This window comes from Cupressus sempervirens, chromosome 5, assembly GCF_028749045.1.
Source record: "Cupressus sempervirens isolate cs-2001-9-10 chromosome 5, ASM2874904v1, whole genome shotgun sequence".
NCBI classification, from domain to species: domain Eukaryota; kingdom Viridiplantae; phylum Streptophyta; class Pinopsida; order Cupressales; family Cupressaceae; genus Cupressus; species Cupressus sempervirens.
This window is the reverse complement of record NC_143122.1, coordinates 301312256-301384344: the sequence shown is the minus strand read 5'-3', so window position 1 is coordinate 301384344 and position 72089 is coordinate 301312256. Positions and strand designations below refer to the sequence as shown.

General features: G+C 33.5%; 1 protein-coding gene across 1 annotated transcript; it reads right to left on the bottom strand.

The window, feature by feature from the left end:
- Positions 1-44533: 44533 nt before the first annotated feature.
- Positions 44534-68712, bottom strand: LOC149555775 (small ribosomal subunit protein uS4y). Its single transcript, XM_089829936.1, has 3 exons — positions 68564-68712; positions 68074-68455; positions 44534-45125 (listed from the first exon to the last, which is right to left on the bottom strand). The coding sequence occupies exons 1-3, from the start codon at positions 68589-68591 to the stop codon at positions 44942-44944; spliced, it is 594 nt and encodes a 197-aa protein (XP_089686062.1). The 5' UTR covers positions 68592-68712; the 3' UTR covers positions 44534-44941.
- Positions 68713-72089: the final 3377 nt, after the last annotated feature.

The following is a 72089-nucleotide window of genomic DNA, read 5'->3' as shown; positions in this document are numbered from 1 at the left end:
AAAATTATCTTACCATCTGGTTTTGTTCTTAAAAGTAGGGCAATTCCTTCTTCAATTATTCTATCCTCCTCAGATTAGGATATATTACTACTAGTATAGTCTCCACTAGTGCTTTCACTTCTTCATAAAGAAGGACAAATGCTCAATGCACTAAAAGTTGTTTCTACTCTAGAAAATTCTCTAGATTTCTTTAAGATCACTTTTTTTTCTTCTAATATTCCAAGTAAAGTCTCTCTAGTAAACTTTTGAGTGCAAGGTATCACTTTCTCAATCATTTGTGTTGTTTGAGTAAATGATGGTGTCAACATTTTCAAAATCTTCCATATAATCTCATCTTCGTCTTTATATCCTTCATAAGACTTAATTCCTGCAACAATCTTTGATATTCTACCAATATAGCTTCTTGCATATTCATCTTTCATTATTTTAGAATCTTGAAATAAACATATCCAATTCTGTAGTCTAATTATTTTAGCATGCTTATCACCTTTAAAAGTATATTCTAAGGCTACCCAAATTTCATGAGATGTCTCTAAGGATTTTACTTGACTATATTCATTCTCAAGAAGAGCTAACAATAATGCTTCTTTGGCAATCATATTACACATAAACAGGTCTCTTTCATCCTCACTACATACTTCAAGTTTTCTTTCTTCCACAATCTCATTTTTAGTCTTTGTCATCAACAAATACCCTAGACCGATTCATAGAAAATGAGTCTTCATAATTTCCTTTCAGCTATCATAGTTAACTCCATAAAATACTAGGAATTTATTTTATGAAGTGACCCTATTAATTGTTTTCTTCAAGGACATGATGCTCTGATACCAATTATTAGAAAGTAAAGTCCGCCAAGATAAATGAGAGGGGTGGGTGAATAAGTTATCCAACTATTAAAAAACTTATCAATCTTATTAATCCTTGAGCATGTGAACAATATAATCAATAATCATGAGAAGATATACTTACACAATAACACTAGATATGTTAACTAGGGAAACCCTTGATCAAAGGGAAAACCCGAGTGGGGATGGTACCCACAAAATGATGTAGTAATATGAAAGTTCATTGTAAGAGGATGGACTCTATTAGGAGCCAATGAAATAAATTTAATACATATCAGTCTATGTTAGGAGACTTTGAATCCCTATTAGGAGATTCTAACCTTGTTAGGAGTTGTGCCAACCCTGTTAGGAGTTGTGCCAACCCTGTTAGGAGTTGTAGAAGGTAGAAGGACCCACTATCCAAAAATCTTCAGTGGAAAGACCACTAAACTCATTTTCCAACTGGTCTTTATATTATTCCTTGTAGAATAATAGAAATAAAATCATATTAGCTCCTTCGTTGTTCTCTTGACTAGATCAAACCTCTTCAGATCTCGATACCAAATCACCAACTTTGCATCCAATAATCCCTTGGATTGCTTACTCGCATTTACCAAATACTTTGCACATCGCATACTTGAATGCATACATTACAAAAAGGAAAATAACTTTCCTTTATTCCATGTCCTCAAAACAATTCCTTAAGTTGGCCTTGAGGACTTTCCAATTAATTATAATAAGACCTCATTAAGATATTACAAAACATTACTTTTTTTGTAATTATAACTCATTGTCAGCTCACAATTATTACAACTTCTCACATGTGCGACCTCTAACCTTGCACACTTACTGACATCATCGTCATGTTGTCTACTATCACAGTCTAACTATGTGCATCATGATTCTATCTTAGTTAAGAGATACAAATCAATCACCAAAAACTATTGATTAGGTACTCTGTCTTCTTACTATCTTCCACAAGTCTTGAATAACTTCTGCATTTCTTTGACTCTTTGTACACACACTTATCCACTTTATCAAGATATAGTATAGAACTTGTCCTTAATTATTCTTTACCTAACCATCAATACACACTTTGTACGACCTCATTCTATGTTTGTTACTATGCCAGTCCTCATAGAATTAATACTATGTTGACATCAATGACAAACACAACCATGAATGTAACATGTCAATCATAAAAAATATATTCAATGCTTAGGATACTCTCCCAAATGAATACCATCAACATTCATGCTAATAAAAGAATCATCCTCCTAATCATATTATTGGTAGCAATGAAAGAGCAGTAATGACAAGAAATAAGGTACAAAGAGAATAAATATGTTTGATTTCTCAAATAGTACCTAAAAGTGCAGATAAAGCTAGTAAAGATGATTTTTGGATTAAAGCTATGAAAGAATAGCTAGATCATATTGAGAAGAATGATACATGAGAATTGGTTCCTAGACCTTAAGGACAAGAATTTTACAAGAACTAAGTGGGTTTTCAAAAATAAGATGAATGAACAAGGTGAGGTCATGAGAAATAAAGGAAGACTAGTATGTAAAGGATATTCACAACAAGAAGGTATTGAATATGATGAAATATTTGCACATGTTGCTAGAATAGAAGCAATTAGAATGTTTTTGGCATATGCAACTAACAAGAAATTCAAAGTGTATCAAATAGATGTAATATTAGCATTTTTGAATGGAGAACTTGAAGAAGAAGTTTACATTAAGAATCTTGAAGGTTTTTCTTTGACAAAAGAAGGAGATGTGGTCTACAAGTTGAAGAAAGTAGTTTATGGTTTGAAACAAGCACCTAGAGCTTGGTATGTGAGTTTAGACAAGTATTTGGTGAAATTGGGATTTTCTAAAGGTATTGTAGATAGTAACTTGTATTTGAAGGAAATTAAAAAAATTTAACTAATTATTGAAGTTTTTATGGATGAAATAATCTTTGGAGGTGATGATGAAGAAAGTGAGAAGTCTGCTAGTGAAATGAAGAGGGAATTTGAGATGAGCATGATCGGTGAGATAAAATATTTCTTGGGTTTATAGATTGTGTAGAATAGTGAAGGTATCTTCTTCTCACAAACTAAGTACTTTAAAGACTTGTTGAAAATATTTCCTTTGGAAAGTTGTAAACTTGTTGGTACACCTATAGTAGTTGGTCATAAGTTATCTAGCAAAGATGAAATGCCTATAGTAATTGGTCATAAATTATCTAGCAAAGATGAGATGCCTATTGTTGAGAAAAAGAATACAGATTAATAATTTGAGGTTTGCAATATTTGACTCATACAAGACTAGATATAGCTAATATAGTTGGCATTGTTACAAGATTTCAAACTAATCCTAAAGAATTGCATTATACAACAGTAAAGAGGATTTTCAGATATTTGAAGGGAACATCTAATTTGGGATTATGATATGAAAGATCAAATGATACAGATTGGGTAGGCACTATGGATCACAGAAAGAGTACAAGTGGTGGAGCAATTTTCTTAGGAGAAAGATTAGTTTATTAGCTAAGAAAGAAAAAAGTGTGTATCTCACAGAGCACAACAGAAGCAGAGTATGTAGCAACAATAAATAATTGCAATCAGATCATGTAGATGAAGTAGATGTTGAAGGACATTGGACTTGATTTTCTAAAGCCTATTATCATACATTGTGATAATAAAAGTACAATAAATATTTCTAAGAATCCTATGTTACATTCTAAGATGAAGCATATATCTATTAAGCATCATGTTTTGAGAGTGAAGTTTATAGAGAAATAAATTAGACTAGAGTATATTATTGCAAAGGATCAGGTAGCATATATATTTTCAAATCCTTTACCAAAAGATACATTTGATTATTTGAGAAGTATTCTTGGGGTTATGCCCCTACCTACTTCTGAGTAGATGATGCAAAGATTGCAACAATCCAGTGGTACAAAGCACTATTATTTATCTAGACTGAATTTTGATGCTTCCTCTATAGGGGAGTATTTATGTTTGAGCTGATTCATGAAGGACTCTTGGTATTTAACAGTGTCTTTGGACTCTTGAGCTTGATGAAGATATTTTTTGTAACAGAATTGACAAAATGATGCCTTTTTCATTGATGTCAATGAGACATGAAAAAAATTTGGGAATTCGACTAAGGTAGATATTAATGTTGTCATTTATGTAAACATGTCTCTAGTATGAAGAAAGCAAACCTTGAAGATGAAGTTATGGCATCCATACTTAGAAAAATGTCTATCAGTTAGTTTATCTGGCAAGAAGATGTAGTTTTGTTATGTATAGTTGACCAAGGCATTATTGGCATGTGTGTAGTTAGGTGTGGACATAACATAGTGTCAAGATGATGTGTTCAAGTGCGAGAGTCGATATAGTCAGTACAAAAGAAGATATAATAGTTTTACCAGTTGCGGTATTATACAAATAGAATAGAGCATGGTAGGAAATGGTTAATTGTGAGTTAAGAAATTATTTTGTTTATGAAATAATTACTTGACTAATAAGGGATGAAATCCTATATTTTAACCCTAAGAGAGCAAGATTTAATTTTTTATTTTGTAAAGCGTGCAAAAGCTTGAGGATCGACTAGAAACTATTTTGAGAATTAAAAAGGTATAAAGGAAAGTTTGCAAATGTTAAGTTAAGTGTGCTTCTAAAGAAGACTATGCAAGGTTTATGTGATGTGAATTATGATGTATGATCAAAGGATTATGAGTTTTGTGAAGAGTGAAAAATTTATATTAGATACTAAAGATATCAGCAGCAAGCAAAGAGGTTTTTGTATCTATCTTTTTGTATCAAGGAATTACATTTGTTATTGCATGTTTGGGTAGTGGGCTCTTATTGCATACATTTTGTATTTGTATAACAAATCCTAATAGGGTTGAGGCTTCTAACAAGGACCAAGACACTATATGCATGTAATAGACTCCTAATAGGGTCAATATATTTTACCATATACTTTTGAACAATGGATCATTTTTTGGGTACCATCCCCACCAAGGTTTTCCCTTGGCCTAGGTTTCCCTAGTTAACAAAATATGGTTTTATGAGTTCTCTTATTGTATGGTTGTGTTTACTATTTAGTATAATTAGTTTGATTTCATATGCAAGTTATAAGGCAATTAATAATATCCAATTTTGGGCTAAAGATTGTAGAATACTGATTCACACCCCCCTCCCCCCCCCCCCCCACCTCCCCTCTCAGTATTCCCTATTTCTAACAAAACATCTCATAGTACATTGAAATGAGGAAGATGTATATGATACAAGGGAGAAGATGGAAATGGGGGAGAAGATGTAAAAAGTATTGATGCTTAATAAGGGAAGTATATCAATGGGAGAGAAGCAACACTGATGGAGATTTTTTCCTAAGAGATTTATTTAATTGATGAAGAGGATGTGGAAAAAAAATGACTACAAGAGTGGACCAATTGCAGCAGAGTGTTATGTTTGGTATTCGTAGAACTTAGATTTTTTCATCTATGTTTCCATCAATTCAAAATGGTGAGATTGTTAGCATGAATGTTGATGATATTCATATGGGGGAGTATCCTAGCATTGTTGGAAGCATTTGGGATATTTGTAGTATGATCATATGTTTCATTCATGGCAGTATTTGGTATTGATGTCAACATACTGAAGACTAACAAAGCAACAAATAGTATTTGAGATCATATGGTTTGAGGATTGAAGAGAATATCAAGCCCAATTAAGGACATGTCCTACAGTGTGTCTTGGTATCATGGTTAAGATGCATTGAGAAGGTCAAATATTGGTGATGATTATTCAAGATTTACACAAGATAGTATATAAATAGATTTTCAGAGAAGCAGTTGTTGGTCATTGGATTATATCTCCTAAAATGGATAGAATCTAGTTGAGAGAAGTTAGGAAGAGGTAGAATACATTATTTCAGTGATGTAGTTGAGTGTGTGAAGTCTGAGGTTGCACGTGTGAAGATTTGTGAAGATTGTAAGCTGACAGTGTTATGTAATTTTGAAATGGTGCAATGTAGCATGTATTTTTTTATCTTAATGATGTCCTATTGTAATTCTAAATTGAGAAAGCCTCAAGGCCGACTCAATCAATTAATTTGAGGACTTGGTATAAAGGAAAGTTATTTTCCTTGTGATTATGGATGAATATTATGCATGAAAGTAAGTGAATTTTTTAACTTTGAATTATATGTGATTAAGTGATCTATAGGATTTGTGTGATGTGAGTTTGCAGATCTAGTATTGAGATATGAGAAGTGCTTGGTGTAGTAGAGGCATAGTGAAAGAGTGAAGTGATTGTGTTTGGTAAAGTGTGTTAGTGGACAATTGATCTTTTGGTATTATTTTGAAAGGAATAATACATAGGCTAGTTAGACAGTGAGTTCAGTGGTCTTTCTCTTGAAAGTGTTTGGATAGTGGGTCCTTTTGCCTTCCACAGCTCCTAACAGGGTTGGAATCTCCTCATAAGGATTCAAAGTCTCCTAACAAGGATTGATATGTACTTAAAAGTATTTTATTGGCTCCTAAAAAAATCCATCCTCTTACAAGAAACTTTTATATTAGTATATCATTTTGTGGGTACCATCCCCACCAAGGTTTTCCCTCTGATCAAGGGCTTTCCTAGTTAACATATCTGGTGCTATTGTGTATGATTATCTTCTTTTTTTTTTTTTAATTTTGATCACATGTTTGAGAATTAATAAGGTTTTTATAAGTTTTTTTGATCGAATAACTGATTCACCCCCTCCCCCCCCTCTTGGTTATCTTGATGGACTCTACTTTCTAACAATTGGTATCATAGCTTTAGGTCCTTGAAAGAAAATCTTAATAGCTTAAGGATATCAATGGTAGGTCATTTTAGAAAATAAATTCTTAAGTTTAATGGAGTTAACTATAACAGGTAGAAAGAGAAGATAAAGATAGATTTTTTATGCATGAGTTTGGGATATTGGTTGATCACAAAGAATGAAAAGACCATACTTGAAGAAATAAAACTTGAAGAATGTACTAAAGCTAAAAGAGATTTGTTCATGTGTAACATGCTTTCCAAAGAAGCACTTTTGTCAGCTCTTCTTGAAAATGAATATAGTCAAGTAAAATCTTTAAGGTTATCTAGAGAGATTTGGAAAACTTTGGAATCTACTTTTGAAGGTGATAAACAGCTAAAAGGGTTAGATCAAAAAATTGGATATGTCTATTTCAAGAAGCTAAAATGATGGAAGATGAATCTATAAGAAGTCATATTGGAAGAAAATGTTTGGACATGCACCATCATTGGAAGTAGTTATACAATGCTCCTTATGAATCTTGTTCAATGAAGTATTTAGAATTTTTTGAAGCAAATATTATATAAAGGGAGATGATGATATTGGTAAGTTTGATTCAAGAAGCAATGAAGGTATGCTCCTTGGTTATTCATTGAAAAGAAAAGCTTATAGATATTTTAATTAGAAAACTAAGACTATTGTTGAGAGTGCAAATGTCAAAGTGGATGAGAAGTTAGGAGTTCAAGAAAGAATACTTGATTAAAATTCTAATGAAGAAGCTAATCTTAAGAATAATCAAGAAAATATGATTGAGGCGTTTCTTTTTGTCATTAATTATGGTAGCATGTTGGAGAACTAGATGAAAGTAAGTTATCTATCTGAATGAAACCATATAATTCAAAATAGTTATACTTGTTGTATGCCTAAAATGTGGGCATACTTCTATGAGTCATTATATTCAAGATTTCTCAAAAATGAGGTCTCGAATGGCGACTCATAGCTCCCTATTCATGGGGTGCAGGGGTTTGTAATGGAGGCCCTCAATCTGACCTAGTTTGTGCCCATGCAAGTACACCACGAAACAAGAGATTCAATGATCTAATATGCATGCAAATGGAAATGAAAAACTAATCTAAATGATAACAATGCAAAATAATGTAAGAAATGAAATCTAATCTATGAAAAGAAATAGCAATGTACATCTAATCTATGAAAGCAAGATCTAATCTATCAATGCAAGATCTAAGCTAACATGAAAATCAAAGTATGGATCATGATGATGGAAGCCATGCATGCAAGAGAGAATGAGACAAGAAGATAGAAGTTCTCCACAAAAGCGTTAATATTCAAAACTCCTTCTTCAAAAATCACTCTCCAAACCTGCAACATAACAATAGCATAATAATGGGTGTCTAAAATGAGGAGAGGGCTCTCCCTTATAAAGAAGATTGGACGATCTAGATTGAGAGGAAAAAAAGATTTAATCAAGGGTGGAGAAATAATGATCCATGTGAACTAAAGATCCACCAATGAGAAAAGTGGAGTGGTTGAGAAGAAAGTGGAGAAAGGATGAAGATAAGTCCCATATTAAGTGTAGATAAAAGATTTATTTAATTTTTAATTTGTTTTAACTCCTTTTTCATCAAAAAGAGATTTAAGTGGGATATTTTATTTAATTAAAAGGGAGCAAGTTCTTTTAATTAAATAGGAAATATTTAATCAAATTAAAAGAGAGGTTTTTCTCTTAATTAATTAAATGTGGATGAACTATTTAATTAAAAGAGAGGTTTTCTTTTAATTAAACGGGGACTTATTTTATTTAATTAAAAGAGAGCAAGTTCTTTTAATTAAATAGGAAATATTTAATTAAATTAAAAGAGAGGTTTTTTTCTCTTAATTAATTAAATGTGAATGAACTATTTAATTAAAAGAGAGGTTTTCTTTTAATTAAATGGAGACTTATTTTATTTAATTAAAAGAGAGCAAGTTCTTTTAATTAAATAAGACTTAGGATAAAATGATCAACCTTAGAAATAAAACAAATTGAATTTGATCAAGGAAATTGATTTAAATTAATTTAATAAAATATTGCAAACCATTGATTCAAGAAATTTGATAAATTGATAAATTGAATAATGGGGGCCCATAGTCTAGGTGACCATTTTAGGGTGCATACACTTGTAAGTTGAGCCTTCGACATTTTTGAATTTAAATTGCTTCAATACCGACTATTAAAATCATTTAGAAAGAAGGAAGAGAGAAAACTAATAATATCATCGATGCTTTTATTGATAATCCACTTTTGAAACAACGAGTTCTTGATTTTTTGACACTTGTTGATATGTCAATACTTAGGGCTAATGCAGAGCCTGTGGATCACTTTACATTGAGCTTAGTTTATAAACACAGCCAATCAATTATAAGCTTTTGATAAAACACAGGAATCACAGTGCATCGGACCATTTTTCTATGTTATATATTCTAGATTTCTTGCAGGCGAGGGTAAAAATAAAATTATTCATTTGTTATACCTTTCTATGTTGAACTGATAAAACCCTCACAAGGTGAAGGCCGGTGCATTTTGCAAGCAACAGGAGAAAGAAGAATCTAGATTTCAGCGATGATTGGGAATTAGCAGTGGCAAGTTTTTCAACATTATCAATATCAAGGAAGAGAAACATAAATCGTTAAACCCTAGTTTTTATTGCATGAATTTAAGTTATGAACAAACCCTATGAAGTTCATGAGTACCTGATGGATCAATTCCTCGAAGGCTCTATTAATGGTCACATAGAGAAATATGGTGGATCACCAAATTTTGCACTGCCACTGATTAAGAGTGATGATTTTCAAATAGCACTTCACCTTAGTGCAGTTTAAAAAGTTCCCAAAAAAAAATTTGATCATGGACTGCTCTGAAAAATGGCAAGAATTACAAAAGTAGCGAATCAAGTAAATAAATTAGTACTTCCTAGATTTGTAAATCATTCCTTTTCCAAACAACACCAATAGTGGCAAATAAATTTGGCCCTAATAAGGGTTTGGCTTTTTCCTAGTCAGCATATAAGCAATAAGGAGATAGGTTGAAAGGAAAACAAGTGATCCCCCTATATTCCAATCAGCAACAAATTTGAAGCTTTAAACAATGATCATTCAAAGTCGAACACATTTAGTGACCTAGTTAAACAACATGAAGCCAGGGATAGGAAGATGATAAAACTAAATAAAAATCCATGTGAAATTATCAATGGGTGGCAAGTTATAATTTCAAATAGGAATCAAAGAAGAAATGCATCACAAAAAATAGGCCAATGATGGAAGATAATAAATATCCTCATAAACAGTCTACCCAAATTATCAAACCAGTAGAGGAAGAAAAGCAAATGGCAAAATCAGTTACTTTCCTAGCAAAAGTGAACAACATAGTAAGCTAGCATTATGAAACTTGCCCAAAAATTTGAAGTTAACTATATTCTACAAGGGTAGAAATAGTAGCAAGTAGACTCAGAAAAAGTACTTAGGGTTTCTAAGAAAAATCAGAAAATCTATATACCACCACATAAAAGGGAGAAGTATATTTCAAATAATGCAAAGTTTCCAACACAAAAAGGTAATATGACAACTCCGCCACCAGATAAGGTAAAGGAAACTAATTGCTATAATTTCTCTAATATAATAATTATTAGTGACAGGTATATAGAAGAAAAGTGGAAGAAATATTTAAAGCTAGGAGTATATGTGCACTGAAGTGGACTAGACAAGCATTTGTCAAAATTGACAAAGAAATTAGAGAAGACTTGCAAACAACAAGTATTAGTATTTCATCAATTTATCTTTACTGCAAAAATAAAGAGATTAGAAATAAAATAATTTCTATATCAAAATGCTATTATAAAGGGCATGTAGTTAAATTTCAAACTTGGATACCTAATTGGAATGATGAAAAAGAGCATATGTTACTAACTTGGTATGAATGTTGTAATCTTCCAATAGAAATTAAACACTTATATACATTATTAAGAATAGGTAAATCATTGGTAAACTTATAGGTATAGACTCAAAGTATGACAAAATTAGTAACATTAAATTTTTAATAGATGAGGAACCAAATAAAAAAATGATTAGGAGAAAAAAGTTTAAACAAATAGATCCATTTATGAGATTGAATTTAAGAAATATGAAGGGGAAATTAAAGGCATTATTAAAATAAATCTAGAAATTGATCATAATATATCAACCATAGAGGAATCCTTTAGAAATATTAGAATAAAGAAGAGGGAACAGAAGATTAAGACAAATAATGGCAAATATAAGTAGATAGAAAAATTAGATGAAAGGGAAAATATTGAGCAAAGCACACAAATAGAAAATACACCTATAGTAAAAAAGAGTAAAGAACAAAGTCAATTGGAATGTTCAAAAGTACCAGAACAGAGAACTGAAGGTATACAGAAGGAAATGACAATAATTTGTCACAAGGAGAATGACAATTTGAAAGAAACAAAAAGAAGCATTAAAGAATGGTATAAAATGACACATGAGATTAAACTATTATAGGCAGACATTGAAGATCAAGTTATGCTAGGAGAATAATTTCATCAAGAACATGAGGTAAGACAACAACCTATAGACCAAAGAAAAGAGAAGGAGAATTATAATACTAAGACAGAAATTGGGATCAATATGAACAATAGGATGGTAAACAGATCAGATATTAACTATTTTGAGGATGACACAAGTCAAATACATTGGGATGGTGAAGATGTGACAATTAACAAGGATATGAACCAACAAACAGACTTGGCAAAGTAAACCACAGAAGAAGGAAGTTTAAAGCCAATAGAGTACAAAATATTAGGAAGAAGAATATATGATTCTAGCAATAGACTCAGAACAATGGAGTAATATAACAATTAGGAAAAAGTTATAAATTTTGGCATACACGAATAGATGGGAAAGATATCTTTGGAATTAAATCTAAAGAGGTGAAGGATAAAACAGAGGATAATAGTATCCCTCCAGAAGTTGAAGCTTTCTTAAAGGACTCTAAAATGTATAATCAGGAAGATCCTATTACAAAGACTAAACTTATTGAAGTGTCACAGAATTGGGAGGAATTTGGGGTACTGAACAAGACCCCAAAAACATCGAAAAAGGAAAATTTAGAAAATGGTACAAATACAAATGTAGAAGAAAATGAAATAACTGAGGAGATATTAGAAGATTTAATAAATGAGGAAGAATATAAAGAAGGAACTACAAAAGAAAATAATAACCATATAAGCATAGATAATTTGGGTATTTCAATCAACCAGGAAGGATTTAGAACTCCAAAATGTGGTAAATCAAAATTGAAAAGAGGAAGAAAAACACTTAAAGAATTAAGAGAAGTAGATGGTCAAGCCAAGGAACAAAAAAATATATTTGAGGTTCTTAACTCTAGGAAGGGGAAGTGCCTTCCCGAAGAGCAATGAGGATCATAACATGGAACACTAGGGGCATGAATGCTCCTAGAAAACAAAGAGTGTTAAAAATAATCTAACACTCTTTGAATAAGATATAATTATGATACAAGAAACCAAGCTTAACAAAGAAGAAGGGGAAAAACTAAGAAAAAGACTAGGTAGATGGAATGCAAAAATGAAGGAATTAGAAGGAGCATTAGGTGGAATGGGAATCATTTGGAATACCAAGATAGCAAACATTAAAAATATAATATCAAAAAGTAACTGGATGGGGAGTATGGTTTCAAGCATTACACATAATCTCCAATTCAGTCTAATCAATGTTTATGGCCCAACATAAACTGTAGATAAATAGAAAGTTCGGAATGATATATCTGCCTTTATGGAGCTATATCCTACGAAAAACATGATCATAGGTGGTGACTTCAATGCCATACTTGACCTCAAAGAAAAATTTGGAGGTTTTCAAATTTTAACAAGAAACATAATAGAATTCAGAGAATGGGTCAGAATTAATAAATTGATAGAAATACCAACCAATAACGAAGTATTCACATGGAATAATAAAATAAAAGACTTTAGTTATATTACAAAAAAATTGCACGGATTGTTTTTCAAAGGAGAACTAGTAGAAGTGGATTTCACAATCATTGCCTCAATTCAACCTATTGCAGGATCATATCATTATTCTATTAAATTTGAATTAACAAAACCTAATAGGAATCCTTTTAAATGTGAAAAGATGTGGTTCTTAGATAAAACATTCATGGAGAATATTAAACAATGGTGGGATGAAGGCAAGTTTATAGGATCAAAGATGTATTGTTTTGTATCAAAACTTAAAATGCTCAAAGAAAACATACAAAGATGGAATAAGACACATTTCAATAATATATTCCAAGACAAATTGAGTAATGTAGAAGATCTTAAAAAATTAAATAATTAAAAATGGTATGGACAATGAAAAATACATTAAATAAAAAGAACTATTAATCATACAAGAAGACATTTTAGCAAAAGAAGAAGTCTTTTGGAAACAAAAGTCGAGGGAGAAATGGTTAGCAGAAGGAGACAGAAACACAAAATTCTTTCACAATAGTACAATACACAACAAAGCTTTTAAAACTATTACTCAAATTAAAGATAACAATGGTAGTACTATTGATAATTCAACAAAAATTGCTCAAACATTAGTCACATATTATGAGAATCTACTAAACAATGACTCATCCAATTTAACAAAACAAAAAATTATGCTAAATAATATACCCAAAGTTATCATGGAATTTAACAACAAGAAGCTCAATAAACCTTTTACAAAAAAAGAAATCAAATTAGCTCATTTTAAGCTTAGCCCAGATAAATCTCTAGGGCTTGATGGTTTCCAGGCCTTTTTCTTCCAAAAATGCTAGGAAATCTTAGGGGAAGAATTATGGAAAGCAATAGAGGTAGCTAAAAATGGGGGATCAAACTTAACTGAAATTAATCATACCTTTTTAGCATTAATACCAAAAAAAGTTGTAGCAGAGTCACCAACAGATTTTCGCCCCATAGCATTATGTAATACAATATATAAAATTTATTCTAAAGCAATAGCAAATAGGATTAAAATTTTGCTTCCAAAAATTATCTTAGAAGAACAAACTTGGTTTTTAATTGGTAGATCAATTCTTGACAGAATATCCATCATTCAGGAAACTATACATTCAACAGTTAAAAACAAAGAAGCTTGTATGTTTATGAAGGTAGATATACAAAAAGTATATGACACGGTAGATTGGAGGTTTTTATGTAAATTCCTAGAAAAGTTTGGATTTTCCAAACAATGGATAAATATAATTTTTAATTGTATATCTACTCCAAAAATCTCACTACTTATTAATGGTACTCCTGAAGGCTTCTTCAAGATTTCAAGGGGTATCTAACAAGGAGACCTCATGTCACCTTTTCTTTTTATAATTATGGCAGAAGCATTTGGTAGAGCTATTCAAAAGGCACAAGGTGTAGGATTAATTAAAGGAATTACTGTCACTGAGAATGTTCCAAACATCACCCATTAGCAGTTTGTTGATGATACCATTCTTCTAGAAAGTAGTACGAAAGAAGAAATCAAAGCTTTTAAATAAACTATATTGGATTATTCAACAACATCAAGACAAAAGGTTAATAAGAAAAATTAGAAATTTTCTTTTTAAACACACCAAGGAACATGGAGGAATATATATGCAATCATATGGGATACAAAAAGAGTAACTTTCCATTTAAATATTTAGGGATATACTTAGAAATATGAGTTAGGAGCGAAAAAGGTTGGGACAATATATTAGAAAGAGTAGACAAATAAACAGGATCATGGAAAGGAAAATGGCTTACTAATCTAGGAGAGCAACAAAAATTAAATATGTTCTATCAGCTATTCCTACTTATCCTCTATCTTGCCTTCTACTACTGAATAATGTTAATAAAAAACTGGAAGGAAAACTTAGAAAAAAAAAATTTGGAGTGGAACAGAAGAGAAAATGAAACAAGCACTAATAAAATGGGATAGAATATGTAGACCTAAGAATAGAGGATTGGGCATAAAAAGTCTTAGTTGGCAGAATGAGGCATTAGGAGCAAAGCTAGTACGGCACTTATATAATGAAAAAGATTTTTTTAAAATGGGCAAAAATACTTTATAATAAATATCTTAATCCATTAGATCCTTCCTCTCTCTTTAGAATCAGAAATCCACCAAGAGGTTTAGAAAATTGGAACTTTATGATGAAATGTAGGCCTCTAGTCAGCAAATATCTTACTTGGGATTTAGGTAGAGGTGATGAGGCATTATTTTGGGATGATTCATGGGATGGTCAACCCTCAATTATTAATTCTGGAATATACAGAAACAACATTAATGTCATTACTAATATTTGGTGACCCAAGGTTTCTGATGCCAAAACACTTGTCAGGATTGATGAGACTAAGACGTATGGAAATCTTTGGATAATATTAATATTCCAAGTATAAATAAAACTATCTTTTAAAATATCATTAGGGATAGATCTGTCACTCACAATAATCAAGCAAATAAACTCATCCGAGGAGCATCTAATGACAGAATATACAAAGTTAAGGTAGGACATGATCTTATAATTAACACACAAAGATGGGATAATATTGTTATACCCTTGGGTCTATGTTGGGACTCAGCATGCCTACCTAAGGCTGGTATCTTTCTTCGGGTGGCAATTTAGAATTGAATTCTTACAGTCGATAGATTCTCTGAAATGGGATTTGAAGGACCATCTAGATGTAGTCTATGCAAAAATGATTATGAACATATGGAACATATTTTGTTTAAGTGCCCCTTTGCACAAGACTGTTGGTATTGGGTTAAGAATAAATTGAATTAGACTTCCCCTTTACCTTAGGATATCGAGGGATTTCTTAGGGGTTGGCCAATGAAGAATAGGATAAGTGTCTATGAGAAATTATCAAATATTACACCTCAATCATTATGTGGGAAATATGGAAGGAAATAAATTGATGAATATTTCAAAATTTAGAACTTAGTAAGATAATTTTTTCAATAAAATTGAGGCAGCCATCACAGAAGTTATCAACTGCCATCTCAGGAACACACCCAAGGCAGAAGGTACATTCTCAGCATGGGATGAGAATATGAGGAAAATTTGTCTTCATTTGATTAATCCTCCCTTAGTTTATCCGAAAAAGGATAATATAGCCAAGAAAGAATGTAAATGGGTAGCACCTCCGATAGGATGGAAGAAATTAAACTTTGATGGAGCTTTTAGAGGGAATCCTAGGAAAGCGGGATTGGGCTATACAGTTAGATCAAAATTTTAAAATGAGCTAACCATGTTAGGTAATGTAACTAATAATATAGTTGAATTGGAAGCATTAAAAGAAGGATTAAAATTAAGCATAAAAAAAGAATATTAAAAAGTTAATTATTGAAGGTGATTCACAAATTATCCTAAATGCAATTAGAAAGCAACAAACACCGAATTGGACATTAAATGCTACACTAGAAAGTGTACTTAATCTTATAGATCAATTTGAGGAGATTAGAATACAACATATATATCGTGAAGGGAATTTAGAAGCTGATAAATTGGAAAATAAAGGAGTGGAGGGAGAAGACTTTATATATTTAGAAAAATTGAATTAAGTTAAGAAGAATACTAAGATTAGAGCAAAGGACAATTTAGTAGAAATATGATGCACCTTTATTAGAAGTAATTAATAGATAGAAATTTGTAGCAAGAAAACCTACTTACATTTATAAGACATCTGAGAAACAATCATGAAACATTAAGTATAGTCTCTTTTAGTGTATCTCAATAATTCCACACATATATGAGTAGGCATCAATCAGTGCTTAACAACCCATGGGTCACCATCTTTTATTTAAGGCTCGAAATACTAAATCTTTTTACAACTCTTCTTTCTTATCAAACCACATTATTCTATGTGAGCATGGAGTCTACTATTTCCCTCTTTCACATTCTAGAAGTAAGGATAATGGCGTTCAGAAGGGTTGTCAAATAGGAGAGGTGGAATAGGATCCTTAACTCGGTAGATGATGTTTCTAGGTTTGTAATATCCTGAGCAATTGGAGAGAGGTTGTTTGATTATTATCCTCTTAAACTCATAAGTATACAATAAGAATAAGATGAATTAATGAACATCTAAAATTATTGAATTTAGTTAATATAATTTTAATTAATCTATTCATTCGAACTAGATAAGGACCCTGAATATCTAATCCACTCTAAGTATAAACTGTAAATTGATTAGGTAATGGGATGAGATTCTAGATAAAGATTCACATAAAGCATATTATAATATCCTCTGATTAACTCTATTGGTACAATTTAGGATTCTTATTGTATGAAGAGTCTCTCAGTATGTTGATTGGTCTCTTTACTCCTCCCATTTTTATGATCACATTGAATTGGTACTAATCCCATATTGGAAGATAGTTGTATTTTGTCATGCAGATGGTAGATGGATTAATTATGCATGGCAAGATCCTTGTTAAATTTTGTTTAGAACCTTGCCTGTCTCCAGTTTTATGTCCCCTTTTCAAAGGATGTCTATATACTTGCTTCATCAAATTTTGTATTAACTTGTATGAAGCTTCATATAAAATGGGGTATGTGTAATGCCCTACCAAGGGATCCAAAAGAAAGAACCTAAAGTTTTACTAAGTTTTCCAAACATTTTTTTTTTTTGAAACAAGAAAGATACAACATACACATCAAACACATAGTAGTGGAAGCAATAACATACAATCAACTATAAACATGCATAACAGGTTACCTTCCTTAAGGATCCCAAGACATTGAGTCACATTTAAATTTAACTAATACTAAGTCTAACAACTACCACATCCATATGAAGAATAATTAAAAAGTCCAAAGTCTATAATATACATTTTTTCTGAATGCCTCTTGGCAAATTAATTCAAAATGCTCAATCATCCACTGTACATGTCACAGGGTATGAAAGGCTAAAAGAATATACATATGTAGAAATAAAGATACATCATCCTTCTCAAATCCATGATACAAGTACAATAAAATAAATGAAACCATCCACCATACATGATACATCCATCATCGTAAAACACAACTATCTATCATAAAACACAACTAACTAAGTGCGCAGTTCCTCATAACCATCAATAGCATCATAAGACCATCGTGGGCCCTAGCCATCCCTCGCACATAACATCCCAAGCCACCAATTAGATCGTCAATACTATAGTAATAGGGATGTCACTACTAAACATACTACACCATAAGCATAAGGAAATCTAACATACTGGAATAAAGCATAAGATGATCCTACAAAGTAGATAACATCCCTATCACATGCTAATCATCAATATAATGAAATGCATCAATAAATAACATCATCTAAACATGATAAATAAGCATCCCAAGAAGCTCCAACCACGGTGACTATGGATGGATCTCAATGGTAAGAGTGGAAAAGTACTACCAGCCGACTGTGTGGAACCTAAATGGCCCACTCCCATCGCACTGAGGAGATAGTCTCAAGTCCCAAATAGGATATCAAATCACATATCAAAATACTCTCTAAGTCCAAGAAATCCTAAAAGTATACTAACTCAAAGGTTCTAAGATAGATTGACATCTAATTCCCAAAGGCACACAAAGACATGTAGGAAACCTACTATGTAAGCGGGCAAGTGTCATCTCACGAATCATGTTGGAGTTACCCTAGCAATTTCTTATTACTCTAGGGTCCCTAATGATCCCTATGCAGCCACTAGTATCCTCTCATACTAACAAGGCATACTATGGAACGCAAGGGCGCAACTAGGTGTTCTCTCTACTCCCATCCTAGTCTATACTAGCACTCGAGGCATGGGTGAGAACATACAAGACTCTTATTAGGTTCATTTTAATCCCCATTTAGTGTAATGTTTTCACTTATTAAACAACTTACAATGGGTTACCCCCAGAACCACTTAGGGCCCCCGGCCCCCATTGCAAGCCACTTCCCGACACTACATATAGATAACCTACCTAGGCTCAATAAAAGCAAAAATCAATAATCATATAAAAATCACCTCAACCCTGTACAAGAGACTAGAAAGCATCACAAGATAATCCACAATAATCACATCAGTTCTCTATGAGCAACTGAAAAGCATCAAAGATAAATCACAACATCCATTGGTTCTCAACGAGCAACCGAAAAGTATCTCAAAATAAATCATAATACCCATTAGTTCTCAATGAGCAATTAGAAAGTATCCCAATAATACTGATCAACAACTCAAAATGGTTAAGTCAAACATGTCACAACATGACATCATCAAGATCAAAGCAAACACTTTAGTCCCATCAAGGCGACTGAAAAGCGACTCAAGTATAATTGATTGAGGACTCAAAATGGTTAAGTCGGATATCTCATAGCATAAATCTTGTCATTCCACAAGGCACTGATCAGTAATATAAACACACTCAATATAGAGCATACCATCACATACCATGGTTAAGTAAAAGTAATCAAGATCGAGATCAAAACATCATAACATCACAAACTCATAACCCCCGAGCCTTTAGTAACATCCTAATACTGGCCAAGACTAAGTCAAACCCCAAACATAGACATCACATAGAAGACAGAATAATCTAATAGTTTAGTTTGATTTGAAAGCACATAGTCTTGAGTTAAACAATAAGGTTTAAGTTTTTCAGTTTTCATATATGCTTCCAAGCAATAAGTTTCACAGTCAACCCTTACCATTAACCCTATTTATTTATTTATTTATTTATTTATTTATTTATTTATTTATGATTTGCACGATTACCTCAATTCAATTTTAAATCAATTTCTAAAATACTTCAAGAAAATTATTTATTGATTTCTAATAATCAATTGACATTTTTTTTTAACTCAATACTATTAATTAACCTTAATTTAATTTAATTTAATTAAGTTAATTACAAAACTATATTAATATCTCAATAATTATCCGTTACTAATAATCAATAAAATTATCAATAATTTTATTAATTCAAATTTTATTTATATTTAAATGCATTATTATTTAAATTAATAAACAATAACAAAATTTATTAATAAATATTATTAAATAATAATAAAGAATTATTAAAATCTTATCAATAATAATATTAAAACCTTTTAATAAATATTATTAATTAAAATAATAATTAAAAATTAAATATATAAAAAAAACTATTAACAAATGTTATTATTTCAAAATAATAATTAAAAACATTTTTTAAAACTTCAACTCATACATAATAAGCCCTACGGTCATTTTAAATAAGTCATCGGCTTTTTAATATAGTTGTGTGGCCTCCCCATTGCAATACATTGTGTACACAGTCGCATGTGGGAGCCATCAATATAGGTAGGTAAGAGGTAAGTGGGGGGTGGGTAAAACCCCCTTCCCCAATTTATTTTTTATTTTTTATTTTTAAATTAATTTTAAAAAATTTAAAACATTCCCCCCTAGGTTGTAATAATGTATCCATTATTTAATTTTTTTTTAATTTTTTTTAAAATTATAAATATTTACAAATATATTATGATAGAGAAAATATCATTAATCGATCGAATTTCCAACCTAGAATTTCATTTTCAAATTCAAACCCTTCCCAAATTTAATTCCAGTTTCTTTCATCTATGGAACAAGGGTTTCAAATTGAGTTTTCCCTTGATCTTCTTGCACACAGAAGGAATCAACATGCATAACAAGATTTTCCAAAAATTACAAGATTGAAGGATTCGTTGCAATGAAAAATAAACAATCAAATTCACAGTTATGAAGAAGACGTGATTATCTAAATAACGTAACTTAACTTGGTGCATAAAACTCAAGAACCTACCTAGTTTTGATGCTAAAATTGCAATGCCCAGAAGATTTGTGAGAGAATTCGCTTCTATCCAAGAACTCCTCTCTAACAATTTCTCCCAAATTTTCCTTTCCAAAATTCGCTTCCAAATTTGCTTCCCAAAATTTATGTCCAAATTCATCCTCTTCGAAAATGAACCTTCCATTCATGATAAGGAGTTCTCTCCCTAAATTCGAGGCACTAATTGTGTGTTCTCCCGAGAGGACTCCTTGATCACAACCCTTAACTCTAAATTAACTTTTATTTATCTTTCCTTAATCTTTTCCATGCACGTTAATTGTATTATAAAATAACTTTATTTAATTTTTCACTTGACTTCGCTTTCAATTAATTTATTAATTTTCAATCTCATGCATGCATTATGCAACTTTTATTAAATTTACTTTTTTTATCTTTTTAATTAATTTCTTATATTTTAATCTCATGCATACATCATGCGAACTTAAAACTTTTAATAAATCAATTTCTTTTTCCACTTCTTAATTTATTTTCGAATGTTAATTTGATAAACTATTTATTAACTTAAATAATAATATTATTTAGCATTTAATAAAAAAATGAACTCTAAATATATTATTATTAAATTAAATTAATATTATCATGTTCTAAAATTAAACTTATAACTTTTATCTTCAAATTTAATTCTTTTTATTCAATTAATTAAATATTAAAATATCATAATAATTTTCCATTAAATTAAATCATTAATTTAATCTTTTAAATAGACTTAATTAATAGAAAATACACCAAACACTCATAAAGTAAGCCACAAAAACCCATCATAGAAAAGCACATACAAAATCAAACTAAAGGGTTATAATCATGAATTAACGTCATTTGATGCATTCAGAGGGTACTCGACTCAAATACTTGTCCTAATTTTCAATTAGGACAAATGGCTTAAAGGTTTAGGATTTGGACTTAAGAATTTATCTCCCCTCTCTTACCATTGACATAATGCGATAGGGTACGCTCATCCTGGCAACTCAGGAAGTTGATACCCGGTACCTACAACTTGCATAAAATTCACACATGTACAAACACAATATTCTAAGCTAAACAGGCAATGGCAGGAAGTGGTGCATTGTGTAGATCTTGACTCGTAGATGACTACGATTACCTTCCTTAACAACATCAAAAATGCCATACATAAAGAAAACAAACACGCACACTGTACACATGTAGTATGGGGTAAGTATCCATAAGAAAACACATATGATAATCCATCTAACTAATCATCATCAATAATTGAAATCACTGAATAATCATCATGCATACATGAAGTATAGAGTACCAAGTAATCTCATCGTAATCAATTGAATCTGAAACAATATCTGATAATATTAAAAAAATGCCACTAATCATAAGCATAAAACTAGCCTAAAATATTTTGACAATAATAACAGAAATGTGAACTAGGGGTAGGCACTATAATATGTCCCTTTTATACTATATAATATAGGACTTTAGTCCTGAGCAAGACTGGAGGTTTTCCTACTCTGTTCTTTCCTACCAGTGCCTACTTGAATGGAGAATTTTGTAAATTTAATTTAATTTATTCAATATAATACAAGGCTTCGATTATTTACTGATCAAAAAATAATAATAATATTCAAGAAAATGTTGAGTCATTTTATGAAACTAACAATGATTTGTAGAAGGAATTGGAGAATGCGAAGAGGAGTCTACTGCAAACACGACCCATGATTTGAAGAAGGAATTGGAGAATGAAAATAAAATTGAGTCTACTACAAAGATAATCCATGATTTGAAAAATTAATTGGAGCAAAAGAAGAAAAAAGAGGCAACTACTACAAATACAATCTAAGATTTGAAGGATGAGAGGAAAAGAGAAACTAATTAGCAAGGGAAAGCAGAGGAAATAAGAAAAAAGATGGAAATGGAGATGTCTAAATGAAAAAAAAAATGGAGAATGCAATTGCACAAAATATAACTACATCTTCTAAAGACAATCATGTCAAGGATACATTAAGAAACACGGTCAATCATACCAAACAAGTAAATTGGGAGAAATTAGTGCAAATAATTGATAGATTGTTTGAGTGACTTGAATTAAATAGCAATATCAGAGATGTCTTTGAAAATGTAAAAAAATTGTTGAGGGTTAAAAAAGGATCTTCCCTAGTTCCATAGAAAATACTACAAAACAAATTGTGCATAAATTATAGAGATCTAGTGATAGGGAATTGGAAAGTCATGGAGTAAACAACCAATGTGATGCCTTTCTAATGGGCTTAAATGTCATGAAAAGTTATGAGAAATTAATGGAAGTAAACAAAGCTATGAAATATGCTTTTAGAGACTTGATGAAGATGAATCACAACATACTCCACATGCTAAATGCTAGATTACTAAATCTAGCTGACTCAAAATGCAAATTTTGTGGAAGAGAAGATTACATAAAAGAGTTGTAGGACATCATGACCTCTGATTTATCAACTTTCTCGAGGAAACCACTCCAAAAAGAATGGCAAGTTGCATCAAACCATTATCAACATTGAATGCAATTATAGATATATTATACAATTCATTTAAAAATATATCTTTGAAGTACGCACTATTGACTAGGTTACAACTATTTATGTACAACCTACATAAAATAGAGCTTCCAAATGATGCAGAATGGAGCACCCTAGAAAACTTCCTTGGGTCTTCTACTCACTCATAGTATTAACTACTTCATAAGTGATAGTAATATAAAAGAAATTGTTACTTGTTGATCTTTACAATTTTAAATTTCAAATTTACTTTTAACTTTGAAAAAAAATCAACTTTGTTAATTGTTACAAGAATCAGGAATCAAGAATCAGGATAGCTAGATAGCCTACTACCTAGAGCAACTGGAACTTTTTTTCCTAGTCCCACTTGAAAAAATTGTACAGTTGGCAATGTACATTGTACATACATAATGTAGTACAAATCATATACAATTACAAACCAACCTATTGCTATTGTTGCTCCCTTGTATCTATAAAAGGGAATTCAAGGTTATTTGCAAAGGATTTTAATATTCTACTTCTTTAGGCTCTAAATTTATATAATTCTATTGTCTAAGATTTCTACACAGAGACAATAATGTTAGATTTATTATGCATTGTGTTACATGTTGAAACTTGATTTATTATACAATTTTTTGAAAGAAATTTTATTATGTGAAATGTATTATGTTACAATTTCTTTAAGAAGCTAGAATCAATGAAAATCTCAACATGACTAAAAACTTAAATCAATGGAAATAACCTCATGTCTAAAAAGTAGAATCAATGAAAATTTCAACATGTTTAAAATGGATTTCAACATCTACAACTAGTAACAACACACAAAAGGATATTAACTAAATTCGACAGACATTTTGATTTGTAGATAGAGTCTTTGTCTTTAGAGATGTATAACTTAGACATTGGTAAGACCACATCATGTAAATTAATTTGAATTGAAATTGGTAAGATCAAAGATACTATCCTACTACTTGACTCGTAGAGAAGCTTCTATAGTTGCTACACTGGCTCATCATCACTATCATCAAAATCCTGACCATCTACTTCATAACATTTCATTGTTTGATGTGTTTTATTTAGATTTGTTGTTAGTATGCATGCCAAATTCAACTTCATCATCATTTCTTCCAATATCAAAATAGGAACCACTGCTAGTGCCATTATTTGTGATACTGCCATTGCAACTTGGGTTTGAAATATTGGCCAATCCTCTTCTTTGACATTTCTTTCTCCAAATGCTCAGAGGCCTATCATAAGGGAAATTATCTACCTCGTACCTATAAGTATAAGGCCTCAAAAAAATATCCAAATTTATGTCTAATTTATTTCTAACCTTTGACTTCAGGAAGCCCAAAGTACTAAAAACTCTCTTATCCTCCACTGAACTCAATATCATTTCCAAACATAAATTGACAAGCTTGAAATATTCTAGTATTTGTTGGAAATGTAAAGGAGTAACTAAGAGGGGAGGGGTTAATTAATTACCATAAAAACATATCCAAGTCCCTTAAGATGTCAAAACAACATTTTATAACAAATACTTGTTGTAACTTGGTTAACACTGAATATATTACTATCACACGGTTAACATTGAATATATTACTATCACTTGGTTAGCACAAAACATGTAGATCTTAAGATGCAATTAACCTTAATTAACTTAGTTGCAAAAACATAAAGCAAATAACATGAACACATGAGACACCAAAATTTAACGTGGAAACCCAATTTGAAAAAACCACCAATTGCAACTAGTTATTGTTTTTCACTCTTCTGAAGTGAACCCTATTAGGAGCCAACCCTAGTAAAGGTTACAAATCACACTGTTAGGTGTGACCTTGTTAAAGGATTTAATTCACCCTGTTAGGAGTGGCCTTGTTAGAGGTCTTTAGACACTTCAATTTATGAATGCCACCTTGTTAGAGGATTTGCCAAATAGTTGTATGTTAACTCTGTTAGGAGATTTGATTCACTGCTACAATTTTTAGAGAGTAACAATGACTTGACCTGATTGTTGATGCAACTATCTTTGTTGATTCAAATCTTTGTTCTAGCTTGATTACTTGATCCTCCTTGATCAAAATGTTCTTTGTAGCTCGTTCAACTCGAATACTCTATCTTTTGCAAATATCCTTCCAATTCACTTCCTTAATTCATCTTCTTCTATCCCATACTTACATTCTTCAATCCTCAAGTTGACCTTATACTTATATGATTTTCTTTATCAAGTCATCTTGAATACACTTTCAATCAATCAAATAGCATCCCTTAAGTTAGCTAATATTAACCAATAAATCTATCAGACTCAATATGTTGATAGTCGGCTAATATAGAATTGAGTAATCGATCAACGCATGAAATCCCTTTGTTAACTAACCCAACTCGATCAATCTTGACTTCATGTTGCCTTTCATTTGGTAATCGAGTAAACTCGTTCAACACAAGATCCATGCTAACTTTCCTTTGGTGACCAAGTAAACTTGATCAACACAGGATTTGCCTTCAATGTCAAAGTGAGCTCGATAAATATTAACTCTAAGCTTGGTCACAACTAGAATGCTCAGCATACACAAGAAACTATCTTCAATTCCTGAGTGAGCTCAAAAATCATCAATTGCTCGATAAGGCTTGACATTTTGTGTAACATCAAAGACAACATACAATTGAATAATTGTTTTCAACAGTCTCCCTTTTTGGCATTGATGGCAACACAACATGTCATGATACAATAAAATTTTAGAGAAAAATAGAAGTAAGGATAATATCCTTAGTTTGATTTTGATTCTCATCCATGAGAACTCCCTCTGACATCAATCTCTCCTTCTGGAATGATTTTCTCTAACTTCTCTAACTGCAACTTCTCTTATATGATATCCCTCTTTACTGATACAAAATTTCTCTAATATGATAGCAAACTCTCCCTATTTGACATCTCATGCCAAAGACAACAATCAATGGATGTTTCATGTACCTGATGTACTGATTCATATGTAATCTGCTCTAACAATACTACATCAACCCTGACTGATCATCAAATGCTCAGTTGATGCATCACTAAACATTATTTAGTGAGCTTCGGATAGGGGAATGACCCCTAGCTTACCTCTTAGATACAAAAATGCATCCTTAGGTAATGGCTTGGTGAATATGTCTACAATTTGTTCCTTTGTATTCACATATTCCAATCTCACCTCTTTTTCTTGCACTAATTATCTCAAAAAGTGATATTTTATTGCAATGTGCTTTGTCTTGGTATGCATCACTGGATTCTTTGAAATGTTAATTACACTGACAATAGTTGTTTAAAATAAATGATGTAACAATTGAATGTTGTTGCAACATATTTTTCTTCTGCTATAGACTGGGAGATGCAATTCCTCTTCTTGCTTGTCCAAGACACTAGCCTCTTTCCAAGAAAGAATGCTCCACCACTAGTGCTTTTCTTGTCATCAATACTTCCTGTCCAATCAACATTAGTGAAGGCTTTTAATTCAAGGTTTCCTCATTTCTTATACCACAAACCATAATGTTCAGTACCTTTTAGATACCTCATAATTCTTTTTATTGCCATCATATGATTTTCCTTTGGATTAGCAGAAAATCTTGCCACTATACCAACTGCTAATGCAATATCAAGTCTTGTGTGTACTACTACCTCAAGTTTCTCAATCATAATTCTGTATGTAGTCTGATCTACCTCTTGGGAATCATCATTTTTGAAAATTTTATGTCCAGTAGACATAGGTATTCCAACTGGTCTAGAATCCTCCATTCCAAATTTCTTCAATATCTCCTTGATGTACTTTGATTGAGTGATGTAGATGTCATCCTTCTTCTATTGAATTTGTAGGCCAACGAAGAATTTGATCTCTCCAAACATTGACATTTCAAATTCCATACTCATTTCCTCATAAAAGGATTTGTATAAGTCATCATATCCAATGAGTAATATATCATCTACAAAGATTTCTGCCAGCAATATCTTCTTTTCTGGTCCTTCCTTGATGTATAGATAGTTGTTGTCATTTGTTCTTTGAAAACCATTTTTTACCAAATAACTATGCAATCTTTCATTCAAGGCTTTGGGGGCTTATTTGAGACCATATAAAGCTTTGTGTAATCTGCAACCCATGTTCCTTTTGTTAGAATCTATGAAACCTTCAAGTTGCTCAATGTAGAATTCTTCTTCTAGGATTCCATTCAAGAAAGCTAACTTTACATTCATCTGATATACTTTGAATCCTTTATGTGTAGCATAAGAAAGTAGTGTTATAACACCTTCCAGTCTAGCAACAAGAGCAATTTTTTCTCCATAGTTAATACCTTCTTCTTAGGCATAACATTTGCATACTATCCTTGCTTTATTCCTTGATACTTCTCCATTTTCATTCAACTTATTTCTGAATACCCATTTTGTGCCAATTATACTTTTGTCCTTAGGTCTAGGAACAAGAGTCCAATTTTTGTTCCTTTCAATTTGGTCAATCTCTTCATTCATTGCCTCAATCCAACTTTCATTGTCTAATGCATCTTTAACAGTTCTAGGTTCAAACTCAGTAAGTAAACATGTACCTTTTAGTTTGTTCCTTGTCATTGTGTCTTTTGACTGATCTCCAGTGATTTTCTTGGGTGCATGATGCCTTCTAACATATCTGGAAAGTACATGTTTCTTCTTTCCAGATTCACTCGGTTCACCATGCTCAAAATGATCTTTTGAATCATGCCCGGGTCCCACTATCTGTGACTCTGATCCTTTAGATTGTGACTCAATTTCCACTGTTTGAAACTCAAGTCCTTCAGACTGAGACTCATATCCCTTAGAATATGACTTGGGTTGCAGTGGCTACAACTCGGGTTGAACTGGAGATTTAGGGGACTTGGGTGTTGAAGATTGTTGATTTACAATTGTGCTTGCTTGAACTTCAGCTAAAGTATTAGATTTATTGTAGACAAAAATTTTGTACTTTTCAGGTTCTTTGTTGCTTTGTTCTTCACTCTTTTTGGAAAACTCATCAATTTTTACATATGCACTTTTTATAACCTTGTGAGTAGTAAGATTCAGACATTTATATGCTTTTTTTTGTTGGAGTATCCTAGGAATATGTCTTCATCGCTTTTCACATCAAATTTTCCTTTCCTTGTCTCTTTTAAGATATAAAATTTGCTTCCAAATACTTTGTAATAAAAGACATTAGGTTTATATCCATACCATAATTCATAAGGTGTTTGATATGAATATTTCTTCATTTGAACTCGGTTCAAGGTATGAACTGTTGTGTTGATTGTTTCCTTCTAGTATTTGATTGCAACATTTTCCTCTATCATCAATGTTCTTGCACAATCCATAATAGATCTATTTCTTCTTTTTTCTATGTGATTCTATTGAGGTGTACCAGGTGCAGATACATGTCTTTTGATTCCTCTTTCAATGTAGAGTTCATTGAATTCGTTTGAGATGAACTCTCCTCTGTCTGACCTTAGACATTTCAGTTTTTTTCATGTTTCTTTCTCCACTATAGCCAGATACCACTTAAATTTTTAAAAGGCTTTAGATTTATCTTTCATGTATATCATTTTCATCATCCTAGTAATCATCAACACATAAAATAAAGAACTCATCTTCACATTAGCTTTCTATGCCAATAGCTCTACATAGATCTGTATGAACCAGCTCAAGAACTTCTTCATAATGATAATTCTTGCTTTTGAAGCTTGTCTTTCCCATCTTCCCAATTTTAAAAATCTTTCACATGCCCATATCAAGTTTATTTAGGCTCAGAATGCTTCTCACTCTTTTATTTTTGCTTATGTTGACTAGGTTATCCAAATTTACATGACACAATCTTTTATGCCATAACCAACTTTCCTCTACTTGAGGTAGGAAACATGAAATTTCAGTTAGATCTAGATAGAATAGATTACCTTTTGTTTGATTGCCAATCCCAACTAGATTTCCTTTCCCATCCAATAGTTTGGCTTTTTCATTCATGAATTCTACCTTGAATCCAATATTGTTCAATTGTGTCAGACTAAGTAGATTGTTTTTTAGTCCTTCAACCCAATAAGCATTATCACATCTGAGTTAATTAGTTAATACAATACAACCTTTTTCCTTTTACATAAAATGGTTCATCATTTCCAAATCTGACACTCCCACCATCATAATGCTCTAAGTGCTCAAATTTAGTCTTATCACTAGTCATGTGCTAAGAACAACCACTATCTATGATCCATGTGTCCTTCTTGCTAATATGAGAAATGGGGGTCATCTTATCATTTTCATCATCTGATTCATCTTTAATAGCAATGTAAACCATTTCATCATTATCACTACTATCAGTTATTTAGCCATGTAATAAGATTTTTTACTTTTATCCGTGTTATCTTTATAGCTTTTGAAATTTTTCTTGCCTTTGTACTTGTACTTCTTTCCTTCTTTTCCTTCTTTGTTTGGACACCTTACAACAATGTGACCAACTTCTTCACAAGAGAAATAGATTAGGGGCATTTTACCTTTGTACTTTCCTTTTCCTGTGGGAAATCTTCTTGCAAGCAGGGCTTCAATGGTTTCAAGGTCATCATCAAAATCCTCCTCATCTTGACTGTTAGATTGTTTGCCTTTAGATTTTCCACCTTTCTTTTTGAGTGATAGTTTAGCTTGGAATGTAGACTCAATGCTACCAGATTTAGGAACATAGTTATCAAAGTTGTCTAACTCAAAGTTTGTCAACCTTCCCACTAGTGTATCCAAAGTTATACCATTTTTGTGATTACATCTCATTCTTGAATAGTTGAAACTCTAATTGAATAAATAGGAAGAAAAGTTCTAAGTACCTTGTTGACCAATGTTACATCATCTATTTTCCCTCTTGAGGCTCTGATTGCACTCACACTTGTTTTGATTCTTTCATTGTATTGTACAATATTTTCATCTTCTCTCATCTTCATTTGGTCAAACTGACCTCTTAGACTTTCAACCTTAACTCTCCTCACATTGTCATCTCCTCCATAGATATCTTTCAATTTGATCCACATTTCATGAGCAATATGACAATCTTTGACTTCATCAAATTTAGCATAATTGAGAGTAGAGGCAATGTCCATCATCATTATGTTGTGATTCTTCTTTTCTGTAATATTTTCCACAATCAAAGTTCCAGTAGGTGCCACATATTTGTTCTCTAGGTACTTCAGGCCTTAGTCTCTAATGGTTGCCAAATGTAGCTTCTTGAGTTCCTGTCATGCTTGGAAGTTATCTCTGTTTAACTTAGGAATTTTGCCTCTATAAGACATCTTGATCTTTAGCTTAGGTCCTTGAAACATTATCTGCAAGCACCAAATGCTCTGATACCGATTCTTGGAAATGTAAAGGAGTAACCAAGAGGGGATGGATGAATCAATTACCACAATAACAAGTCCAAGTCCCTTAAGATGTTAACACAACTTTAAAACAAATACTTGTTGTAACTCAATTAACACTAAATATATTACTGTCACTCGGTTAACACTGAACATGCAGATCTTAAGATGTGATTAACCTTAATTAACTTAGTTATAGAAACATAAAACAAATAACATGAACACATGAGACACCAAGATTTAATGTGGAAACCCAATTTGGGAAAATCACCAATTGCAACTAGTTATTGTTTTTCACTCTTCTAAAGTGAGCCCTATTAGGAGCCAACCCTGTTAAAGGTTACAAAACACACTATTAGGTGTGACCCTGTTAAAGGATTTAATTCACCATGTTAGGAGTGGCCTTGTTAGAGGTCTTCAGACACTTCAATTTAGAAATGCCACCTTGTTAGAGGATTTTTCAAATCACTATTAGGATAATTCTGTTAGGAGATTTGATTCACTGCTACAATTATTAGAGAGTAACAATGACTTGACTAATTTTTGATGCAACTATCTTTGTTGATTCAAATATTTGCTCTGACTTGATTACTTGATACTCATTGATCACATTGTTTTTTGTAGCTCGGTCAACTCGGATACTCTATCTTCTTACAGATATCCTTCCAATTTGCTTCCTTAATTCATCTTCTTCTATCCCATGCTGACATTCTTCAATCCTCAACTTGACCTTATATGATTTTCCTTGTCAAGTTAGCTTGAATACACTTTTAATCAATCAAATATCATCTCATAAGTTGGCTAACATTAACCAATAAAACTATCAAACTCAATATGCTGACAGTCGGCTAATATAGAATTGAGTACTCGATCAACACAGGAAATCCCTTCATTAACCAACCCAACTCGGCCAATACTAACTTCATGTTGACTTTCCTTTGGCAACTGAGTGAACTTGATCAACACAAGATGCATGCTAACTTTCCTTTGGTGACTGAGTAAATTCAATCAACACAAGATCTATCTTCAATGCTCGAGTGAGCTTGGTAAATACTAACTCTAAAACTTGGTCATAACTGGAACGCTCGACATACATAGGAAATTATCTTCAATGTTTGAGTGAGCTCGGCAATCACTGACTGCTCGGTAAGGCTTGACATTTTTTGTAACATCAAAGACAACATACAATTGAATAATTATTTTCAACAGTATTGACTCTCTCAATTGATCGCTTTGACCAAGGTTTTTCCAAAGCTTTGTTAATGCTCCCTCTTCATTTGGGTTATCCATAAGATCAATTTCTTCCCTTATTATGTTTGCAAAATAATATGATTGATCTTGCAATCAAGATTCATCTAAATTTCCATTTATATTTACTCCATTGATTACTGTACTTTTGCAAAAATACTTAATCAAAGTGATCATCCTTCTTTAAAACTCATTCAGACTATTTAGAGACCAATATTGAGGAAAAACAATAGACATTACCACAAGCAGTTCCTCAAGAGGAAATCTGAACCTAATTTGTGAGGAAATGTTGTAGCAAACTCGCTTGACAAACTCAAGCAAAGAGTCAATGACCTTCTTGAAGTCTTCACTTGTAACACATGACAGTACCTTCTCTAGTTTTCCTCCTAATTTGTCAGGGTCAGACTCAGGGTTGATGGAGACATAGTACTGCGGTGGTATGTCAACTCTATGTACCCCGGCACATACCTCGTCGTTTGCATGAATACATAAAAAGTTCCCAATATTGTTCAAATATGTGATTCCTATCCACTTTGAAAACTTTGATTCATCTAATGGTTGTAATTGATATAGAGTATCTAGGTTAGTACATGAAAATTTACGCATCTTATTATATTTTGTAATGTACATAGCTCTTTGTCAAACCTTTTTCATAATACCTCTCATTTCCTCTAGCATGGGGAGAAGAGTTGTAAAAGTTAAAAAGTGTTTTAACAATAGTTAAAGTCGAATAGAGCCAAGGAATTTTTTCTTATATAGACTGGATTAGTCCAAGAAATGATAGATATTTAGAAAATACTTGATGTACTTGTTCATCCAAAGAGATCCAGCTCGTATCATTATCTTTAAGAAGCTTTCTCTAATCAACAAGTCCTTGAACAAAGTGTTGAAATTCTCATATTCCTTTTGGACTTCGACAAAAGTATCGGTAAGTTTCTTTGATTAAAGAATCTACTTTATGAACACAACTAAAATAGTTGAAAATTACAAAAGATAGATTCATTCGATGGGCCATGCAGTGAATAGGAACAAGGGACGCAAGTGTCAAAGTTCCTGCCAATAGCTTATCATTGGTAATATTTAGATAAGTAATAGCTTTTTAATTTATCTAGGAATCAAAGAAGCCATATATATATGTATGTATGTATGTATGTATTGTTTGTATTTAAATTTTCATAGAAGTTGAATGCTAATAAAAGTGTATAATAAACATTTTTGTTGGGGAAGTTAGCAATTTTTGAATATTTTTATTTAGTTTTATTTAAGGATTAAGTCCAAGATTTAGAGCTTTAAATGAATTAGCAAGGTGCATTTACAATTATTAGGACAATCTAAATGGAATCTTTATTCAATAAGCATTTGGGCATTAATCTTGAGGTGCGAAGACTTGCACATATAGTTTGAAGAGAATATTATTGATAAGTAGGAGATGATTTCCACAGTAAGTCAAATTGTGATATTGCTATCAGGATTTAACTGTGTGATTTTTGAGTCAAACTCATTGACCCATGTTTCATGAGTAGTGATTCAACATGAATCAATCTCTCATGAGAATAAATGGAACACTTAGCACTCATTGGATCTAGTTGATGCTCAAATTACAATCAAATTATTAGATATTATTATAACTACCAAGTACAATCAAATTATGTTTAATAATAGATGTTAAAGTTATATATGTAAATAATATATAGATCTCTAAATTATATCTATATAGATTAATATAAATTATACTTATTACTATTTATTTTATAAAATAAATTATTATTTGAGATACAAATTATTTATTTACATTTTTTTATTATTATATATATTTAAATATAATTATAATGAAAATAATTATTGTAATGATGTAAGTAGGAAACAAAAATATCATATTATAAAGTTTATATTTTAAATATATTAATTTTTAAACTATATTATGTTAATATTTTTAATATAAATTATTAATTTAATTTTTTTAAAGAAATAAAAATATATGCTAAAACTTTTTTTAAAAATTAAAAAATTAACTGAAAAAAAAACCTTTAAGCAATGCGAACATCTCGAATGGACATTTTAAGATTACTATAAATTTATAAACATGCAAGCTACGTCAAAGAATAAAATGGAGATGAATTCAACAACGTACAAGTATTGGGGGAAGATTTAAGGATTGACAGTACTGCAGAAAGAGAGAAGTGAGCGAGCGGCACAGCATAGTCGGTGGCTACAAAAACTAGGCATTGTATTTCATAAATAATTATTATTATAATCAATGTTTCCCATACTATCGGGACGTGTATTTGGTGTTTTAAAAAGAAATAAATGTTTTTTCATTGCTTTTTCAATATCAACCAATACTAAGACAAATAAATAGTAATTTTAATAATCATTAAAATTAAAAAATCAATAGAACTATATAAACTTTATTTGAAAGTTTTAATACTATAAAATAATTGGTGGAATTAATTAAAATATAAAAGTGAAGGATTCCAATAGTATCTTGCCTTTACGACCTCGCATAAGCGAAGCTTCATCCACTACAACACACACCAACTTTTTGACCATCTCCATATTATCCATATCTCCAGAGTCGATTAGAGTACTCTTTAACAAATCATATAAAATTTGCATTGTTGCAGTACAATTCAATTTATCCACAAATAGTAGAAAAGGTTGATAATAAAGATTGTTTATAGTATAAACATGCATGTGTGCCCAGGAAGTACTATCAATTGCTCTAAATCATCTACAGACAATGCAATGAATTGTGATTTTTTTTTATTTTTCCCTTCATATCATATTTTTCAACCTTTGTAAGACAACTACCCCATTCCCTTCCGTTGTTTACTGACTAGTGACTATTTGAATAGTTTTGAACTTTCAAAAAGTGCAATAAACCCCTTAATGAAGGATAGTTTATCACAAGACATCTTCTACTCAAAATATAAAAGACAACTGAAAAACTTTTCTCATATTTTCCACTTTCATTGCTTTCCCAAGGAAAGCTTCAATAGAACCTTCTACTCCAAAACACTTCTCCCGTAATTGCTCATGTAACTCCTATAGTTCAACATTTTAGATATGTAGAGAGATATCATTTTTTTCTAAGTTAGAATGTTTTTTCAACTCCATCCATAGTTTCCTTTTGGTAAACTTTACCAACATTCTTTTGCTATCAAGCTTAAGTTTCAACATATTTTTCTCCTTTGATATCTTTGTGAAAATCTTACATTTGCATTCTACATGAGGCTCACCTCAAATTAGATTGGGCACTGGTTCAATAAGCCAAAACTTTTCCACCCATTCTAATTGAAAATTCCTTTTGGATAGATCCTACCGCGATGAATCTTTTTTAATTCCAATTTTTGTTTTCCTCTTTTGTGCACAAACTTCATTTATGGCATTAGTTTTGGTTTTCTTATAGTCTATTTTATCATTTTTGGCGTTACACATTTTTTCTCACCCAAGTCTATAATATCATTTTTTTATTCCCTACTCAGGGGAACCACATCAAAATCATCTTCAAGTTTTTTGTTGACTGAGATATCAGGCTCACCAACTTGAATTTCTTCAAAATATTCTCCAACTTGTGATAAATCCCCTTCTTCAAATGCATTGGAGATTGAGGTTGTGAATCTTGTAGGTTACCACTATTTTCACCATAAAGTATGTTGGTAAGGTTCTGTGTTTTGGTAACCTTTATTGACTTTCAAGGATCCTACCAGAACCCCTCTTGTTTGATATTGCAGACTAATAAAGGCTACACAAAAAATATCAACTTGTTGAACAAAAGACTGTGACAGTAGACTACTAAGACTACATATAATAATAATAATATGATTCGTTCGCATAAAAAGGGTACCTACTATGGTACTACCCAATAAAATTCACAACCCTATCTAAACAGTGAGGTTTCCAAAAGGCATCTAGTACCCAATTATGGCCAATTAAAAAGAACCACATAAAAATTAAATTAAAAATCACTTACATTTCAGGAAACTGCAAGTTACAAAGTTCTGTGCACTTGCTCAACTTCCATTTACTAGTAAATTGCTATACCTCACAAGGAAAAATCAACATATTGAGTCATTTTATGGGCACTTGCTCAATTTCCATTTACTAGTAAATTGCTACACCTCACAAGGTGGTTAGAAAATATTGTAACCAAATCGCTTTATCATCTTGCCCATTTCTTGTCCAAATTGTTTCAAAGGTCTTGTAGTGCCTCGTGGGATACCATGTCTTATTGTAACGCGAACCTAGTGCCAACAATTTGTTTGCTCACACTCTTAGTTACAAAGAAATCTTCAACCTTCTACACACTTATTCTTCTACACATTTATTTTGCCTTCATATTTTCTTTTATACATTTAAGCACCTTGCTAATAGTCATTGGAAATTGTGGAGACATTCTTTTCTGTTCTCCAAGTCCAACTGGTAATATCTATTAGGGCTTCTCTGAAAAGTGTGTGCATTTGTAGAAAACTAATTTTTCCAACAATAGCCAAATAGAGTCCATTAAATGAGATAATTTGCAAGAATTTAAGTGATTTTTCATAATTGAATTATTGCAAGAGTTTAAACAATTTATTCTTTTTGCATTAATTAGCTTCAATATTAAGTTTTGAAAGACGAATTTCCAGAGCAAGATTAAGACCCAAGTGAGAGACCTCGAATTTCTACCTCATTATTTGTCCCATCGAGGAGAGCTATTGTTTTCCCAAGATTGTCTTTCAAAGACCCAGCGAAGATTAATTTTATAGACAATTGCTCTAAAACAAAGCCATTTATGACTCTTTCTGGATGGTTTGAAAGAGAGAACATTTCCTGGAATGGTGATAGATCACAAAAGGACAAGCCTAAATTACTTTGAGAAGGATTAAACAATAGCAGTCATGACCTACCTTGAATTAGTAATTACACTATGCAAACAACTCGGAGTATTTTCGAAGGTTTTGTGACTCTCATTTCTCCAGATGTGCCAAGACTACCACTGAAAGAATAATCGTTCGCAGAGAACTATATGTGGAGTACAGTTGCAAGTATTTTTAAGGTTCTATAATTCCTCTACCCAGATGTGCCAGATTACCATTGATGGAATGATCTTTCACAAAGAACGATATGCAAAACCCTAATAAAGATACTGTCGAAGGTTTTGTGATTCCCATTTCTCCAGATGTGCCATGACCGCCATTGAAAAGGATAATCTTTCGCAAAGAACTCCGAGTACAATTACAAGGATTTTTAAGGTTCTATAATTCCTCTCTCCAGATGTGCTAAATTACCATTGATGGAATAATCTTTTACAAAGAACCATATGTAGAGCACTAAATAAAGGTTGGCCAGCTTTCAGAAAGTTGAATAAGAGAGCTAAGATAAGCACAATTCCAACTCAGTCTATTCCAGATCCACGACCATTGATTAACTGCAAATTGACTACGAAGAAGAAGTTGATCGATGGATCAACAGTAATACCAAGTTTCAAAAGTTAGGATCCAATCAAGACTTCATTCTGAACTACAAACCAGGTAAAGGCACCAGCCAGGATAAACAAGAGATATCCCCTGAAAGGTTATAGAACTGGGAGGATTCTTTCTGATTAAGAGCCTTCCTGCAACCAAAACCCAACTTAACAACTTGTCAACTCCAAAAGCTCTATCCATATTAACTCATCTTCTTTAATTTTTGAAATACAGAATTTGCGGAAAATGAGAGAAGCTTTTCCACTTAACCCATTATTAAATAGTTTGATTTGAAAAACTGAAAATGATTTCAACTCTTGGACCTAGTTTAACAATGAAAATTCATTTGCTTCATTTAGATCAGTTATATCTAAATTTCATAAATATTCCAAGAATCGTGTCAAATAGAGCAGTTGAAGTCATCAAGCTCTAATACCTGACTGAGAAAATCCACATGACAGACCCAAAAAGAAAATTAATGATGATGAATATTCTACTCTTCTTATGATTATTCAAGTATTTAGCTGCTAAACTTCTACTCAATTTACGGAATAGCATAATTTCTAGATAATTTAACTCCAAGAGTTAACTTGTTTATATGAGAGTTTTCAATACCAGCACCCCCATCAAGTTTTAATCTGTGAATTTGGCTCAAGATAGAAGAGGAAGCTTCACCCTCCCCTGTTTTAAGTGCGAACAGCTTAAACATCACACACTAAAGTTTGGTGTTTAAGGGTGGTCGTTCAAGTGATATGAGACAGCATATAAACTTGACTAGCGCAGATAACTGATTTTACTGGAATTATTTGTTATTGCATACACGATCTCTCATAGAAATACTGGTAAAGATAATTACAGTCTTACCTTTCTTAATGCTGACGTATAAATCTTCAAATTCAATCTTTAATGGCCACTGCTGACAATGTGTACTTCGAAACTGCAAGTTAAAGAACAATCTTGGGACTACAAATATGTTAGTACTTGATATTGCATTGTCTCCAAGTTCATTAAGCATATATATCATATAGAATGTAATGGACACCCTTGGATGTCCCAAAAAACTAAACCAAATTGCTGAAAGGAATTATGTTAAACAGTTTGCATTCAACTTCTTAAAACCCCTTATAACTCTAGAAATCAAACGTTTATTTGTTTGTTGTGTTTCGTGCATGGAATTGGTATCATACAACATAAACAAGAAAGAAACTACAATAATATGCAAAGTGGAAATGAACTGCTGCTAATAAAATGTTATTTTCAGAATTCATAAAACCAAATACATAGCAGATTTATCAACTCACTAATTACTTCAGCAATATTGTCATAATACTCCAGTCCATGCTTACGAACTTGCTGCTACAATACTTTGTCCTCCAATCAGTCCACTACCTTCATAATGCCATTCCCTCCAAGCGGCATAAGCGTTGGACAAGCAGTGAAGAAGATATGAGCAAAATATCAAATCTGCCTGTAGCCGGAAATGCAACTAAACTGCCTGATAGTGAAGCCAATAAGAAAGAATTCCAAAGGCCAAACCCCAAGGGAATGACGTCTAGAATGTTACAAGAGAGGATAGACGTCCTCAAATGCCAAGAACAAAGCTGCAACTCACACACCCATTTCTTCTCATATTCAACCTGTCTAATGAAGCTACAAATGCTTCCTTTTATTCTATTCCCACGGGTCCGCTCAACTCATATGGGCAATGTGGGTTAAAGATGTGTAATATAAAACATATATTAAAATACCCCTTATGTCTCCCTTGGGTACACATCACCATAAAATAAATATTAAAGTAACACTTTAATATTTTACAATTAAATTAGACGTTACTTTAATAAAACTTCAGGCATTAAAATGTATTAGCAATCGGACTCCGAATAATGCGAGTGATAGCTCATCGGAAAGCTCTCACCGAGGAGTATCGAATCCAATCACCAAAATTGACCTGCACTATGTCCTATCGACTTACTAAAAATAGTAAGTATGCCTGAAACTGAGTAAATCAACTTCGTTTTGACCCAAACTGGAAATGACTAGGCCAAAACACTCCAAGATCCCATTAAACCCTTCGTTAGCCCTCGGGACCATGTAGAACAAGGCTAACACACACACACACTTGGTCAACTGCTAAAATGGGGACATTACATAGAAGAGACATACACCAGTAGGGGCATGACTCTTTGGCCACGTAGAGTCATGACCCTACGTGGTCATGATTCATACCATAAGCTTTGATTAGTTAAGGATAACAAGCCCGATACTTATCGGGTGTTATACACAGCAATACAACAAGCCCATTACTTATCGGGTGTGATACAAACATTATATATATCCAAAATGCACAGTGATTATAATTAGACTTTGTCTAAGATCATATACAGCCCAATTCATTATCAGATGCTTGCATGAAGTTAAGAAATATGTGATAGGAACCTGATCCCTAATCATTATAACAGCGTCATCAGCCAACCTAATAAAACTCAGATACTTATGTGTGTGTGTGTGTGCATATGCTCATCTTTATATATATATATATATATATATATATATATGCACAGGTATGTATAATTTGATAGTTACTTTGACAGATGTTAAACTTCAACACTACCTCTTTAGCAAGGGGGAAGTAATAATCCGGGTATTAGAATATCTAATCTTAACACATTATTTGACACTACCACTCTAAGAATAGAGACTCATCAAATAATTTAAGTTTTCATACAATGAACACTATCAAGCATAAGATATAATCTCTAATTGTCCGAAACAATATCTACAGTAATCATAACTTGTTTTGTTATTCATTACTTCTAACAAAATCATAACACTGTCATAATAACAAGCCTATCATTTGTAAGATCGTCACCTTACAAAGATCACCTTCTAAATGCATATGTCAAAGAAAAATCATCACCTTTCATTACATATCTGATGCAACTAAACAACCATAGAGAAATAAACACACATATAAATTGAAACTTAAGTTCAATATTCAAAAATTACAATTTGATCAAGTTTACATCTAAAATATTTCAATTTAATATTGGCAAGAGGTTCAGTAAGAATATTTGTTGATTGCTCATCAATCTTGATATACCATATCTCTAATTCAAAAATTGAATTTATAGATAATTGATTTATTTGAGTACAACATTGCATATGCCACTTATGTATTTGAACTTTGGAAATGTATCATTCTCCCTCTGATTCCTCACTATGGGATTCTCCTTCCATTTTATCTCTATTAAAAAAACTTAAAATGCAAGATTTTCATCTTTTTCATACTTAATTTCTGCTAGGATTGCTTGAATTTTCTCTCGTTCTGGACAGAAGTTATGAGTGTGACCAAAATTTTCAAATTTGAAGCATTGTACTTCGGACCAATCTCTTTTCCTATATTATTTGTTGAATTCCTTGTTGTCTTGATGATTTCCCTTTCTTTTCCTTATTATTGGTACTGGCTTGAAGAGCTTGAAATTATCCCTCTTGATTTGAAATGATTCCTCTTGTAATTAATCTCGACTCTTCTTGAGCGCATTCATTTTTTAATAATTCAAACTTAGGAAGCTCAGTTCAAGAGCTTAGACCTCTAATAAAGTTTTCTCAAGATATGGGAAGACCTCTTAGAGCAATCATGGAAAGTTATTTTTCATCAACTTGATTACCAATAGTCCCAAGTTGATCTTTAAGTTCAAATATTCTCATAAAATATGACGTTATAGATTCTTCATTGTTCATTTTAATGTATAATAAATCTTATTTTAATGTCAACAGTTTGCTAGTATTGTTAATCTCAAAAGTATTTTTAATTTTAGAGAACATTTTGAATGTTGTATTAAGATTTGAGATTAAAGGCAGAATATGATCTTTCACATAATCTATAATTATTTTCATAGCTTTATGACTTTACTTGTTTCTACATATTCTTCTAATTCCGTTTCTCTTAAAATAATCATAACATGAGATTCTCATGATGACAAAAAATTTGCCCCTTCCAACCTATCTTCTAGCCTTATGTGGTTGGTCATTTTGATTTGAAGAGATTGAAGATTTTTTTTGAATTTGGTAAATAAATATTTGCAATTTATGAATAATTACTTCTTATCAAAAGATTGTAATTACTGAATAATAATTTCTTATCAGAATATCTTTGATAGAAATACTAGCAAAGATAACTAAATTCTTACCTTTCTTAATGCTGATGTATAAATCTTCAGATTCAATCTTCAATGGCCAATGCTAACGATGTATACTTTGAAACTACAGATTAAATAACAATATTGGGACTACAAATATGTTAGCACTTGATATTGCATTGTCTCCAAGTTCGGTGAGCATATATATCATATAGAAGAGACATGCCCCCCATTGGGGCTTGACTCTACGTGGCCACGTAGAGTCATGACCCTATGTGGTCATGATTCATACTGTAAGCCCTAATTAGTTAAGGATAACAAGCCCGATACTTATCAGGTGTTATACACAGCAATACCACAAGCCCAATACTCATTGGGTGTGATACAAACATTGTATATATCCAAAATGCACAATGATTATAATTAAACTTTGTCTAAGATCATATACAGCCCGATTCATTATCAGATGCTTGCATGAAGTTAAGACATAGCAAGATCAGTGATAAGAACCCGATCCCTAATCGGTATAACAGCAAGTGTCATCAGCCAACCCGATATGAATCAGAGGCAATCATAAAACTCAGATATTTTTGTGTGTGTGTGTGTGTGTGCAGGTACGTATAATCTGATTACTTTGACAAATGCTAAACTTCAACATTATTCTACAAATGAAGGACAACAAATTCCTCATCCAAAAGCAAGTTTTGCATGTATTCAAACAATATTTTATTCCAAATTTCTAGAAGTTCAACATTAACTTTTAAGGAATTCCTCCTCGAATCAAAAAAACAAAAAAAATAATCTCGACTGGTTGCCTGAACTAAAAACTTTACAATATTCTTGATAGTTGTTGCTCCAGCGAAGCCGGCCAAACCAAAAATCAAAAATCAAAGTATTATCCCTTTTTGCTTCCAAATAATTGATATAAGTTGATACAGAAGTAAAGTGCGTAAATGCAATCAAGGCCCAATGTGTACTGTATGAAACAAAATAGCTTCATAGCTGGTCCTCAAAATCTTTATTATAAAATTGCCTAACATCAGAAATAAAATTGTGTGATGACATACATGATTTGCCCTCAAAAAGACACTGATGTATAAAACCTTTTGAATTATAGCCATTAAAACATGATAAAGGAAAAGTTAAAAGGAATGATTGAAATTAGATTTCAGAGCTTCAATTAAGAAACATTGTATTTAATGTAATGTGAGAACAAACAACAAGACTATGAACCTATAAATAAAAGATCTGCAAATTACTCAGGAGGCCGGTGTGTACAGCAACAAAGAATCAGAGTAACCACTATTGAAAGACGGTCTTCATTAATTTTAACAATACAAGATGAAGTTTCTAACAATGTCGTCTCTTTTAAATAATTCTCAGAGTCAAATAAGGAATTGGAAAGCACCTTGTACACAAATGGTTTTAATGTTAAACAGCAGCAAAACACAGGTGTTATCCCTTACAAATACAGAACAAAACCACCATTTAAAACACATTTAAAGACAGATCATTAATATAACACTCGTGGAACAGCTGGTACACCCACATCAAGAGTTGGTGGATAGTTACGCAACAAAGTGGGGACAATGAGAAATTGGAAAAACATTTTTTCCTAAGCTGACAGACAACCATCCAAGCAATACTATCACTAGGATCCTTACCAAAAGGTGTAGCAAGTGGTGAAGCCCTCATTATGAGATTGTCAACACAAGAGACAGTACTGAGAAGGCCATACATCTTCAACCAAAGGTTGGAGCAGAGCATGAGCAGCAAATGTAGGGAGGTCTCCATGACCAGTAAGGGTCACACCAGCAACAAGTGGAGAAGGCTCCACATGTGCTGAGAGGTCAGGCCAGCAACAAGAGCATCAAACTGACAGAAGTCACCATTAGGCTGTGATCATCACAGGAAGAATCAGCACACAAAACAGTTAGTGATCATCATTACCATCCTCCAAACAAGTGGCAGGGCCTTCATGACACACAGCAATTGTTGCCAAAGTCCAACAAAAAAATCAAGAGAGGAGGCCCTCAATACACTGATTGAGTCCACAACCTATCCCCAACTATGAAAATCACATCTTCACAAAGAGATGGGGAGATATCAACGTTGACATGAATGCATGTAAAGAAGACTTGTGGCAGTCATGGTATCACCCATTTTAAATAATGGCCGGTAGAGTTGCCTATGGGCTCAAAACAAGAGTTCTCACATCTACTTATGACTTCGAAAGTATATTTTAATAACTTCCTATTTTCAAATTTCAAAATTATCTCTACACTCACTCGCACCTTCCCATATTCACAATAAATTAATTGACTTGCAGTCTTCTGCTGTAGGGTTGTATTCAATAACTAATATCTTTTTAATAGTTTTTGTGTCTCAACTTCGTGAGGCATTAAAATATAATCCTCCTTTATTTCTGTCACATGATTTTACCACAGATGAAATATCTAAAAATGTATTTAACTGTTAAAACTTTATTATTTAATTTTAAAACTATATTCTAAAAATATCATTACGTACGAAGGAATATTTGAAAACAATACCTACATCACAGGTGTTCGATATTTAATTTTTGACCTCATGTAAAGATGCAATAAGTTAATGTTTAAGCTACCAATGACCAGAGATTAAAAAATGAATAGCCATGACAAATTATATCATATTACAACCAACAATAAAGAAGTGACAAGATCCTGAAAGGTACAGGATTTTTTATAAAATACTATAAAGTTAACCTTTAGTAGAGCTGCACATAAACCCCAATCAGCCAGTCTTACCAAGATAATTTCAATCTAAACAAATGATCTCCAACAAGAATTCTTGTGGGCATTGATTTTCCAGTCCATGTATAACATGCAATAAATTGTTTCTAAAAACTGTGTTTTCACGGATAATTCAGAAACAATCTCTTACATGGATTATGTCATTAGATAAGCAGATGTTGTATAACAACACTACTACAAAACCACCACTCATTTTTAACTTGACTAATCAATGAAACTGTACAAATCAGGATGCCGTGCAACAAATACATGCTGGACATGGTAAAGAAAAATAATGGATTTGAAATTCATCTTGCAAACAGCTTTTGTAAATATCCTTGCCATGAAAACCGATCAGACTTCATTTTATTATTTTAAATGATAACGAAGGGTTAAAGCCAAACCATCAAAAGCATTAAAAATAACTGCTAGAAATAAATATATGTACTAACTACCAAATACTAAAACTTCATCTTATCAAACTGCCAAATACAAAATATGTGAAGAAAAAAATGCTTATCCAATAAGAACAGAGGAAATCAACTCAGATACTTGAGTAAAACAAATACTTAGAACATTTTACCTATGTATAAGGACTCACTAAGCATGAAGTTGTTACTGGTTATACAACAACAGGAAGTCATAATCCTTTGAACAAAAATTTTAACAATTCAAGTTATTAATAATCAAAATAGCTGCACTTAATTAATATGTCAACCGATTTTTAAATTGGTGTCCACCTGACCTATGCCAAAATTCACTGCCCATCTTTTGCAGTAATTGGGAAAAAGCTGTGCTCTAATAATAAATGTGTCAGATTAAAGATTGAAGTCCACTTATTTCACCATCTCACAGCAACAGAAATGCTCTGACAAACAGACATCTGTTCAATCTACCAGTCTTCGTGTGATGTAAAAAAATCTAGCAAAGTTTTTCTAGTGAAGAGTACCACCGCAGTTATCATTCTTCATCCTCATCTTCCCCATCTCCACCAGCAGCCTTCTTTGATGCTGCCTTCATGTTCTTTCGTTTCACACGACCGGGACGCCCCCCACCAAGTGGACTCGTAAGTGAGAAATCAATATGCTTTTGAGAATCCATTCTCACCATGAAAGATGGAATATTCACCACCTGCCTGCCAACCCTGCACCAAAAACAATCATTCAATTAACAGAAAATCTTCCCATTATTTTGCAACTCTTCACCTCAGATTTATCAATAGAGAGCAGACAATATGCAACATCACAAATGTTAGCTTACCATAATAATTTCTAATACAATTTAGTCATTTATCATCACATCCAGCAGATCTGTTTAATTGTGTATTTACTATTTACACTATTCCTTTCAAACCAAATGTCAAAAGAACATCCAGTAACTCTAAAGAATACTGAAACCTGCACGATCCAGCAAAATCAATCTGATTCAACTTGAAAAATGATTCAGAAATCCAAACAGTATATCTATTGGCGCTGGCTAATCTCCAGACAAAATACACCAAAGACAAAAAAAAAAAAAAGGTCAAACATCATTCTTTTTCAGATTCACGAAAACTCAGCGGAACTTTCTCAAAAAATTTATTGTTTTCAATCACAAAATATACAGATCATGAAGATCAAATGCTGAAAATTTCAAAAAAAATAATTGTGTTTTCATTGTTTTCAAATTTAGTCAATGGTGCAATTTGTAGGGAGGATGGCCATGCCCATATCTATTGGGCTACTAACTGACATTTTCTTGGTGAAACGAAGTTGTAAATCTATGAGATAGGGTACGAGAAAATAAGTGATCACTCGTTAAGGTACATGTAATTAGCTAACTAATCAGGTCCATATTGCATTTGTCAACTTGAAGAGCATGTGAACAACTCTACCATTCGAGGCCATAGTCACCTGGAGACAGGGAGACTTGGAGGTCTGAGACTGGTTCATATACCTGGTACCACTATTTTTCAAAAACAGTAGTCATATCATAACACAGCTTTGAAAACAAGAATGGAAAATTGAAATGGAAAATTAAGTATGAAAATTAAAACTATTGAATCAAAATATCAAATCTGAAATTCAAATTACTAATAGTAATACTAATACTAATACTAATATTGGAGGCGCACAGAGACATCAAAATTCACAGCAGGAGACTTGGAGACTAGGGTGACTTTGACACAAAGTCTCCACCCAAATTTGAAGTCTCCAGGCAAGGTCTTGGTGACTATGATTAATGCACACAAAAAGCATAATCAAGAGACAAGGGCAGCAAAGAGATCCACATCGCATTTGTGAACCTAAATAGCATGTGCACGGCTTTTCTATCATTAAAGCACACCGAACACATAATCAAGAGACAAGAGACAAGGGCAACTAAGAAACCTGTGCTAAGCCAGACCCTGCCCACACACTGACCCCAGCAACGTTGGGCATGGCAGACCTGGGTGTCTGCAAGAATCAAGATCCCTATTGTATTTGTGTACTTAAATAGCATGTGAGCAACTTGTCTATCATTAAGGCACACCAAACACACAATAAAGAGAAGTACAACTAAGAAATCCGTGCTGAGACAGACCCTACCCACACACTCACCCCAGCAATGTTGGGCATGCTATGGAGCTGGGTGTCTACAGGTAGTTAAGTCTACATTAAAGGGAAGTTTTGGCCATTAAAAATATGAAAAAAATGGGTACCCATTTTGTAAAGGACGGGTAATTAAATAAATCATCATCATCTGGGATTGCAAAAATAGGGCTACACATTTTATTACTTTAAAATGCCGACACACATTTGGCTTAGGTAGCCTTGGACCCACGAGTACAAGATCATGTCAACAATGTCAAGAGAAAACATTATTGGATACATCATGTGTCAAGCACATATGATAATTTTGTCAGAACTTTTGTATGAAAATCATTATGGATAACAATACCTAGTTTACAAATACCTAAATTTTTTTTAGGATTGGACAATATTTCCTACTTTTCAATTTTTTTGTGGAATTGATCATAAACCTCAAATATTAAGATTTTGTATTTTTAATATATTTTTATTTTGTGTTTCTTCTAATTCCTACTTTTCAATATTTTTCTGTGGAATTGATCATAAACCTCAAATATTAGGATTTTGTATTTTTAATATATTTTTATTTTGTGTTTCCTCTAAAAAATTATATTAGATCAATCTACACAATTCTTTCAATAATCAAAAACATTAAATGATAAGTTAAGTCAAATCATAATGGCAACACTACAGTTTTCAAAACAAAATTCAATGCCAATAATAATATTTTTAAAATATCATTCAAAAATAACTTTATCAATCTTCAATCTTCAGTGTGGCACATCTTTTTACAGAAGGATTCAAAAGAATACTTTGGTTACAAATATTGTGGCCATACACATTGAAACATGCCTATTGGAAATCAAAATGTACATTCAGGGTATTAAAATAAATTACATATTTGAGAAGTAGACTCAAAGCATTACATTTTACATTACTGAATTTTTTTAAGATTCAATGTTTAAGTGCTTCAAATTTTAAGATCAGCTGTGAAAAAATTATAATCGGGAAAAAAATAAAATACTTCCACTTTTTGTGGACTTGACTTGTTCACCTAGTCAGGTCCCATCATTATGTATTGCACCAACAAACACAAACTACATAATAAATAAACTTGCCATATAAATTATATTATTTATATTAAATTTCATACTACAAAATATCACATTAATAGAAGTTAAGATATAATATTTTGAACATAATTAGTATAATATCAATAAACAAATAAATATTAAACTTTAAATATAATTGTACTGAACTCCCACCAGAACTACCACAATATAGTAGATTGGTTCCTCTCCCTCGGGCCTCCAACAAAACTCATATATCATCTGCCACAACCACCAAATAGATATATAGGCTACCAGGCATTGTTTATGGACCAACCCAATTTAAATACATATGCTAGAGCTAGACGTTATTGAATTATCAGCCAGAGTAAACTAATCCATTGAATCAACCAAGGGAATAAAGTTAAACTAGTGTTACTCGGGGACACATCACTGGTATCGTTTTCAATCATCCCCGTCCAATATGGAACACCCAGGGAACTTTGACTTCTACAGGAAATTTGACTTTCTCAAAGTAGCACAAATTTAGCATATGAGTTCTGCTAAATCTTATATTTTGAGGCTCTATTATGTAAGTGAATGTTCTATCCATGTTTTCATATGAATATTTTAAATTTCTCTATATATTTTGATTTTCATGGTTATATAGTCATCCCCTTTGTCATTCCCTAGCCATCCACAAATTCGGCAAAAAAGACAATAAAAATGTTGTCCAGAAAGCTTGTTTCCCCATCCCCTGCCATACCCATCATGGAAACTTGGGATAACCTTAAATTCTTTAAAATAATCCAGTGGGCTGTGTTCTATGTAGGCTTCATTAACAGAATGGATCAAATAAATATCCAACAGCAGTTGCGCATATTAAAATGTTTAAGTAAGAACAGGTGGTATCCATCCTGAACCTTAAAAAAGGACAGAAAAATCTTTCCTACCAAACACTAAAATAACAGGAAATTTTTCCTTAAAAGGGCATTTTCCTGGATATATTTTGTCCATAAATGTGACTTTTTATCCGTACAAGAGCACAGCAAATTTCAACAATTATTAGCAAATTTTCAAGTCCACCCAATTTCAAACTTCATGGCCAAAATTTGACAAACCCTATGACTTGGACCATAGCATCCACTTGGAGAGGATATTTGATTAAACGCAGATTTGGTGAAAGTAACAACACAGCAGATCCATCGAAGCAAGCCAAAAACAAACCTGGAACAGAATGCGTGCTTGCTATTTACTGAAAAAAATACAAATAGTCACCAGATACCAGATGGACCACCTAACCACTGGAACAAACAAACCAACAAACCAAACCTAGACATTGATAGCACAGGCATAGCTAGAAGATAAGTTGCATCTTTTGCATGTATACCATGTGCAAAATGCAAGAACTAGTACAGTCTTGTGATTCACTTCAGTACCTTTCTTGCACATCTCTCTTTAATCATTCTTGACTGCTCTATAATATTGCTTCTGTTTATAAAACATCTTAATCTATTAAGTTCAAGAGTTTTGTCCCTCGGAATCAACTTGGAATCGACTTCATAGGTCTTTGAATATATTTTCTTTAGATATACATTTCTGAATCAATTTTGCAGCAAGATTGTCCATGTCTTCCAGCACCCATGCACCACAATGAAGAGAACACAAATGATGTTAGTTTGCTTACCCACACAAATGTTGATGTAAAAGCAAGATGGTTTCATAGGTGTTTGAATATATTTTCTTTAGATATTCATTTCTGAATCGATTTTGCAGCAAGATTGCCCACGTCTTCCAGCACCCATGCACCACAATGAAGAGAACACAAATGATGTTAGTTTGCTTACCCACACAAATGTAGATGAGAAACCAAGATGGCTAATCACCAAAGAAAGCACTAGAATCTCCACAAACTTCCAACAACTCATACTTGAAATGTTTCTTAATGTAATTGAGTCAAAGTTGTTGACATTATAATTTCAAGAACAAATCACTGTGAACATATACATTTAAATTATTGAAGTCACAAATCTCGATGCAGTTACATCTGGAAACATCTTAAGCATTGCAATGTACTGGGGAAATATTATGGTTGTTCGCCAATAACTCTTAAAGGACACTCTGAAAACAGTTCCAAGAACTTAAAATGCAATTAGGACTCCTAGCCAACCACAAACTTCCATCTCATACGCTATGCCAACAGGAAGTGATTTTTTTTGTCAACTGCTAGAACAATGCCAATAAGATTGTCTTTGACATGTTAAAGATGTCAGTGTCAGTTCCACATCAAAGGGGATTTATGGCACAGCACATAGCATATAATCAAGATAAAAACTATTGATGCATGGGAGAAATCCATTATGACCTTACACAAATAATACTATACTCTTTAAAGAACACTGTCCTCTTAGATATTCAGGATAGTGTACATAGAACGTCTGCAATTGTACCCAGGAAAAGACTAATTGACACAAGTTACATGATTATTTTTATTGCTGAGACAGATAAATAAGGAACTAAAAGTCAATGACTAGACTTTACCCTAATTTATGATCCAAGATGGAACTATAATTTAAGATTTAACCAAATATATCTAAAAGATTATTTTTTAAAATTCTATTGACCGAAATATTGAAAATAATTACAATTAATAGTATTAAAATTTGAGATGTTAAAAATAACGACTACATTCAAGGCCCCTCTTCTGGTACCGCTGCAACTGTTGGTAAATTAATGGCCCTGTCTGACCTCAAACAATAGCTAACAGACTCATTTAACACAAACTTGAACACTTGTTTCTAAAGGTTAATCAAACTGTTGAGAAAATGCTAACATCTAAAGATTAGTCTAACGGTTCAGAGAACACCATATCAAAACAGATTAATCTAATGGTGGGCACAAAGGCCCACAAAGATCAAAAGGATTGGCAGATTGCTTAAATTAGATGCTAAAGCCTTGCAATGCAATACCAATGAGTAACACGTGTGGAAACAAATCTATTGATAATGATTCAGATATAGCTGATACTGTCAAACAAGCAACAAGCAGGTATTAGCAGGTATCAAAGAAACACCTTAAATAAATTCTCTATACCGCCTTTAGAGCTCAAATCACAATATCTGATTCTTAATAAACTTTTTCCCTCTTCCAAGAGGTTTCGCCCAACTCTAGAAGGCTTAAGAAATAGAATGATTTCATTTTATGACTTTGCCTTCATGATAAAGTCACTTTATATTTTATTAAGTTCTTAATAAAGTTACTTCATGTCTGTATTTCATAACTTAAAGTCACTTAATTTTATAACCCAAAGCAACTTTTCCATTATAAAATTATTTTATGGGCTCAATATAATATTATTTGTTTCTCCGTCAATTAATAATTGTAATAATTGACAATGCCAGCCTCTCATCCCTTATAAGTTATATCTCCACAGTAGCCTGCCAGGTGACAAGAGAATCGGCTAATCAACACCTGAATGATCAGAGCAAAAGGAGACACTACAACCACAACACATGGTGATTGCTGAACCTAGCTATAGTATAACTTGGCAACTGTGAATTATATTATAAATTATGCTTACAAAATCTGTACACCTCACTCAACAGCCTCCAAAACTACACCAAAATAGCAGCTCAGGAATAGGTTATGAATATGCATCTATGTTCAACAACATTCTGGTGTGGGTACCGTAGGTGATGGCAGGACCTAAATAGACTTGACATGTGAATATGTCCCCACTCCCCTTTAAATGCAGTTTTTGAGTATGAGTACAATAGTAGTGTAAGGTTCTAGGATCTACTTGGAAAACACATTTCCCAGAACAGTTGCACATGGAAAAGTCAAGCATGTGTTTAACTATAGGCAGATTACATATATTTCTGGAGTACTATACACCCTTGGTTTGGCAAGGTTATTTGACCAAAATGAATGACAAATCTGTGCGGATAGTCTTCACCAAGGATGGAAGTAAGATTGTTCATCGAGAAATGGTGTTTGCCAAAGAAGTTTGTGCTTGAACTCATTCATAAAATGCAATAGGTTAGAAGATCCTCATCGCATTCTTGTTTCAGAGTACTGTAAGCTTCCAACTCAAAAAGGCCACATTGGTTCGAAACACCATAGCCCCTTGAATTGTAAAATGAATGGTCGACAGGTTGGTTGTTGTCCTTAAGATTTTCACTTTTATGAAAATTATCTATATATAAAGCAATCATGCTCTATTTTACTCAAATCTCAGATCCTTAAATCAGAAGGTTTGAGTTTGAGTTTGAGTTCAAGTTTGGAGTTCCAAGTTTGGCAATAATAAAATTCAAATGAAGTTCAACAGTGAGAAAAAAATCGGCATTAAATTCACCTATATATCTTTACTTTTTTAAAATTTAAATAATTTATACTTATAATTTCAAAATAATTAGCATTGCTGAATACTTTTGAAAACATTATAAAAAGAGGACACATTTAAAAATCATGAAAATTTATCGAAGTTAAACCATTAAAAAGCAAATCAAAAGTATTAAATTTCATTTTAAAAACATTAAAAAAAACTTTTGAAAACATTGATATTGATTTTTTAAGATAAAGTAAAAATATATGAACTTATTTATTTTTACTTTGAAAGTCCCCAACAATATCATATGATTAATAACTTAATAAGTAAAAATATATGAACTTTTACATTTTAATTTCTAAAAAATTAATAACCTAAAATGTAAATTAAATTTAAAAATATGTTAATTGTTTATAATAAAATTTAGTATAAATAAAATAATTAAAGGAAAAATTATTTTTAATGAAAAATTATGATATATGAAACCTAAGTCACAGTTCGGTAAAAGTAAAAAATCTGAAATAAAATGACACTAAATTTAACTTAAATAAATTTTATTAGTTTTAAATACAAGTATTATATCCACGGAATTAACAAAATACTTTGACAATGCTAAATAATTAAACTAAATAACTCAATATTATTTAAAATTTAAATGGTACCATTATAAATAACAATATTATATATGTGTGTGGGTGTATATGCATGCACACACAAACACACACACACACACACATATATATGCACGCACACGCACACACATACATATAATATTGTTATTTATAATGATACTATTATGTCATAGTTGCATTGCCCTGGGGAACGAGGGACAAGTTTTTGAAACGAGGGGACAAAGAGGCCTTAATTTGGGGATGGTAGGGGGACAACAATGAGGGACCGGGGGGGTTGTGTTTACCATACATATGGTACTTAAAATGCTAGTTGTGAAAAGATGTATTGCAATATAAGATAAAAAGATGTAAAAGAGTATATACTTGAACATTGCATTAAATTGGAACATCGAACACTGAACATAAATAGTGAAATCAGCAAATAGTTAACACCAAGATGCCCCCATCCTTTGTGGAGGTGGTGGAATTTGGTGGTGTCATTGGCGACAAGGGAACGTCCCCAATGCATCCCCATACCCGATGCACGGTGCAAGACGAGGGAGGAGGTGGGGGGGGGGGGGGGGGGGGGGACGAATCCTTGTGTTACTATGATATATGTGTGTGTGTGTGTGTATAAATAAATAATTTTTATTAGTTTTAAATATAACTATTATATCCACAAACTTGACAAAATAGTTAGACAATGCTAAATAATTAAACTAAATAACTCAATATTATTTTAAATTTAAATAATAGTGTTATAAATAACAATATTATAATAAATATCATAAGACTCGAATGAATTTCGGAAAGGGTAAATATTCGCTAATAATCAAACTTCATCGATAAAATTTGGCATATCATGTGACTTAGAATGAAACAATAGGACAACATATTTTAATAATAAACTACTATAAATTAAAGTATCGTTATAAATAACAATATTATAATAAATATCATAAGACTCGGATGAATTTCAGAAAGGGTAAATATTCGCTGATAATCAAACTTCATGGATAAAATTTGGCATATCATGTGACTTAGAATGAAACAATAGGACAACATATTTTAATAACAAACTACTATAAATTAAACAAGAGGAAAATCATGTTAGACCTTATAAAAATATAAGAGCGTTATTTAAAAATTTATAAAATATAGAAAAAGATGAACAAAATCTTGAATTTAAAAAGCCCTCGCTTGAAGAATTTGAAATTTGAATTAAGCATAGGTTCATGTGGAGTTCTTCCCATGGCAAAAACTGAAGCGTTGAATATTAACCAAAGAACCAAAACTTGGTATCGGCAAGGCCTCGGAATTGGCAAGGCCGACTCAAATCGTGAATCTGATCGGAATCGGCAAAGTGAAAAACCCTTGAAGTTTGGAAATTTTAACTATTTAAAACTTATTTATGCACCCTTTATTGAATATAACTTAGAAACGCTATAACATCATCAAATAGAAGCTAGCATACATAAACAAAGAACATAAATGATAAATCCATCACATACGTAAAATGTAAATTGTAATTTGTAGCTGAAGTAAATAGAAAACATAAGATCATATGACAGAGATATATAGAATTATAAATGTTGTCAAATCATTAATGTATGTAAGATGAAGATCCACAAAACCAATGACATCAAATCATAAATGTATGTAAGATGAAGATCCATGAAACATATGCCTATCTGTAAACAAAATGAAAAGACAAGTCTATCTCTCTAGCTCGAGTCTATCTCTCACTTTTCCTCTCTTTTTGTCATACTCAACAAATAGTAGGCCTTTTAGGGTTATACGAAAGAGAAATGTGAAAAAGAAAAAAAAAAAAAAGTTGTACTTTTTATGTTGCCTAATTGGGCTGCCCAATTTTTCCAGCATCACGCCAATTCATGTGATTCATGGCATTCATACCAAGAAATCGCCAAATCGATTCACCAATTCACCAAAAATCACCTAGCTTGAATCAAACCGTTGAATCATGTGAATCGTCGCAATTCACGTTACTCTAATATTACCACACAAGAAATGTACCTCGTTCCACACCTCAACCTACTTGATTGCAATCATGAGTTGAGCCTTTCAGACCATTTGCATTAAAACATAAGTTTTTTGTTCCCTAGCCACCAGCAAGAGACATCCATCAACAAGCCAAAAAACTATCGAAAAACCTCAAAAAAATACTTTGCATTAATATTTTTTTTTATAAAACTAAGCCTATCCTCTTCAATGCAAATTGTCTGATAAATTTTAACAAAATTCAAACTCTTTTCTTAAGTTCACCGAATTTCAAACTTGAAGACAAAAACTCGGCAAACCCTATGACATATATCAAATCTACAAGAGTTTTGCACTTGTATCACAGTAATATGTTTGGACTTGCATAATCCTACATTTGCAAAAATTACTCTATTGTATTTCTTTCATTTATGACTTCCATGAGAAGAAATGGACCTGCTTTCTCGAGCACATCTGAACTCTCTCATAGGTTCAATGGAGTGAAGATCTTGCAGCAAACCATAGAAAAGGAAGATCAAGGTGCTTGAGCATAGATAATTTTTGAGAGTATATTCAACTAAGTTCGATAAATTTTACAAGGGCAATAGTATTGTACAACACTAAACATACACCACTCTAGTAGATGCATTTGTTAAACTGGTTTGGTGATGTAATTAATTGGACCAGCAAGAAGCAAGTTGTGATCACCAGCCAAGTATATGGCAGCCACAGATGCCAATGAGGAGTTTGTTTCGTTTCAATGACTACCTTCTAAAATTGGGTTGAGGCCAAATATAGAGTGAATCAGCAGCAATCACAGTGCAAACAAATAGTACAAATAAATACTTTCTACCCACAAACAAAGCACAACAATGTACCAAAAATGTGACATGGTGGTGGATAAGAGGGTCATGCCTGAGATAGTGGATATTTTAGTGAACACTTCAAATGTATTGGCAAAGCTCATGTGCACAAAGAAGCTAAAATTGAACATACAATATAGTGTTTGTATTTTGAACAAGCAAGCCTTTTCATAACACCTTTCCTTTGAATATGGAGACTTTAATACTACATATCAATAACCAAACCTATCTGTCATGATCTTAGTTTCTGTTTAATAAAAAAGTGTGTATATCAGATTGGTGTTGGAAAACTGGTAGATCTACTGCATTTTTCCTTCTCATTTTTTTTTTTTTTTGAGTTATTTTGAGCTTGTTGCAGAAGCTGTTATTAAACCAAAACAGAACCTGGAAATAAGCACAATTCAGAAATTGAATTGGTCGGCCATAATTCTTAGTACATTGGGCTAAAGAAACTTTGAAACATGCTTCAACCTTCATCAGAATAGAATTTGATAGTCCAGATATGCAGAAGAGAAGAAACATGCATGAGAGCTCATAAATGATTCTGATATCATGGGATTCCGTTTTCTCGAGACAACTACTAGCTTATAGTTTTAGTTGTGTAAAAGACCATCATCATTGTCCTATTCCACATGGGTCAAATTATAAAAAGCAAGTGTATAAAAGAAACTTGAGTGTTGTTCTGAATCTTCATGTGGGAGGCATTTGAAAACCTCTAAATCTATACAACTCATTTTTTCATCCCTTCGCATAAACACACTCTGGCAATCAAAATAAGACATTTAGGTGCTTAGACACCACACCAAAGTGAAATAAGAGTTCTTGACGTTAAATATCATTGAAACAGCTGATTGCAGCAATCAATCATGTTGAATAACCAATTAATCCACAAGAATGCATGTTATAAGTGCATTCTAAAAGTGTTAGCAAACTCTTTGTCGTACTATTAGTCTTGTGAAATACAATTGCAGCAATCAATTATGTTGAATAACCAATTAATCCACAAGAATGCATGTTATAAGTGCATTCTAAAAGTGTTAGCAAACTCTTTGTCGTACTATTAGCCTTGTGAAATACCATGATGGTAGTGGCAATTAAAGATGCATTGCACATGACAATAAGCCATCAAAGGGATTTGTGTAAGCATGTGCACAGTTCAATAATGTAATCATACAATAGATAGAAACCACGGACCTTTCATAACATCAATTTGGAGTCATATGGTATTTGTTTCAGATTTAAAATTTAACTGTCAACATATAAGAAGTAAACCTTCAGGTCACTGAATTGTGCACTGAGATAGCTAAGCTTATTACAGGTCACATTCACAGGCCTGCCAAACACCCAAAATGATTGGGCTTATCATGCCCAAATTCACCATGTGGAAGCCCATAAATTCTCAAGCAGCAGATACACAATAATTTTCATACACCAGTGTGCAATTGATGTGACATGCAGATTATACCTAACCACATGAGGAATCATGACATTGGAACTACATGAGGAATACATGGGGGCCACATGAGGAATCCTGACACATGGATTATACCTCATCATATAAGGAACCACCCCAATCCTGCAAATGGTAAAAGGCTAGAAACCTGATAGTCTGAGCTCTGTATACCTTGCAAGTCCTAAATTTCAAGGGTTTGATTTTCTTTCAGCTCATTAGAGTACCATGCTCAAAAGCTTGGCTTTAACAAAAATTTCAAGCAGAGGATACACACTGTTAGCCAAAAGTAAAGCCACCATGTTGAAATGAGGATCATATGAAAATCACATAAGGGGTCATCCCCGCCCTGCAAGCAGAATTCCAGTCTCATCTTTGTATCATCTGTGATGTGCTGGAGGGTTTTCCTTATCAAATTGAACATTTTCCAAATGGGGTTTAGAGTAAAATGATTAAAGAAAAGGGATAAGAAATCATCCACCCCAGTTCTTCAATATCAAGGGAATTTTGTGGCCCTTAAGAGCTTATACGACAACGCCCAGGTCTAAGTCCTGGGTTGACTATAGACATTTCTTGAAATATCCCTAGCAGACCGATTCACTGATCTGCTGTGTGCTGGAGGGTTTTCCTTATCAAATTGAACATTTTCCAAATGGGGTTTAGAGTAAAATGATTAAAGAAAAGGGATAAGAAATCATCCACCCCAGTTCTTCAATATCAAGGGAATTTTGTGGCCCTTAAGAGCTTATACGACAACGCCCAGGTCTAAGTCCTGGGTTGACTATAGACATTTCTTGAAATATCCCTAGCAGACCGATTCACTGATCTGCTGTAATTTTATTTAAATAAATAGAATTCTCCTGCAATTTTTAAGTGTTCTTACAGAGTAGACAGACGTGCAGAAGTTTGGTGTTTGATTTTTGATATTTTCTCTTCAAAATAGATGTGTTACAATATCTACTAGTAACAGCAATATTTAAACAGAATAGTAATGATCCAAAACCACAGCACTTGAAAGCTGGGAATACCCAAACGAACCCAATAATAACTGTTACAAAAATAAAAGCAACCCAGTACCTTAGCTACAGTCAATGCCAGATATGGATAGGCGGCCAGCTACAGGTCTGCAGCAGATCTGTTCTTATTCCAATGCCCAGGTGTGTAGAAAAGGTGGCCCAATGCTGAAGATCAGATCTGAGATGCCGACTGCTGCTGAAGATCAGATAAGAAGGGTTGCCATTGCTGAAACTGCTTGCTTTCTGCATGAAAATAGTACTGAAGACTTGCTGAATCACAGCTGCTTGAGGGTTACATCCCAAACAGTTTACTCTCTCAACCTAGGGTTGGCGTCCTAGTTGGAGGAATGCTCTACCAGAGCCAAGCGCCCAAAATGATGGATGAATAATGTAAAAGATAATTTTTCCTTCCTTTGCTTCTCCTTATAACTCCCTACTAGGCATTTGAACCCTAAAAATGACCTAATATGACTTAAGTGGAAACTTTGGGTTATAATGTTTATTTTCATTATTGGCGTCCAACATAGAGGAAAAATCATTATTTCAATCATGGTAAAAGTATCAAGCGTCACCGAAGCCCCTGTAGCTGAAAATCAAATAGTAGAGGTCTGGCACTTTCCAACGGACTATCACACCCCAACACAACTGACCAACTGGAGCCAAAAATCTCCTTATTTCAACCTAGTGGCTAATAAATTAGCCTTATTTAAATATTTAATTACTAACTTAGGGAAATATTTAAATATATTTAAATATTTCCCCAAGAGCCAACTAATAGCCAGATCACCATCAAAAAGTGAAACTGAACTTGCCACCACCTGTGACTGATGCCGGATATCAAGAAATAATCGACAGTCGCATCCCTCAAATCTAGGGATAACCCTAAAAAGTAGGAAGACCTCCGAATCTCCCGAAACTGGAACCAGGGGACGGTCTCCTGTAACCTCAATGCTGGATGATACCTCCACCTCCTAGAAAGTAGGGGTCTCCTCCTATAATTAAGGAATTCCTCTGAATCATGCCCTCACTGTCAAAAACTTCAAATCCGAACAATGTAACCCTAATTGAGCCTCTAAACACTCTTGCCAGCCTACGAGACTCCTTGATAGGCTAACTCACATATCACTACCAAAAGGAGCTAAAGAGGGGACATGAAAGTCCTCTCCTCTGGGAGATGCTTGCCCACAAGCAAGTGCAAACCTGGATGCTGTAAAATGGACTCACTTTCCCATGTGGCATCCTCAATGGGGAGGCCTTTCCAACGGATCAAGTACTCTCGAATCACCCTTCTCTTCAGCTGGCGTTCCCTTTCCTGCAAGATTTGCTCACGAATCAGAATCAGTTTTCCTTCCTCATCCAACGGGGGTAGATCAAGGGATGCTACAACCTGCTGCCCTAGTGCCTTTTTCAAGCAAGATACATGGAATACATTATGAACTCTACTATCTGAAGGTAATTCAAGCTCATATGCAACCTCCCCAACACACCTAACGATCCTGTAGGGTCCATAGAAACGTGGCTTGAGCTTTTCAACTCCACCCCTTTTAAGGGTGCTTTGTCGATAGGGCTGCAATCGTAGAAAGACCAAATCATCCACTTCGAACACCCTCTCCACTCGGTGCCAATCAGCATAGATCTTCTGTTGATTCTGTGACTGTTGCAAGTTCTCTCTAAGGGATTTCATAATGTTTTGGTTCTCTTGAACCCAGTCCTGTGCTAGAGGAACTCTACTATCCTCAATGGCCAAGTCTACGAATGATAAGGCATCATAACCATAAAGGGCTCTAAATGGTGTCATAGAAATAGACATATGATGGGTAGGATTGTAACAATACTCGCCCAAGTGTAACCAACGCAACCATGCTCTTTGCTGTCCTGAGACATAGTTGCGTAAATATCCCTCCACCCATTTGTTTACAATCTCAGTCTATCCGTTTGTTTGTGGATGGTAGCTAGTACTAGGTGTCAACTCTGTACTAGTGAGCTTGAAAATTTCCTGCCAGAATGAACTCATGAACCGACTATCTCTATCGCTCACTGTGGTCTTGGGAAGGCCATGGAGTCTAAACACCTCTCTGAAGAACAACTCTGCTATCTGAGATGTGGTGAAGTCAACTGTGATAGGAAAGAAATGGTCATATTTGGTCAATCTGTCAACTACCACATATATACAATCTTTCCCCTGTACTCGAGGAAGACTTGTAATGAAGTCCATGGAGATCCCTGTCCACTTCTGTTCCAGTATGGGTAATGGCTGCAATAATCCAGCAGGGAAGGTATGTTCAGACTTATTCTGCTGACATGTCAAACATTCTCGAACATGACATAAAACATCATCCTTGAGTCCTTTCCAAGAGAATCGCTCTCGTAATGCCCTGTAAGTCTTACTGTACCCTGGATGCCCTACTATAGGGGTGTTGTGGTAAGCCTGCAAAATTCACTCCTTCAATTGGGAACCCGGAATAAGGAACACTCTGCTCTTGTAATAGATGATCGCATCTACTACATTATACCTATCATCTGAAATCAGCCCATTCATGATTTCACAAGCCTACTGATCTTTGGAGTACTCAACTAAAAGTTGAGCCTTCCAATCTACTAAAATCTCGCTCAATGAACATATGGCAGCGTTAGATGGTTTTCTGGAAAGTGCATCAGCAACCGCATTATTCTTCCCCTTAATGAGCTCTATGTCAAAGTCATAGGCTTGGACTTTGCTTACCCATTTCTGCTGTCTATCATTGAGTTCTATCTGATCAAGGAAGTATTTCAGACTATTGTGGTCTGTCCTCACCACAAATTTGCTGCCAACAATGTACTGCCTGAACTTGGCTAATGCATGCATGATAGCCAACATTTCCTTGTCATATGTAGAGTATAGTCTCTCATTATCCCTCAGTTTCCTACTCTCATAGGCAATGGGATGTTTATTCTGCATCAATACTGACTGCTCCTATGCCCACACCTGAGGCATCACATTTCAGCACAAAAGGCTGTGAGAAATCGGGAAGTGCTAATACTGGACAGGTACTCATAACCTCCTTGAGTCTATCAAAGACTCCCTGTGCCTGCTCTGTCCATTTGAAAGCTCCATTCTTTGTGAGATCAGTCAATGGTGCTGCTAACTGAGAAAAACCCTCACAAACCACCTGTAATAAGCACACAGACCAAGAAACCCATGTAACTCAAAAATGCTCTGGGGGTAGGGCCAATCACGAATAGCCTGAATCTTTTCCTCATGTACTTTAACTCCATCAGCACTGATCACATGGCCCAAGTACAAAACCTCTCTAAGTCCAAATTCACATTTGGACAACTTAGCAAATAGAGCCTGGTTCTCCATGATGCTGAGTACCTCCTCAACATGCCTGATGTGGTCATCCCAAGTCTGGTTGTAGATCAAGATATCGTCAAAGGACACTAGAACTGATTTCCTCAACTGCTTGTTGAAGATGTGGTTCATGCATGACTAGAAAGTAGCCGATGCATTGGTAAGGCCAAAAGGCATCACCAAGAACTCATAATGTCCATAATGGCAGCCAAAAGTCGTCTTACGTACATCCTCTGATCGTACACGAATCTAATGATAACTTGAACGAAGATCAATCTTAGAGAAGTAGATAGCTCCATGAAGCTCATCTAGCAACTCATCAATGCGTGGAATAGGGTATTTGTTTTTTATTGTCTTTTTGTTCAGTGCCCTGTAATCTATACACATCCGCAAGGTCCCATCCCTCTTCTTGACAAGTACCACAAAAGAAGCAAACGGGCTAGAGCTGGGATGTATGAAGCCCATTTCCAACAACTCATGAATGGTCTTCTCAATCTCATCCTTGTATGCCTTAGGGTGACGATATGGAGTGGTGATCACTGGTTTAGCTCCATCCTCCATTTCTATCTCATGCTCAAACCCTCTATCTGGAGGTACACCAAGAGGTATGTCACCAAAAACTCTCCCATGTCGGTCCATTACTGACTGAATATCAACATGAAATGTTCTGCCATCCTGAGGAGTAGGTATTTTGGACTTCACAAAACAACATGTAGCCCAAATCATATCATCATATCTAATAATAGACTCCATCCTGCGAGATGTCACCTCCTTAGGTCCACCGTCTAAAGCTGCTCTCAAGATCACCTTCTTCCCCCCAAACAAAAACTCTAACTGCATGCAGTGGTGATCAATAATATACCTTCTAATTCCCTGTAGCCACTACATACCCAAAATAATATCATAATCCTCCAAGGGTAGAATATAGAAGTCATCTGTCAAAGTGAAATCCCCCATCTAAATACTAAGCTGTGAGATCCTCCTAGTGCAGCCCAAAATTGCACCATCTGCAACCTTTACCCCAAAACCCTCAAATATCTCAGATTGTAACCCACATTTCTCAACCAATTTCTGATCAATAAAATTATGTGTAGCTCCTGTATCGACCAAGCTCATGATTCTCTGGCCTTGTAATGTGCCTTTCAGCCGAAAGGCATGGAATCTGGGATAACCAGATAATGTAGCCATAGTCACTTTGGCTGCCGCCAATGACTCTGGCATGTCCAATTCCAACTGAGATTGCTCCTGATGAGTCTCCTCGGGACTGTCCTCAATGTCAGTGTCAGGTATCTCCTCATAACCAAACTCAGATGTCACCTCAGTCAAATGAACCTTGCCCTTACCCATACAACGATGCATGAAAAGCAAAGCTTTTTCCTCCTCAAATCATTCTGTGTCTTTGGGTCCATCCTAGGGGGTCTAACTGACTGTCCATCCCTATTCTGTGAGGTGTTGGCCTTCTGTGGAGGTCTTGCGTCCCTGAATGGTCTCTTATTAGACTGATAAGTAGGAATAACGTCCAGTCTTAGTGTTACATCAATGGCGTCCTTAAGGGTGGTTCGTTGGAATGCTCGAACCAATCCCTTAAGTCTGTCCTCATCCCCTCAATGAATAACATCACACTTCGCTTCTGGGGCATATCAGGTACCATCACAGCAATGCGCTGGAATTCATTAATGTAAGTTTCAGCCTGTCCTGTCTATCTAAGATGAGCCAATTCTCTGTAGTAGAGCTCTGTGTCTTTTTGGTCAAACCGAGTAATAAGCCGCTCAGTAAAATCCGTATAAGAGTGAATCAATCCATGAACCTGGGTGATCAACCCATGATGCCACCAGTCATATGCAATCCCATTCAAGTGTAATACAGCGAACTATATAGCCTCCCTCTCTGGCATGGGACGTAAAGATAAGTAAATATCCAATTTGTGCACCCAAGCTCGTGCACTAGTACTACCTGTACCATCATAAGTGACCAGTGAGACTTTCCCAATAGCTCTGTTGAGATCATTATTTTGTTGTGGTCTAAAACCCCTGTCACCTCTGAACCTAGTAGTACCCCTACGCTGAGAACAGTACTGTGGAAGAGGAAAAACATCACGGAACTTAGGAGGTAAAGCCCTCCATTCAGCTACAACTTCCATAATAGATTCCTAAAATTCCACCTCCGATGGATCTACCTGTGCTCTACGCTCTCCTAGTAAGAATTGTGGAAGCAAGGGCCTGTCTCCAGTAGGTGTATGGGGGCATTCACGCCTATGGGAATGAAGGGAGCTCCTTACAGAAGCATGAGATCTGTGGCTATGCTGACTCCCTGCTGCTGACACAAATCTACTGCGTCCCTATCTACCCCTGTGCCTATCCAACTCCATTCTTTCCAAGTTATCCTATAATCTCTCAAGGGCTTGGACTATCAAGGGTTGTGTTGTGATGAGTGTTTGCATCATTGCTCTTTCCTGTTCTTCTACTTTGTTCTGCTTGGCATTTCTTTGTTCATCGGCCATAGTGTTTCAATCCTAGATTGCAATCAACTCACAGGCTGGCAAGATTAAGCTCTGATACCACTGAAATATCCCTAGCAGACCAATTCACTGATCTACTGCAATTTTATTTAAATAAATAGAATTCTCCTGCAATTTTTAAGTGTTCTTACAGAGTACACAGAAGTGCAGAAGCTTGGTGTTTGATTTTTGATATTTTCTCTTCAAAATAGATGTGTTACAATATCTACTAGTAACAGCAATATTTAAACAGCATAGTAATGATCCAAAACCACAGCACTTGAAAGTTGGGAATACCCAAACGAACCCAATAATAACTGTTACAAAAATAAAAGCAACCCAATACCTTAGCTACAGTCAACGCCAGATATGGATAGGCGGCCAGCTACAGGTCTGCAGCAGATCTGTTCTTATTCCAACGCCCAAGCGTGCAGAAAAGGTGGCCAAATGTTGAAGATCGGATCTGAGATGGTGGCTGCTACTAAAGATCAGATAAGAAGGGTTGCCATTGCTGAAATTGCTTGCTTTATGCCTGAAAATAGTACTGAAGACTTGCTGAATCACAGCTGCTTGAGGGTTACGTCCCAAACAGTTTACTCTCTCAACCTAGGGTTGGTGTCCTAGTTGGAGGAATGCTCTACCAGAGCCAAGCGCCCAAAATGATGCATGAATAATGTAAAAGATAATCTTTCCTTCCTTTGCTTCTCCTTGTAACTCCCTACTAGGCATTCGAACCCTAAAAATGACCTAATATGACTTCAGTGGAAACTTTGGGTTATAATGTTTATTTTCATTATTGGCATCCAACATAGAGGAAAAAACATTATTTCAATCATGGTAAAAGTATCGAGCGTCACTGAAGCTCCTGTAGCTGAAAATCAAATAGTAGAGGTCTGGCACTTTCTAACAGAGTATCACACCCCGACACAACTGACCAACTAGAGCCAAAAATCTCCTTATTTCAACCTAGTGGCTAATAAATTAGCCTTATTTAAATATTTAATTACTAACTTAGGGAAATATTTAAATATATTTAAATATTTCCCCACGAGCCAACTAATAGCCAGATCACCATTAGAAGGTGAAACTGAACTTGCCACCACCTTTGACTGATGCCGGATATCAAGAAATAATCGACAGTCGCATCCCTCAAATCAAGGGATAACCCTAAAAAGTAGGAAGACCTTTGAATCTCCCGAAATTGGAACCAAGGGACGGTCTCCTATAACCTCAATGCTTGAAGATACCTCCACCTCCTAGAAAGTAGGGGTCTCCTCCTATAATTAAGGAACTCCTTTGAATCATGCCCTCACTGTCAAAAACTTCAAATCCGAACATTGTAACCCTGATTGAGCCTCTAAACACTCTTGCCAGCCTATGAGACTCCTTGATAGGCTAACTCACATATCACTGCCAAAAGGAGCTAAAGAGGGGACATGACATATCTAGTCAAAGTGGATAATTAGAAGATAAAAAGTTCATTGATAAATTTTGGAATTTCAATAATAGAAAGTAGATTTTCTACAAAATGCAGTTTGTTTCTGACAGATATGTACATCCCAATGATTTCAATTAAAAAATTAAACAATAGCTTGCTAACCATTTCCCAGCTATGTATTGAAATCACTGGTTCGATGAGTGGCTAGAAGCTATGCTACTAGGTCATTAGAGAATTGGTCCTATTACCATACTGAACAGGGGGAATGGGAAAAACATTGAGACATCCAGGATTTGGCTCTACAATCTTAGGTACCCTATGGCTCCATCCTACACCACCATTCTAAAGGGAAACAAAGCAGAAGTGGACTTTGCACAACATCCCATTTAGACCCTCGAGTACCGGGAACAGTATTACTGGGTTGTCATCAAACTCGAGCATGCGAGACTATTTCCAAGAAAACCAATAGCAAAACATAAAAGAAACACCCCAAAGCATTATAAGAGAGGAAACTAAGCCAATGGATGCCATCTAGTAACTCAATCAATGATTCTAGAAGGCCCCTTTTCATCTAAGTTGCTGATTCGTCCCTATTGCCTCTAGATGCAGATTCTTGAAGAGAATCAATCTAAGGGTGAGAGATAGCTTTCTCAAAGGAATTTAAAGCATCCAAGCTAAGTGATCAATCCCATTCTTGAGTATTTTGATGAATATTTTCAAGTTTTTGAATAAATTTATCTAGTTTTTTTTTTCAATTAAAAGATATAAAAAAAGAAAGTTTGGGTATCTATTTTAGTAGTTTTTTTTCACTTTTTGGCACTTGTATGCATGATGTTCATAGTTGTTAGGACCTAATTAAAATTTATTCATTTTCCTATATAATAGGTTGCAAAAAACTAGGCAAGAATAGATGCCAGTGGTAGTGCTAGTCAAAGTTCAATGGGGGGCCAAGGAGGGCAACGTGCTGATAATTTCAAAACTAAGATAAGTTCTCCTTTATGGAGACATACAACACAGATATCACAGGTTGTAGAAGGTGGCTCATACTATTGGAAGTGCAATTAGTGTCAAAATAACAAAGGAAAACCTTTCAATAGGTCATTCCCACGTGAAGCTTCATTTTATGGACCTTGCAAGCAAAGGATATGGAATGTGCAAAGGCAAAAACTGCACTCGGATGACTAGTGCAGAAATCATTTCGTTCATAAGAGAACAAGAAGCTACTAATGCATTGGTCAATAGATTAAAAAAAAGCATGCATTGGTCAATAGATTAAAAAAAAGCCACTATCAAGGTCCATCCTTGAAGAGCAAGATGCATGCACCCAATGAACCAATTGTACCCATTCTTGCAAGTGCCTATACCAGGAGAGGATGAGGAAAAAGTGGGAATTTCAACCCGCAAAAGTGGCCTATTTCACACCGCACTTAAAATGGAGGCAAGAGACCGTGTTGATGAAGCTATTGCACGTTGCCTCTATGCGAATGGGCTTCCTTTCCACTTGGTGAGATCACCACATTAGAAGGAAATGGTGGCAGCAATCAAAGAATCACCAACTGATTACACAAGCCCGGGATATGAAAAGTTGGGTACAACTCTATTACAACAAGAGAAGACGCATATACAACCAGTTGGGCTCCAAGAAAGTTGAGGATTTGGTCTTTGTCCACACCAACTTGCATCTTTTGTACGTAAGAATGATCATTACAAGGAAGGGTCAACAAAGCTTTGGGATGTAGCCCCTAAGTGTGTAGATTTGGATGACACACTTCATGAACTTACTAAACTCAGAGATGGTGATGATGATAGCGTAGCATGTGGTACATCTAGCATAAGTGCAACCATTTTTTGTTCAAATGATCTTTCAGCAGTTGGAGATGGCAATGAGAATGTGGATTTTCTTGCAAATCCTTATGATTCAAACTCTGATGCATATTAGTTAATTGAGACTTCAATTGTGAACTAAGTTTTTATTTTGTTGGAATCTTGAACATGACCTGTTGGAACTTATTGTCTAAGACTAAACTCTAATGTTGGATAAGCACGTATTGATATATCATATAAATTTTGAAATATCTTGAATTTTGATAAAGGGTGAAGTATCCTAGTCATATATCAAATGATTTGTTTTTTGTTGATTTCTTACATTTCTTTGCATATTATACATATATATACGCTTCCTCCTGCATCCCCATCCCCCCCAAAAAAAAAAAAAAAAAAACCTGGATCTTGTACCTGCTTCCGGAATCCACTTCCAAATTGGTAACTTAGCTTTTTATACTTAATGCTCCATAATTCCTTTATTAATCATTATCTACAAAGGCAATTTAAATTTGTTTGATCTCCCTTTCATGTAATTTGGAATTTTGCACTTAAGAGCTTAAACAGGGAAGAAGTATTTGAAAGTTTAAGATGTAGATGAGGGTGTGACGGCAATATTATGCAATCTTATACTTGGCTGTAAATTTTGCCTCCCGTTCCTTTTATATTTAGTGAGAACAAATAATCGTAACTCGTGATTAATTGAGGTATGCAGAAAACCATAGGTTCCAAAACTAAAAAACATTAACAAATTTGAGAAAAACGTTGCTAAAAATAAAATTAGCGTGACAGAAGAATGAGATCCTGCTCTAAAAGATACCTACACCCCTCTGCCACCCAAAAAACACCTTAACAAACTTGTGTAGTGCCTTCATAGACAAAATTAACTATCACCATCAGATGGTTCCCTGCTCATATAGATATCCACAGCACTCTCAACACCAATGCAGTTAGGGCCAGGTCCACAACACCAATATAGTTAGCATCACGACTATGAAGGCAACACTGATATTATTAGGTCTCGCGATATATAAAGTTCGGGCCATTCAAAAAGCCACAAGTGATTTTTATCTATTAGTTACATAATTCTAGCTTAGAAAAAGGGGGACTAAATCAATCAAAGAGAAAATTCAATACATTACCTGATGTGACGTTGCCTGATAAGAACGCGAGCATGATGGATAGACTTGGCCATGCCGGACTTGAAGACAAGGGTCTGAAGACGGCGCTCCAAGAAGTTCTCGACTGTCAATGCGAGGACATAATCAAGCTTGTTCTGGCTCTCGTCCAGAAGGCCGTACCTGTTCATCCTCCTTAGCAGCGCCTCACCTTCGAATATTCTGCGAGAGTTCTTCTCATCCAGAGTAAGAAGCATTCTAGCGGCGTTACGGATGCGGCTGAGCGCGTACTGCACCCGCCACAGCTCCCTCTTGTTTCTGAGCCCATACTCTCCCACCAGCTTCAGCTCCGCATCCAGCCGCTCCTTCTCGTAGGGCCTCCTCGGCTTCTTGAACGTTTTTCCATCTGTAATGCATACACAACAAATTAGTCCTAGGTAAAATGTCCGTCTCCAATGAAAACATGTACTGTGAAAATATGCCTTTCTACGGAACAGAACTACATTGCACTTACAGTTGCGATAAAAATTGACGTGTACCATGGCTCTTCTCTGCGTCTACCTCCTCCCGCTCCTCTTCCTCGTCGCGTTCAATACAATGAGCTAAAACCCTAGCACCTCAAACAAGACGCTGTTTAGGGCTTTCTTCTCATTAACCTACTTTAACCTACGTTACTTGGCCTTCCTATCATATAGAGATAATATTATTGCTAAACTTATTTGAGTTCAGTGGAAGTGAAAAGTTGTTCGGTAGGTAATTGAATATTTTTTTTATGTATAATTTTTTTTCAAAAAACAAGTTGTTCGGTAGGTAATTGAATATTTTTTTTATGTATAATTTTTTTTCAAAAATTGTTTGTTTTGGAAGGTTTACAGCTCCTAGCCTCATCCCTTATGATGTTAGGCCTTTACATTCAGCAAGACTTGATCCGTGGTAGGCTCTTTGTGAGCCATCTGACATTGATTTATTTTTAATGGAAACAAGTAAGAAGTAATTAGTTTTTCTATTTTTATTTTATGGGTTTTAGCCATTTGAGTTAGTATATATTTAAATCACAAATCCATTCAATCTTTTAACTGGTTATATCTATTGAAGAATTAAACTTAGCAATCTAAAGGTCTGAACAATGATTTATGTATTAATTTTAAAATATTTATTAATTTAATTTCTAATTTGTTTAAATGGTGAATAGGAATATATAAATTAAATTATTTAAAGTTTTGATTCTTGTATTTCTAGATTAAACTATGTAAAAATTTCCATCGTCCATCATTAGAATGAAGCAATAACTAGAGAGCAAAATTATGAAATAGTTGCTAACTCTAAAGTTTAAAAAGAGGAGGAAACTAAGTATAGGGAAAAGAAAAGAGGAAGAAAACAAAGACTGAAAAATATTTTTAGGTAGTTTTATGTCTTTGTTCTCTCTTGTCTTTCCTTTATACCTATTTTCCTCTTCCTACCTCTATTTAAACTTTTGAGTCTTTGGGCTTTCCATACTTTTGCTCTCTACCTATTGCTTCAACTTGATGATGGACCATGTAATATGATCAAAAATGTTGATGATGAAAATTTGTACACAACTTAGAAATGCAAGAATCTACTATTATGAACTGTGGAAATCATGTGACTTTATTTAAAAGTTATTACATTTTCATATCAATAGATTAGATTTATGTTGCTTCCAAATTTGCTTGTGTTACTGTTTTTTGCATCAACATTTCTCATTACACTCTATAATTTGTCATCTAAGTTTTCATCAATTTTTCTCCCTATACTCTTTATCATCCTAATGATTGATCATGGACTCTGATCTAAAACGTTGATCCAAAAAATGATCATGCAATAAAATTCAAAAATAACATATAGACAACTTATAAATTGTGAAAATCTACTTATTCTTATCAATAGATTGATTAAACTTGTCTTACGATTTGTAAATATATCGATGATAAAGCCTTGTTTTTTGGTTTTTTTGGATCGATAAACAATCAAAGCCTCGATCATTTATTATTATTTATTATAATTAATTATTTTTATGTGTTAAGTGAATTTGAACCCAAGACCTCCCACATGAGAGGCTTACAAGTTATCGTTGTGTTGTAGGCACTTGCCTGATGATGAAGCCTTGTTAACAACAAAACAATTTTCAAATATTCAATGTATGTGTATGCATAAAAAGATATATACAAATTTTCTATTGAAACTTTACAAAAAAATTTAAAATGAAACAAAGACAATTTGAATATTAATATTTATCAATAAAAAATTGATATGTAACGCCTTGTTAGGGAACCCAATAGAAATTAACCTATACATGACACTAAGTTTACTAAACATTTGTTTACCTTAAAATTTTCTAGATCGACATAATAATGCGGAACTAATATAATGAATACACATAAATGCATAACAAACACAATTTTTATTTCTCTAGGGTTCTCTATTGTTGAATCTCATTCATGTAAGTTTCATTAATTTAGATTCAATCATAAAAATAATGTTCACATCCATATGGAGATATCAGATGCATTATATCATAATGAATACATAGGTACAACTAATATAATGAAATATCTCCAAAGCACAACATCTACTGCATATGTAGTAGGGTATGTAATGATAACCAAATACAATATAAAACAATACATCGTCTCTTAGAGACCTCAAAGATACAAAGTATGTGATACATAGATACATCAAATGACAATAAAGAGTATTTATGTATGATACACATAAGAATGGTACAACTACGATAATGGAATATCTAGCATCAGTGCAAGTATGTCAGGATCTTAATGGATAAATAATCACTATCACCTAACTACATGGAACCTAAATGGTCAACTCCCATAATGTTGAGGAGATAATGTCAAACTCCACTCAGATAGCAAACATCAAAATCAAATAGTACAGACCTAGGCAAGGGATCTTGAAAGCTCACTAACCCAATGGTACAACAACTGATGATAAAGAAATGTTAACAAATATCAAAGTGCCAATATCAACACCACATATCAAAACCAAATACTATATCCAATTTCCAAAAGAAGTATCAATACGAATACATAAAAACCACTAAATAGATACCAACCACCAGATCAATACCAATCACTGAATGAATAACAACCAACAAATAAATAATGATCACTAGAGGAAAATAAAGAATCTAGAAAGGAGACTTGGGCTATATATTATAAAGTGGCATCACCTGGTCAACTACTTGAGTTACTCTGGACTAGTCTCTCACTAAACCTTGAGTCCTCAATAGTTGAGTTACCTTGGGCTAGTTACTCTAGACCTTGAGCCCTCAACATAACACATGTGGAAGCACAATACCCTCTTATCATGACAAGGACTAGTAGGCATACCTACTGTCTTAGTATCATCTCATTCTCATCCTTAGCCTATACAAGTGTTCAAGACATGAGCGAGGCAATATCAATGATTATCTTTTTAATGTGTGATGCAAATTTTGATTAATACGTTTATTACTTATTTAAAAACTTACTAAACAATTTTCAAATATTCAATGTATGTGTACGCATAAAAAGATATATACAAATTTTCTATTGAAACTTTACAAAATTTTTAAAAAATGAAACAAAGATAATTTGAATATTAATATTTATCAATAAAAAATTGATATGTAATGACTTATTAGGGAACCCGATAGAAATTAACCTATACATGACACTAAGTTTACTAAACATTTGTTTACCTTAAAATTTTCTAGATCGACATAATAATGCAGAACTAATATAATGAATACACATAACTACATAACAAACATAATTTTTATTCCTCTAGGGTTCTCTATTGTTGAATCTTATTCATGTAAGTTTCATTAATTTATATTCAATCATAAAAATAATGTTCACATCCATATGGAGATATCAGATGCATCATATCGTAATGAATACATAGGTACAACTAATATAATGAAATATCTCCGAAGCACAACATCTACTGCATATGTAGTAGGGTATGTAATGATAACCAAATACAATATAAAATAATACATCGTCTCTTAGAGATCTCAA

What these genes read in the sequence shown, in the direction of transcription:
- LOC149555775 (XM_089829936.1), bottom strand. Translation starts at nt 68,591, where the DNA reads ATGGTACACGTCAATTTTTATCGCAACT. An exon ending in CGTCAATTTTTATCGCAACT is followed by an intron (nt 68,456 to 68,563) that starts GTAAGTGCAATG and finishes TATGCATTACAG; the next exon opens with ATGGAAAAACGTTCAAGAAG. An exon ending in ATCAGGCAACGTCACATCAG is followed by an intron (nt 45,126 to 68,073) that starts GTAATGTATTGA and finishes TTTTTGGTGCAG; the next exon opens with GGTTGGCAGGCAGGTGGTGA.